This window comes from Ipomoea nil, unplaced genomic scaffold (genome assembly GCF_001879475.1).
Source record: "Ipomoea nil cultivar Tokyo-kokei standard unplaced genomic scaffold, Asagao_1.1 scaffold1895, whole genome shotgun sequence".
In the NCBI taxonomy this organism is placed as follows: domain Eukaryota; kingdom Viridiplantae; phylum Streptophyta; class Magnoliopsida; order Solanales; family Convolvulaceae; genus Ipomoea; species Ipomoea nil.
Genome location: NW_017618323.1, coordinates 396,142 through 468,230, shown reverse-complemented (window position 1 = coordinate 468,230; position 72,089 = coordinate 396,142). Strand labels below are relative to the sequence as shown.

At 31.6% G+C, this 72,089-nt stretch overlaps 9 non-coding genes across 9 annotated transcripts; all 9 read right to left on the bottom strand.

The window, feature by feature from the left end:
* Positions 1–18,064: 18,064 nt before the first annotated feature.
* TRNAH-GUG lies at positions 18,065–18,136 on the bottom strand. The gene has a single exon. It is a non-coding gene; the product is annotated as a tRNA-His (tRNA).
* Positions 18,137–22,616: 4,480 nt separating this feature from the next.
* On the bottom strand, positions 22,617–22,688 carry TRNAH-GUG. The gene has a single exon. It is a non-coding gene; the product is annotated as a tRNA-His (tRNA).
* A 1,776-nt stretch (positions 22,689–24,464) lies between these two features.
* TRNAH-GUG lies at positions 24,465–24,536 on the bottom strand. The gene has a single exon. It is a non-coding gene; the product is annotated as a tRNA-His (tRNA).
* Positions 24,537–29,968: 5,432 nt separating this feature from the next.
* Positions 29,969–30,040, bottom strand: TRNAH-GUG. Its single transcript has one exon. It is a non-coding gene; the product is annotated as a tRNA-His (tRNA).
* Positions 30,041–36,398: 6,358 nt separating this feature from the next.
* Positions 36,399–36,470, bottom strand: TRNAH-GUG. The gene has a single exon. It is a non-coding gene; the product is annotated as a tRNA-His (tRNA).
* A 1,766-nt stretch (positions 36,471–38,236) lies between these two features.
* Positions 38,237–38,308, bottom strand: TRNAH-GUG. Its single transcript has one exon. It is a non-coding gene; the product is annotated as a tRNA-His (tRNA).
* Positions 38,309–41,002: 2,694 nt separating this feature from the next.
* On the bottom strand, positions 41,003–41,074 carry TRNAH-GUG. The gene has a single exon. It is a non-coding gene; the product is annotated as a tRNA-His (tRNA).
* A 2,672-nt stretch (positions 41,075–43,746) lies between these two features.
* TRNAH-GUG lies at positions 43,747–43,818 on the bottom strand. Its single transcript has one exon. It is a non-coding gene; the product is annotated as a tRNA-His (tRNA).
* A 2,672-nt stretch (positions 43,819–46,490) lies between these two features.
* TRNAH-GUG lies at positions 46,491–46,562 on the bottom strand. The gene has a single exon. It is a non-coding gene; the product is annotated as a tRNA-His (tRNA).
* Positions 46,563–72,089: the final 25,527 nt, after the last annotated feature.

The following is a 72,089-nucleotide window of genomic DNA, read 5'->3' as shown; positions in this document are numbered from 1 at the left end:
TCACGAGTGTGCCCGTTTTGGTCGTGGGTCACCGTTCCTGGTTCTGCGAGAGTTTCTAAAGAATTGTTGCCCATCAATTCTCCTTTGAAGCGACCCTCACTTCTCTCTTACATAGGTGATTCTTTCTCGAGTATCCCGCATACTCAAGAATCATTAAAGCATTAACATGCTAGCCTCGTGCGAGAGTCACTGTTTTAACGAGGAGTGGTAGGGAGTCCGCAGACCCCCACAGTGACGCGCTCCGTTCCATAATTTAGTTGTCCCATTGAACCTAGGTGCCAGCTAGGTTGGGTATCCACTATAGAACTTTTTAGTCCAAGGGCATTAGACCCATTCCTCGTGTCAACTTCTCCACAACTTCTTTGCCTAACCCTTTGGTCAGCGGATCCGCTATATTGTCTTTTGACTTTACGTAGTCAATCGAGACAACACCAGTTGTGAGTAGTTGTCTAATGGTATTATGTCTACGACGCACATGTCTAGGCTTACCATTATACATATGACTCTGTACTCTCCCGATTGTGACTTGACTATCGGAATGCACACATATTGGAGGTACCGGTCTTTCCCAATTAGGAATATCCTCTATAAAATGGCATAGCCATTCAGCCTCTTCACAACCTTTGTCCAAGGCTATCAGCTCAGATTCCATCGTGGATCTAGCTATCACAGTTTGCTTAGAGGATTTCCATGCAACGGCTGCACCGGCTAGTGCAAACACGTAGCCACTCGTGGACTTAGAGTCCTTAATATCAAATATCCAATTCGCGTCGCTATACCCTTCAAGTACAACGGGATATCTCCCATAGTGCAGTCCAAGATCACGAGTATACCTCAAGTATCTCATAACCTTTACTATTTCCTTCCAGTGCATAGCACCGGGGTTACTCATATATCTACTGAGTTTACTAACCGCAAAGGCAATATCCGGCCTAGTACAACTCATAAGATACATCAAACTACCAATAACCCGAGCATATTCCACTTGTGAAATACCTTCTCCATGGTTCTTGGTTAGATGAATGTTTGTATCAAACAGTGTTCTAGCCATTTGACCATCATCCTTGTTAAATTTCTCAAGGATTTTGTAAATATAATGTGATTGGCTCAACACGAGACCATAAGGTTTTCTAATGATTCTAATCCCAAGGATTAAATCAGCCAACCCCATATCCTTCATGTCAAATCTCGCATTTAACATGTATTTGGTAGACTTGATCATCCGATCATTACTACCAACGATGAGAATATCATCGACATATAAACAAAGAATGACGTAGCCGTCTATCGTTTCCTTAACGTAGACACATTTGTCACTTTCGTTTATTTTAAACCCGTTAGTTAAAATCGCATGGTCAAACTTCTCGTGCCACTGCTTAGGCGCTTGTTTTAAACCATAGAGCGATTTAACCAACTTACACACTTTCCTTTCTTGGCCTGGAACCACGAACCCTTCGGGTTGTTCCATATAGATTTCCTCATCTAATTCGCCATTTAGAAAAGCGGTCTTAACGTCCATTTGATGAACTTCCAAGTTTCGCAGCGCGGCTATGGCAAGTATCATCCTAATGGAGTTTATTCTCGTCACGGGAGAATACGTGTCGAAGTAATCAAGGCCCTCGCATTGCCTGTAACCCTTGATTACAAGTCTAGCCTTATACTTCTCGATGGAACCATCAAGTTTCATCTTCCTTTTAAAGACCCACTTGGATCCTAAGGGTTTACTACCCGGAGGAATATTAACAAGTTCCCAAGTGTGATTCTGTAGGATAGAATCCACTTCACTTTTTATAGCCTCTTTCCACATTGGTCCTTCTGTAGAAGTCACAGCTTCTACATACGTTCGAGGCTCATTCTCTATCAAACAAGATAGAAAATCGGGTTAATTTTCTAATAAACAAGTTAGAGTACCCGAATCATACTCTAACAAGTAAGTTAAAAAATCAGGACCGAATGATTTTCCAACTCTCGCCCGCTTACTGCGTCTCGGCTCGAGCTCGGGTTCTTTCTTAGATTCCCCACTATCATTATCCATAGTTTCGTCAAATGTTCGTTTTGACGTACTTGGTCCCTCGTTGGACTTACAAGGAAATATATTCTCGAAGAAATATGCATTCCTTGATTCTACTATCGTGTTCTCATGTACGTCCGGATTATGGGATTCGTGTACTAAGAACCGATAAGCACTACTATTATGTGCATAGCCAATAAAGATACAGTCCACCGTCTTAGGACCTATCTTTACTTTCTTAGGTGTTGGCACCAATACTTTGGCAAGACACCCCCACACTTTCAGGTACTGGTAGGAAGGTTTCCTACCGTTCCACAGCTCATAAGGCGTCTTATCGAGCTTCTTGCGGGGTACCTTATTCAAAAGGCCATTACTTGTCGAAATCGCCTCACCCCACGCATCTTGAGGTAGGCCTAAACTTACAAGCATGGCATTCATCATGTTTTTCAATGTACGATTCTTTCGTTTGGTAACACCGTTCGATTGAGGCGAGTAAGGTGCCGTACGTTCGTGTATTATACCTACACTTGCACAGAAGTCACCAATAGGTGCTTCGTATTCACCACCTCTATCGCTTCTAACCTTCTTAATTCTCCGATTAAGTTGGTTTTCCACTTCATTCTTATAAAGAATGAATTTATCAACGACTTCATCTTTTCTTTTAAGCAAATACACATAGCAGTATCGTGTGCTATTGTCGATAAATGTGATAAAATACTTATTACCACCTCTCGTTTGTATCGATCTAAAATCGCACAAATCACTATGGATTAATTCTAGTGGTTCAGTTTCCCTTTCAACCAACTTGAAAGGTACTTTCGTTAGTTTTGCCTCAACACAAATTTCATACTTGTTATTTGTGTCAATTTTAAAGTTAGGAATATGGTCCATGCTAATTATTCTACGCATAGAATTGAAATTAACATGACCTAGTCTACCATGCCATAAATTGGAAGACTTAAGCAAGTAAACAGAATTAACTTTGCTTTTATTGATAACAGGAATTACACTAAGCTTAAAAAGCCCATCAGTTACATATCCTTTACCAACAAACATCCCTAACTTGGACAAAACTACTTTGTCTGACTCGAACACCATGCGAAAGCCATGTTTGTTCAGCAGAGAGCCAGACACAAGATTCTTCCTCAGCTCAAGAACACACAGCACGTTGTTCAATGTCAGTTCCTTCCCGGAAGTCATCTTCAGAACCACCTTGCCCATGCCTTCCACAGCAGACTGAGCAGAGTTTCCCATCCACACCTTTTCACCCTCAACGGTCTCAAAGGTGTTGAACATCTCTCGGTTGCAACACAAGTGCCTGGTTGCACCGGTATCAATGAACCACTCACGAGAGTTTGAGCCCACGAGGTTCACCTCGGTCACCATAGCCGAAAGGCTAATCTCGACCTCCTTCTGATTGCTATCTCCAACAACATTGGCTTCAGAACTCTTGTTCTTCTTCCGTGGAGCCTTGCATTCAGACGCTCTGTGGCCCGGCTTTCCACAATTGTAGCACTCACCAGAAAACTTGTTCTTGGTAACGCCACCTTTCGGACCTAGCTTTCGCTTGTCCTTCTTGTTCCTCTTGGAGCTCTTACTGTGCTCCACAACGTTGGCCTTAGCGCCAACAACGATAGGAACTTTCCTATCATTCGTCCTGTTCCCCTCCTCAATCCTGAGTCGCTGGATCAGATCCTCCATATTCATCTCCTTTCGCTTATGCTTAAGGTAGTTCTTGAAGTCCTTCCAACCTGGAGGTAACAAGTGGATCACAGATCCCACTTGGAAGGCTTCACTTAGCACCATGCCCTCGTCACGGATCTCATCGAAGATTAATTGCAAATCTTCTACCTGACTTAGCACGGTCTTTGAATTAACCATTTTGAAGTCGAGGAATCGGCCAACCACAAATTTCTTTGACCCGGCATCCTCACTTCGGTATTTATGATCCAAAGCTTCCCACAACGCTTTTGATGTGCTTATCTTTCGATATACATCGTATAGCGTGTCACACAATCCATTCAGGATGTAGTTTCGGCAAAGGAAGTCCGAATCCTTCCAATAGCCAACTGCCATCACAGATTGTGCATCTTGTTCCTTCGACTCGGGAACCTTCTCGGACAAGAACCATGTCAAGCCGAGAGTTGCTAGGTAGAACAACATCTTTTGTTGCCACCTCTTGAAGTTCGACCCAACACCGGTGAACTTCTCCGGCTTCTCAGCCGAACCACTCGGTACCGAATTTACCCGAGACATGGGAATATATCCCTCAGTGCTCCCACAATCTTGTGAACCAACATTCACGGGTGTAGCTTAGGAATTAGCAACATTGTTGCCGTTTCCTCCATTGTAGTCCACAACAACATTTTCATCCCCATCAATTGGCAATACGGGATGCTCCATTTTCTTCAAAGAAATTCGGAGAAGACCACCAACGGAAAAACAAACAAATAAGGTTTTAAGACTGTTGGATATCCGTTGGTGAAAAATAATTAATAATAAAAAAAATAAGATTATTATTTTTTGGAAAAATAGGGAAGGAAAGATGAAGGATTTGGCTAGTGTTTGGTGTTGGGTTTTTGCAAGAGTCAAGCGATCACTCTTTCCTTAAAACCTTATTTGCCACCTCCCAAAAGTGCTAGGAGCTTCATGGCCTAGGCTTCCCAGGATAAAACTTGCTTGTGATTCAATGTTTGAGCACCCATACAAATGAATCCAGCGAACAAGACAAGTCTATGAACACAGTAGGCAAAGAAAGAGTAGAAGCAGAGAGTTTTGAAGCTGGAAATTATACTTTCTTGTTCTGTAATTCTGTGTGTAAAAATTCTGCTGCCTCTACCCTCTCTTATATAGGGTTGAAGGATTAAATAGCTCTTAATAGGGCACTTTAAGACACCCCCCACTACACCTGGTAACAGCAGCCAATACCATGGGTTTCAATTCAAAAATAAAGATTGGAATTAATTCCGTAACAGTAGAATTGAACACCCAACGGTCACAGACTGCACAGGTTCGTGTAGGCCGAAACTTCAATTTCGGCCATGGGTCCCCAAGTCTCGGCCGAGACTACAAGTTTCGACCCAAGTGGCCGAAACTAATGGCAGTTAGGCCGAGTTTCGGCCATGGGTCCCCAAGTCTCGACCTTAGGCCGAGACTACAAGTTTCGGCCACACCCAGTGTCATGTGTTGGAAAGCTTTCGGCCATGTGTTGGAAAGCTTTCGGCCACACCCAGTGTCATGTGTGTTTGGCATAATTCGTGCCAGCGCACACGAGCTCGGGCTTGAATCAAGCCTTTTTTAATCTCGTCTAGTTGGAATTTGATTTGCACCACCCCCCCCCCCTCCCCGCGCGAGAGAGCCTCTATGCTATACAATTCTACAAGCTTCAAAAGAGCTCTTGTATATAAGGGGGGCAAATCCACTTTCCAAACCAATGTGGGACAAAACTCACTTTTCTCTTCATTTTCCAACTCAAATGGGTCTACTTTGAGAATCAATATCTCATTCACCCATTATCCATTTTGAGCGTACAATATATCAATCTCTTCGTCTCACTACGAAGAATCCGAATCCACTTTGACCCGACCCAAATTGGAAGTGGACCCCAACGATAATTGTACCACAAAATAGCCACTTAACATACCATTTTTTTCAAATGATTTTTACCAAGTGTAGTGGGGGGGGGGGGAGGGGTGCCTTATAAAGTGCTGGGATTTGAGCCCAGGTCTCCACCGCCACAACGTGGACTTCTTACCACTAAACTACAACCACAAGGTCATCAAAGTGCAAGATAAAATCTTAATTATACATAAATATATCTTCATAATAATTATAGTTTCAGTTAACGCTGAGTTTAGTCCTCTGACTATCACTCATTTTTAATTTTATTCTTTGACTTTTAAAACTACTAAACTTAGTTTTGGAGTATTGAATCCTTTTCAATTATAATCCACGGTAAGCTTCCTTCCTATTAACATTGAGTATAAAATTAGAGCTGCAATAATAAAGAAATTAACATTGAGGGTGAAATTAGATCAACTAGAATAAGGAAATTAGGATTTTGTTTCCCACGTGTTAAAATCCCTATTAACATTGAGGGTGAAATTATGGTGGCTTGAAAAAAGAAAATTAGAGCTTTGTTTTTCATGTGTGCGAAACAATTGGCGCAATAGTCATTATTTTCTAAATTTACCCTTGTCCCTTGTTAATGAGTGCTAGTTAGAAAACAAAATCAAGAATTAATTATTTAGTTTTATGTAGTTTCAAATTTCCAACTTATTATGGGAATTGTTACATATTAATAAAGGTGGGCATTTCAGGATATGATTCGGTTTTTATCAGTTCCGGTTTCGTTATTTCAGTATTAAAAAAATGATACCATTCGGTTTAACATATAATTCATATCAGTTTCGGTTCGATTTGACAAAGTTCAGTTTCGGCTTGGAATTAGTTCGGTTCAGTTTAAGAATCCCAATTTTTAACTTTCTCTAATTTTTCAAACACACTACCAAACAATGAATATTCAAATAGTCCAAACATTATATAACAAAATAGAAATTCAGACTTCAAACACCCTACTACTAAGTATTAATTACCAAACATCAGATGATTTTTTGCCCAACCGACTCTTCAGTTGGCTAACTTGGAATTTTTTGTTGACAAGATGAATAATCATTCATCTGTATAGTTAATATTTGGAAAATAAGTGTGAAACACTGTATAATTAATTTTCGGACACAAACCGTCATTGGTTAGCAAAATATATTTCCAGTGAAATGGAAATAAAAATTAGAATGATGTTAAAGCACATTAATTTCATACAAACATGAAACTAAAGATAATACTGAATAGTGTAAAAATAACTCAAATTAGAGATAATTGTGAGTCAAAGAACAATTGAGGCAAACAACAAAAGTGCAAAGTAGAGATCAAGACATAAAGAAATCATATTTATTAAAAGAGATACAGAATAGTAGCTGAAGAACAACAAATTACTTGAATTTACTTCTTTATTGTAGTTGTTCTTGTTTTTATTATAAAAAAAACTAATAATACATTAATCTAAATTGTTCAATGTAGCTGCTAGGATTCGAGCCCAAGTCTCCATGGCTACAATGTGGAATTCTTACCACTAAACTACAGCCACAAGGCCATGGGAGTAAAAGATAAAATCTTAATTATACATAAATATATCTTCATGATAATTATGGTTTCAGTTAACGCTGACTTTAGTCCTCTGACTATCACTCATTTTTAATTTTATTCTTTGACTTTTAAAACTACTAAACTTAGTTTTGGAGTATTGAATCCTTTTCAATTGTAATCCACGGTAAGCTTCCTTCCCATTAACATTGAGTATAAAATTAGAGCTGCAATAATAAAGAAGTTAACATTGAGGGTGAAATCAGATCAACTACAATAAGGAAATTAGGATTTATTTTCCCACGTGTTAAAATCCCTATTAACATTGATGGTGATATTGGTGGCTAGAAAAAAGAAAATTAGAGCTTTATTTTTCATGCGTGCGAAACAATTGGCGCAATAGTCAATATTTTCTGAATTTACCTGTGTCCCTTGTTAATGAGTGCTAGTTAGAAAACAAAATCAAGAATTAATTATTTAGTTTTATTGAGTTTCATATTTTCAACTTAATATTGGAATTGTTACATATTAATAAAGGTGGGCATTTCAGGATATGATTCGGTTTTTATCAGTTTCGGTATCGTTATTTCGATATTAAAAAAATGATACCATTCGGTTTAACATATAATTCATTTTAGTTTCGGTTCGATTTGACAAAGTTCAGTTTCGGCTCGGAATTAGTTCGGTTCAGTTTAAGAATCTCAATTTTTAACTTTCCCTAATTTTTCAAACACACTACCAAACAATGAATATTCAAATAGTCCAAACATTATATAACAAAATAGAAATTCAAAGTTCAAACACCCTACTAAGTATTAATTACCAAACATCAGTTGATTTTTGCCCAACCGACTCTTCTATTGGCTAACTTGGAATCTTTTGTTGACAAGATGAATAATCATTCATCTGTATAGTTATTATTTGGAAAACGAGTGTGAAAAACTGTATAATTAATTTTTGGACACAAACCGTCATTGGTTAGCAAAATATATTTTCCAGTGAAATGGAATTAAAAATTAGTATGATGTTGAATCACATTAATTTTATATAAACATGAAACTAAGGATAATACTGAATAATGTAAGAATAACTCAAATTAGAGATAATTGTGAGTTAAAGAACAATTGAGGCAAACAAGAAAAGTTCAAAATAGAGAACAAGACATAAAGAAATCTTATTTATTAAGCGAGATACAGAATAGTAACTGAATAACAACAAGTATCTTGAATTTACTTCTTTATTGTTGTTGTTGTTTTAGTTGTTTTTATTACTAAAAAAAACTATTAATAGATCACTCAAAATTGTTCAGTGTGGCTGCTGGGATTTAAGCCCAGGTCTCCACGACCACAACGTGGAATTCATACCACTAAACTACTGCCACAAGGGTGTGGGAGTGAGATAAAATCTTAATTATACATAAATATATATTCATGATAATTATAGTTTCAGTTAACTCTGAGTTTAGTCCTCTGACTATCACTGATTTTTTATTTTATTCTTTGACTTTTAAAACTACTAAACTTAGTTTTGGAGTATTGAATCATTTTCAATTGTAATCCACAGTAAGCTTCCTTCGTATTAACATTGAGTATAAAATTAGAGCTGCAATAATAAAGAAATTAACATTGATGGTGAAATCATATCAAGAATAAGGAAATTAGGATTTATTTTCCCACGTGTTAAAATCCCTATTAACAATGATGGTGATATTATGATGGATAGAAAAAAGAAAATTAGAGCTTTGTTTTTCATGCGTGCGAAACAATTGGCGCAATAGTCATTATTTTCTGAATTTACCTGTGTCCCTTGTTAATGAGTGCTAGTTAGAAAACAAAATCAAGAATTAATTATTTAGTTTTATTGAGTTTCATATTTTCAACTTAATATTGGAATTGTTACATATTAATAAAGGTGGGCATTTCAGGATATGATTCGGTTTTTATCAGTTTCGGTATCGTTATTTCGGTATTAAAAAAATGATACCATTCGGTTTAACATATAATTCATTTTAGTTTCGGTTTGATTTGACAAAGTTCAGTTTCGGCTCGGAATTAGTTCGGTTCAGTTTAAGAATCCCAATTTTTAACTTTCCCTAATTTTTCAAACACACTCCCAAACAATGAATATTCAAATAGTCCAAACATTATATAACAAAATAGAAATTCAAAGTTCAAACACCCTACTAAGTATTAATTACCAAACATGAGTTGATTTTTTGCCCAACCGACTCTTCTATTGGCTAACTTGGAATGTTTTGTTGACAAGATGAATAATCATTCATCTGTATAGTTATTATTTGGAAAACGAGTGTGAAAAACTATATAATTAATTTTTGGACACAAACCGTCATTGGTTAGCAAAATATATTTCCAGTGAAATGGAATTAAAAATTAGTATGATGTTGAATCACATTAATTTTATATAAACATGAAACTAAGGATAATACTGAATAATGTAAAAATAACTCAAATTAGAGATAATTGTGAGTCAAAGAACAATTGAGGCAAACAAGAAAAGTTCAAAATAGAGAACAAGACATAAAGAAATCATATTTATTAAGCGAGATATAGAATAGTAGCTGATGAACAAGACATAAAGAAATCATATTTATTAAGCGAGATACAGAATAGTAGCTGAATAACATCAAAATTATTCAACTGTGGCTGTTGGGATTCAAGCCCAAGTCTCCACAGCCATGTCGTGGAATTCTTACCACTAAACTATAACCACAAGGTCATGGGAGTAAAAGATAAAATCTTAATTATACATAAATATATCTTCATGATAATTATAGTTTCAATTAACGCTGAGTTTAATCCTCTGACTATCACTCATTTTTAATTTTAATCTTTGACTTTTAAAACTACTAAACTTAGTTTTGGAGTATTGAATCCTTTTCAATTGTAATCCACGGTAATCTTCCTTCCTATTAACATTGAGTATAAAATTAGAGCTGGAATAATAAAGAAATTAACACTGAGGGTGAAATTTGATCAACTAGAATAAGGAAATTAGGATTTATTTTCCCACGTGTTAAAATCCCTATTAACATTGAGGGTGATATTATGGTGGCTAGAAAAAAGAAAATTAGAGCTTTGTTTTTCATGCGTGCGAAACAATTGGCGCAATAGTCATTATTTACTGAATTTAACCGTGTCCCTTGTTAACGAGTGCTAGTTAGAAAACAAAATCAAGAATTAATTATTTAGTTTTATTGAGTTTCAAATTTTCAACTTATTATTGGAATTGTTACATATTAATAAAGGTGGGCATTTCAGGATATGATTCGGTTTTTATCAGTTTCGGTTTTGTTATTTTCGGTATTAAAAAACTGATACCATTCGGTTTAACGTATAATTCAGTTCAGTTTCGGTTCGATTTGACAAAGTTCAGTTTCGGCTCGGAATTGGTTCGGTTCAGTTTACGAATCCCAATGTTTAACTTTCCCTAATTTTTCAAACACACTACCAAACAATGAATATTCAAATAGTCCAAACATTATATAACAAAATAGAAATTCATAGTTCAAACACCTTACTAAGTATTAATTACCAAACATCAGTTGATTTTTTTCCCAACTGACTCTTCAGTTGGCTAACTTGGAATGTTTTGTTGACAAGATGAATAATCATTCATCTGTATAGTTAATATTTGGAAAACAAGTGTGAAATACTGCATAATTAATTTTTGGACACAAACCTTTATTGGTTAGAAAAATATATTTCCAGTGAAATGGAAATAAAAATTAGAATGATGTTGAAGCACATTAGTTTCATACAAACATGAATCTAAGGATAATATTGAATATTGTAAGAATAACTCAATTTAGAGATAATTGTGAGGCAAAGAACAATTGAGGCAAACAACAAAAGTGCAAAGTAGAGAACAAGATATAAAGAAATCATATTTATTAAGAGAGATACAGAATAGTAGCTGAATATAGTGACTTGAATTTACTTCTTTATGACTTGAATTTACTTCTTTATTGTTGTTGTTGTTGTTGTTTTAGTTGTTTTTATTATTAAAAAAACTAATAATACATCAATCTAAATTATTCAGTGTGGCTGCTAGGATTCGAGCTCAAGTTTCCACGACCACAACATGGAATTCTTACCACAAAACTACAACCACAAGGTCATAGGAGTGAACGATAAAATCTTAATTATACATAAATATATCTTCATGATAATTATGGTCTCAGTTAACGCTGACTATAGTCCTATGACTATCACTCATTTTTAATTTTTTCCTTTGACTTTTAAAACTACTAAACTTAGTTTTGGAGTATTGAATCATTTTCAATTATAATCCACGGTAAGCTTCGTTCCTATTAACATTGAGTATAAAATTAGAGCTGCAATAATAAAGAAATTAACATTTAGTGTGAAATCAGATCAACTAGAATAAGGAAATTAGGATTTATTTTCCCACGTGTTAAAATCCCTATTAACATTGATGGTGATATTATGGTGGCTAGAAAAAAGAAAATTAGAGCTTTGTTTTTCATGCGTGCGAAACAATTGGCGCAATAGTCATTATTTTCTGAATTTACCTGTGTCCCTTGTTAATGAGTGCTAGTTAGAAAACAAAATCAAGAATTAGTTATTTAGTTTTATTGAGTTTCAAATTTTCAACTTAATATTGGAATTGTTACATATTAATAAAGGTGGGCATTTCAGGATATGATTCGATTTTTATCAGTTTTGGTTTCGTTATTTCTGTATTAAAAAAACTGATACCATTCGGTTTAACATATAACTCATTTTAGTTTCGGTTCGATTTAACAAAGTTCAGTTTCGGCTCGGAATTGGTTCGGTTCAGTTTAAGAATCTCAATTTTTAACTTTCCCTAATTTTTCAAACACACTACCAAACAAAGAATATTCAATTAGTCCAAACATTATATAACAAAATAGAAATTCAAAGCTCAAACACCCTACTACTATGTATTAAATACCAAACATCAGTTGATTTTTTGCCCAACCGACTCTTCAGTTGGCTAACTTGGAATGTTTTGTTGACAAGATGAATAATCATTCATCTGTATAGTTAATATTTGGAAAACAATTGTGAAACACTGTATAATTAATTTTTGGACACAAACCGTCATTGGTTAGCAAAATATATTTCTAGTGAAATGGAAATAAATATTAGAATGAGTTGTTGTTAGTTTTATTATCAAAAAAAACAAATAATACATTAATCAAAATTGTTCAGTGTGGCTGCTAAGATTCAAGCCCAAGTTTCCACAACCACAACGTGGAATTCTTACCACTAAACTAAAGCCACAAGGTCATGGGAGTGAATGATAAAATCTTAATTATACATAAATATATCTTCATGATAATTATAGTTTCAGTTGACGACTTTAGTCCTCTGACTGTCACTCATTTTTAATTTTATTCTTTGACTTTTAAAACATCTAAACTTAGTTTTGGAGTATTGAATCCTTTTCAATTGTAATCCATGGTAATCTTCCTTCCTATTAACATTGAATATAAAATTAGAGCTGCAATAATAAAGAAATTAACATTGAGGGTGAAATTAGATCAACTAGAATAAGGAAATTAGGATTTATTTTCCCACATGTTAAAATACCTATTAACATTGAGGGTGATATTATGGTGGCTAGAAAAAAGAAAATTAGAGCTTTATTTTTCATGCGTGCGAAACAATTGGAGCAATAGTCATTATTTTCTGAATTTAACCGTGTCCTTTGTTAACGAGTGCTAGTTAGAAAACAAAATCAAGAATTAATTATTTAGTTTTATTGAGTTTCAAATTTTCAACTTATTATTGGAATTGTTACATATTAATAAAGGTGGGCATTTCAGGATATGATTCGGTTTTTATCAGTTTCGGTTGGCTAACTTGGAATGTTTTGTTGACAAGATGAATAATCATTCATCTGTATAGTTAATATTTGGAAAACAAGTGTGAAATACTGCATAATTAATTTTTGGACACAAACCGTCATTGGTTAGCAAAATATATTTCCAGTGAAATGGAAATAAAAATTAGAATGATGTTGAAGCACATTAATTCCATATAAACATGAAATCAAGGATAATACTAAATATTGTAAGAATAATTCAAATTAGAGATAATTGTGAGTCAAAGTGTTAGGAATAAAGTGTAATGATTTTGATATGCCAAATATGTATTTGTAGAACTCCCAATTTTATTTATATAGGTCTAGTAGAGTCTTAGACCATGATCGGGAAATTATTTAATTTGCAAAAGAGAAAAACAGAGGAATATGCATGAAAATAGAAGAAGAAGATATCAACCCTAAAATCAAGAATTTGTCTGGAGAAAATGACAAATTGAAGAAGAAGATGAATGATATGAAAATCACGTCAATGCTACTCAAAGAGATATCCCAGAAGAATTTTCGTGAAAGAAAATTAAGATTGGAAGATTGCATGAATTTGACTTGGAGATCAAGCATCTATGGAAAGAAAGGAGTAAATGAAAGAAGATTGGAAATTTAACTAATAGATCGTACGGATGAAGTGGAAGATGCCTTATTTATTATGTGAAATGGCTCAAGTTTGAATCTCACCCTCAACAATTTTACAAGGTAAAATTTGAGAAGCCAAAATTAAATTAAGTTGGAGTTGGGCGGTACATGGGAATCAATTCAAGTTGTAGTATGGGATGCAATTTCAAATTGGGGACCAATTAAAAGATGATGGAGTTGGGCGGTACATGGGAATCAATTCAAGTTGTAGTATGGGATGCAATTTCAAATTGGGGACCAATTAAAAGATGACGTTGGGAAGCAATTGAATTGAGATGAAATTCAATATCAGGAGAAATCTGGGAGCCAATTTCGAAGTCAAAGTAGCAATTGAATTGAGATGAAATTCAATATCAGGAGAAATCTGGGAGCCAATTTCGAAGTCAAAGTAATCTGGGAGCTGGGAGCTGGAGCCAATTTCGAAGTCAAAGTCAAATAATTCAAATGCACCGAGAAGAGTAATCTGGGAGCTAGGAGCCAATTTCGAAGTCAAAATCAAATAATTCAATTGCACCAGGAGAAGTTTGGGCGCCAATTATAATGGAGAAAGTTACAAAAGGAGAAATTCAAACAATTGCAATTGGGTGTCAATTACAAAAGGAGAAATTCAAATTGGGAGGAAGTTCAAAACCAGTTTGAAATATCAGAACACCCAGACGAAGAAGATGAGAAAACTTACAGTGAAGAATTTCTTAGAAAGAAAAATACTAGTCTAACTAGTATGAGATTAAATTGAAGAATATTTTTGAAGCATTTAAATCTCAAGAAAACAAGAACCACTTCAGAGCTTATCAGAGAAGCCATTCTACACAAAACTGAGACCTAGATATTCCCAAGAAACGTGAGAAACCCAGAGGAATATCAGATTAAGTTTGGGAACTCATTTGCATGAAGTTGAAAATCTACAAACGGCGAGCTTATCTTTTCTGACACTTTGCCAGAAGATAAGATAAGATCTCTGACAAAAAGATACAAGAATTCAAAAATGAGATCGTCTCTTTCCAACGGGCAGATTCTCATTACCAGCTATAAAATGATGAAGATATGAAGACTTGAAGATGGGGAACATACGAGCAAAGAGCTAAATAAGAGCAAGAATACAAAGAGCAAAAGTCTCATTATGGTACAGAGCATACAAAAGAAATCTTCAAGTGAGAAAAGTGAGAAAGAACTCTGAGAGCTTTAAAGAGAAATATTCAGAGAGTTCTGAAACAGGGCTAAACAGAGCATAAAAATCAAGTGCTTTACTTGATACATTCAAAGAGAGAAAACACTCAGAGCTATCAAGAGAAATCATTCAATAGTGTTTAATCTTCATCAAAGAGATCTGCATTAAATTGAAGATCATCTACAGAGTCTCGAAGTTGGAAGCAAGACAAAACTTGTTTTGGAGCAAAACAAGAAAAGGGAGGAAAGTAGCACGGAGCTGTAAAATCCTGGATTGTCACACGGAGCTGTGAGATCCGAAGCAGCAGTGTCGGAGGCACTGGGCGTGATTAGTGCAGGCTTTGTGATCAAAGCACTAGATCACGGGATATGTTTCTACCGGAGTGTGGAAGACGGGGGGAAAGTAACACGGAGTCGTGAAATCCTGGGATAGTAGCGCGGCGATGTGAAACCCGAAGCAGCAGTGTGGTGTCACTAGGCGTGATTAGTGCGGGCTTGGTGATCAAAGCACTAGATCACGGAATTCATTGTATCTTGGAACCAAGAAGTGGTGGATATATTGAATTACTCTTGGAGATAAGAGCAAGTGGAGTAGGAGGATTACACCACCTCCGAGCCACTATACTTGTCTTGTGTTCTTAACTGCTTTCTTTACTTACTGCTCTTTACCTGCTTCTCACGAGATATACTTGTAACAATCTCACACACACTTTATCTTTATTTATTTCCACAGCGTAACATAGTCTAACAATCTAGTTAAGAGTTTTGGTTTCTCTGTGTCTTAGCCAGGGCCGGCCCTGGGGCACCGGCAGGCTGGGCCCTTGCCCAGGGCCCATGCTTGGGGAGGGCCCATCCTATCTCTTATACATAGTATATATGTATTGAGTATTAGTAATTTATATACATATGTTTTATAGTAAGGTGAATTAGTTTGCCTGATAAGATATTTAAATTTTAACCTCATTTAATCAAAGGCTGGTGATCCAATCCTTCCCTTCACATTTTAGAATTCCTCAATTTTACTTGTTTGCTTATATTTTAATGTATCTTTTAAAAAATTATTTTTATTGATTTTTTGTGTTTAATACGGAGTACTATTTTTAATGTAATTTTTAAAGATATAAATTTTCATAAATTTATGCTAAACATATTAAGAAAAAAAATTATATTAAATATATAAATTTTTAATGTAGTTTCTAAATTTATAAAATTTTGTATACTTATACTAAACATATTATGAAAAATTGAATTAAAAAGACTTCAATCAACTCATGTTAACCAAACAAGACACATAAAAATAGGACGGAGGGGATTATATGATATATTTTGAGATTGAATTATGAAAAAAAATTAAAAGATAATTTACTCCGTACATTTTTATGAATATTTAATCAATGTAATATAGAAGTTTCTATCATGTGTCATTGTATTCAAATTATTCTAAAAAAGTTTAAAATTTATCTAGTTAAAAGAAAAAGTATTTATAAAAATCATATAAATATAGAAGATGTGTGATTCCATTCAAAAAAAAAAAAAATAGAAGATGTGTGATTTATAATATGCTTTATATTCAAACTATTTTATCTAGATAATTATGTTTCATATCTTTTTGAATTTTTTTATTGCGTTTTGAAATATTTTAATTTTTTGCTACTAGTCAAAAAAAAATTTAGCTTCACATATGTTTGTAATTATTGGTTTATAAATTTTTAATAATAATTAATTTATTATTTATTATGATAATAATATTATTTTTTATAAGTTGACTCGATTTTAAATTATTTATTCATTTTTATAAATTATAATAATTATTTATTTATGAAGGCACTTATTCGATTATTTATTATTTTGCATTAAGGAAAGTACCTAGAATTTTTTTCATGATTATTATTGTCGTTGTAAAATTGTTAAAAATTTGTTAATCTTATTTAAAGTTATTTTTTATTAATAATTTTTTCCTTACTTAATTTAAATTTTAGGCATGAAATATATATTAACTGGGGCCCATTTTTTTTGTCTTGCCCCGGGCCTATAAAATGATAGGACCGGCCCTGGTCTTAGCAATTGTTGTGCTGTGCGAAAAAGTTTGAAAGTCTATTCACACCCCCCTCCCCCTCTAGACTTTCACCTTACATCTTTTGGGACCAACACAAAGAACAATTGAGGCAAACAACAAAATTGCAACGTAGAGAACAAGACATAAAGAAATTATATTTATTAAGAGAGATACATAATAGTAGCTGAAGAACAGCAAGTGACTTGAATTTACTTCTTTATGGTTATTGTTGTTGTTGTTGTTGTTGTATTTATTATTTAAAAAAACAAATAATACATATATTCTTACCACTAAACTACAACCACAAGGTCGTGGGAGTGAAAGATAAAATCTTAATTATACATAAATATATCTTCAAGATAATTATAGTTTCAGTTAACGCTGAGTTTAGTCCTCTGACTATCACTCATTTTTAATATTATTCTTTGACTTTTAAAACTACTAAACTTAGTTTTGGAGTATTGAATCCTTTTCAATTGTAATCCACGGTAAGCTTCCTTCCTATTAACATTGAGTATGAAATTAGAGTTGCAATAATAAAGAAATTAACATTGAGGGTGAAATTAGATCAACTAGAATAAGGCAATTAGGATATTGTTTCCCACGTGTTAAAATCCCTAATAACGTTGATGGTGATATTACGGTGGCTAGAAAAAAGAAAATTAGAGCTTTGTTTTTCATGTGTGCGAAACAATTGGCGCAATAGTCATTATTTTCTAAATTTACCCTTGCCCTTGTTAATGAGTGTTAGTTAGAAAACAAAATCAAGAATTAATTATTTAGTTTTATTGAGTTTCAAATTTTCAAGTTATTATTGGAATTGTTACATATTAATAAATGTGGGCATTTCAGGATATGATTTGGTTTTTATCAGTTTCGGTTTTGTTATTTCGTATAACAAAGGATAATACTGAATATTGCAAGAATAATACTGAATATTGTAAGAATAACTCAAATTAGAGATAATTGTTAGTCAAAGAACAATTGAGGCAAACAACAAAAGTGCAAAGTTGAGAACAAGACATAAAAGAAATCATATTTATTCAGAGAGATACATAATAGTAGCCGAAGAACAACAAGTGACTTGAATTAACATCTTTATTGTAGTTGTTGTTGTTGTTTTTATTATCAAAAAACCTAATAATACATCAATCAAAATTGTTCAGTGTGGCTGCTGGGATTCGAGCCCAGGTCTCCACGGCCACAACGTGGAATTCTTACCACTAAACTACAGCCACAAGGTCGTTGGAGTGAAAGATAAAATCTTAATTATACATAAATATATCTTCAAGATAATTATAGTTTCAGTTAACGCTGAGTTTAGTCCTCTGACTATCACTCATTTTTAATTTTATTCTTTGACTTTTAAAACTACAAAACTTAGTTTTGGATTATTGAATCCTTTTCAATTGTAATCCCCGGTAAGCTTCCTTCCTATTAACATTGAGTATGAAATTTGAGTTGCAATAATAAAGAAATTAACATTGAGGGTGAAATTAGATCAACTAGAATAAGGAAATTAGGATAATGTTTCCCACGTGTTAAAATCCCTATTAACATTGAGGGTGATATTACGGTGGCTAGAAAATAGAAAATTAGAGCTTTGTTTTTCATGTGTGCGAAACAATTGGCGCAATAGTCTTTATTTTCTAAATTTACCCTTGCCCTTGTTAATGAGTGTTAGTTAGAAAACAAAATCAAGAATTAATTATTTAATTTTATTGAGATTCAAATTTTCAACTTATTATTGGAATTGTTACATATTAATAAAGGTGGGCATTTCAGGATATGATTCGGTTTTTATCAGTTTCGTTTTTGTTATTTCGTATAACAAAGGATAATACTGAATATTCTAAGAATAACTCAAATTAGAGATAATTGTTAGTCGAAGAACAACTGAGGCAAACAACAAAAGTGCAAAGTTGTGTACAAGACATAAAGAAATCATATTTATTAAGAGAGATACATAATAGTAGCCGAAGAACAACAAGTGACTTGAATTAACATCTTTATTGTAGTTGTTGTTTTTATTATCAAAAAAACTAATATTACATCAATCAAAATTATTGAGTGTGGCTGCTAAGATTCGAGCCCAGGTCTTCACGACCATAACATAGAAATCTTACTACTAAACTACAGCCACAAAGTCATTAAAGTAAAAGATAAAATCTTAACTATACATAAATATATCTTCAAGATAATTATAATTTCAGTTAACGATGAGTTTAGTCCTTTGACTATCACTCATTTTTAATTTTATTCTTTGACTTTTAATACTACTAAACTTAGTTTTGGAGTATTGAATCCTTTTCAATTGTAATCCACGGTAAGCTTCCTTCCTATTAACATTGAGTACGAAATTAGAGTTGCAATAATAAAGAAATTAACATTGAGGGTGAAATTAGATCAACTAGAATAAGGAAATTAGGATAATGTTTCCCACGTGTTAAAATCCCTATTAACATTGAGGGTGATATTACGGTGGCTAGAAAATAGAAAATTAGAGCTTTGTTTTTCATGTGTGCGAAACAATTGGCGCAATAGTCATTATTTTCTAAATTTACCCTTGCCCTTGTTAATGAGTGTTAGTTAGAAAACAAAATCAAGAATTAATTATTTAGTTTTATTGAGTTTCAAATTTTCAACTTATTATTGGAATTGTTATATATTAATAAAGATGGGCATTTCAGGATATGATTCGGTTTTTATCAGTTTCGATTTTGTTATTTCGTATAACAAAGGATAATACTGAATATTGTAAGAATAACTCAAATTAGAGATAATTGTTAGTCAAAGAACAATTGGGGCAAACAACAAAAGTGCAAAGTTGTGTAGAAGACATAAAGAAATCATATTTATTAAGAGAGATACATAATAGTAGCCGAAGAACAACAAGTGACTTGAATTAACATCTTTATTGTAGTTGTTGTTTATATTATCAAAAAAACTAATATTACATCAATAAAAATTATTGAATGTGGCCACTAGCATTCGAGCCCAGGTCTTCACGGCCATAACATGGAATTCTTACCACTAAACTACAACCACAAAGTCATGAAAGTGAAAGATAAAATCTTAACTATACATAAATATATCTTCAAGATAATTATAATTTCAGTTAACACTGAGTTTAGTCCTTTGACTATCACTCATTTTTAATTTTATTCTTTGAATTTTTATACTACTAAACTTAGTTTTGGAGTATTGAATCCTTTTCAATTGTAATCCACGGTAAGCTTCCTTCCTATTAACATTGAGTATGAAATTGGAGTTGCAATAATAAAGAAATTAACATTGAGGGTGAAATTAGATCAACTAGAATAAGGCAATTAGGATATTGTTTCCCACATGTTAAAATCCCTATTAACATTGAGGGTGATATTACGGTGGCTAGAAAAAAGAAAATTAGAGCTTTGTTTTTCATGTGTGCGAAACAATTGGCGCAATAGTCATTATTTTCTAAATTTACCCTTGCACTTGTTAATGAGTGTTAGTTAGAAAACAAAATCAAGAATTAATTCTTTAGTTTTATTGAGTTTCAAATTTTCAACTTATTATTGGAATTGTTACATGTTAATAAAGGTGGGCATTTCAGGATATGATTCGGTTTTTATCACTTTCGGTTTTGTTATTTCGTATAACAAAGGATAATACTGAATATTGTAAGAATAACTCAAATTAGAGATAATTGTTAGTCAAAGAACAATTGAGGCAAACAACAAAAGTGCAAAGTTGAGAAGACATAAAAAAATCATATTTATTAAGAGAGATACATAATAGCAGCCGAAGAACAACAAGTGACTTGAATTAACATCTTTATTGTAGTTGCTGTTGTTGTTTTTATTATCAAAAAAAAATAATAATACATCAATCAAAATTGTTCAGTGTGGCTGCTGGGATTTGAGCCCAGGTCTCCACGGCCACAACATGGAATTCTTACCTCTAAACTACAGCCACAGGGTCATCGAAGTGAAAGATAAAATCTTAATTATACATAAATATATCTTCAAGATAATTATAGTTTCAGTTAACGCTGAGTTTAGTCCTCTGACTATCACTCATTTTTAATTTTATTCTTTGACTTTTAAAACTACTAAACTTCGTTTTGAAGTATTGAATCCTTTTCAATTGTAATCCACGGTAAGCTTCCTTCCAATTAACATTGAGTAAGAAATTAGAGTTGCAATAATAAAGAAATTAACATTGAGGGTGAAATTAGATCAACAAAATAAGGAAATCATGATAATGTTTCCCACGTGTTAAAATCCCTATTAACATTGAGGGTGATATTACGATCGCTAGAAAAAAGAAAATTAGAGCTTTGTTTTTAATGTGTGCGAAACAATTGGCGCAATAGTCATTATTTTCTAAATTTACCCTTGCCCTTGTTAATGAGTGTTAGTTAGAAAACAAAATCAAGAATTAATTATTTAGTTTTATTGAGTTTCAAATTTTCAACTTATTATTGGAATTGTTACATATTAATAAAGGTGGGCATTTCAAGATATGATTCGGTTTTTATCAGTTTCGGTTTTGTTATTTCGTATAACAAAGGATAATACTGAATATTGTAAGAATAACTCAAATTAGAGATAATTGTTAGTCAAAGAACAATTGAGGCAAACAACAAAAGTGCAAAGTTGTGTACAAGACATAAAGAAATCATATTTATTAAGAGAGATACATAATAGTAGCCGAAGAACAACAAGTGACTTGAATTAACATCTTTATTGTAGTTGTTGTTTTTATTATCAAAAAAACTAATATTACATCAATCAAAATTATTGAGTGTGGCTGCTAGGATTCGAGCCCAGGTCTTCACAGCCATAACGTGGAATTATTACCACTAAACTACAGCCACAAAATCTTCAAAGTGAAAGATAAAATCTTAACTATACATAAATATATCTTCAAGATAATTATAATTTCAGATAACGCTGAGTTTAGTCCTTCGACTATCACTCATTTTTAATTTTATTCTTTGACTTTTAATACTACTAAACTTAGTTTTGGAGTATTGAATCCTTTTCAATTGTAATCCACGGTAAGCTTCCTTCCAGTTAACATTGAGTATGAAATTAGAGTTGCAATAATAAAGAAATTAACATTGAGGGTGAAATTAGATCAACTAGAATAAGGCAATTAGGATATTGTTTCCCACATGTTAAAATCCCTATTAACATTGAGGGTGATATTACGGTGGCTAGAAAAAAGAAAATTAGAGCTTTGTTTTTCATGTGTGCGAAACAATTGGCGCAATAGTCATTATTTTCTAAATTTACCCTTGCCCTTGTTAATGAGTGTTAGTTCGAAAACAAAATCAAGAATTAATTCTTTAGTTTTATTGAGTTTCAAATTTTCAACTTATTATTGGAATTGTTACATGTTAATAAAGATGGGCATTTCAGGATATGATTCGGTTTTTATCAGTTTCGGTTTTGTTATTTCGTATAACAAAGGATAATACTGAATATTGTAAGAATAATACTGAATATTGTAAGAATAACTCAAATTAGAGATAATTGTTAGTCAAAGAACAATTGAGGCACACAACAAAAGTGCAAAGTTGAGAACAAGACATACAAAAATCATATTTATTAAGAGACATACATAATAGTAGCCGAAGAATAACAAGTGACTTGAATTAACATCTTTATTGTAGTTGTTGTTGTTTTTATTATCAAAAAAACTAATAATACATCAATCAAAATTGCTCAGTGTGGCTGCTGGGATTCGAGCCCAGGTCTCCACGGCCACAACGTGGAATTCTTACCACTAAACTACAGCCACAAGGTCTTCGAAGTGAAAGATAAAATCTTAATTATACATAAATATATTTTCAAGATAATTATAGTTTCAGTTAACGCTGAGTTTAGTCCTCTGACTATCACTCATTTTTAATTTCATTCTTTGACTTTTAAAACTACTAAACTTAGTTTTGGAGTATTGAATCCTTTTCAATTGTAATCCCCGGTAAGCTTCCTTCCTATTAACATTGAGTATGAAATTAGAGTTGCAATAATAAAGAAATTAACATTGAGGGTGAAATTAGATCTACTAGAATAAGGAAATTAGGATAATGTTTCCCACGTGTTAAAATCCCTATAAACATTGAGGGTGATATTACGGTGGCTAGAAAAAAGAAAATTAGAGCTTTGTTTTTCATGTGTGCGACACAATTGGCGCAATAGTCATTATTTTCTAAATTTACCCTTGCCCTTGTTAATGAGTGTTAGTTAGAAAACAAAATCAAGAATTAATTATTTAGTTTTATTGAGTTTCAAATTTTCAAGTTATTATTGGAATTGTTACATATTAATAAAGGTGGGCATTTCAGTATATGATTCGGTTTATATCAGTTTCGGTTTTGTTATTTCGTATAACAAAGGATAATACTGAATATTGTAAGAATAATACTGAATATTGTAAGAATAACTCAAATTTGTGATAATTGTTAGTCAAAGAACAATTGGGGCAAACAACAAAAGTGCAAAGTTGAGAACAAGACATAAAAAAAATCATATTTATTAAGAGAGATACATAATAGTAGGCGAAGAACAACAAGTGACTTGAATTAACATCTTTATTGTAGTTGTTGTTGTTGTTTTTATTATCAAAAAAACTAATAATACATCAATCAAAATTGTTCAGTGTGGCTGCTAGGATTCGAGCCCAGGTCTTCAAGGCCACAACGTGGAATTCTTACTTCTAAACTACAGCCACAAGGTCATCAGAGTGAAAGTTAAAATCTTAATTATACATAAATATATCTTCAAGATAATTATAGTTTCAGTTAACGCTGAGTTTAGTCCTCTGACTATCACTCATTTTTAATTTTATTCTTTGACTTTTAAAACAACTAAACTTAGTTTTGGAGTACTGAATCCTTTTCAATTGTAATCCACGGTAAGCTTCCTTCCAATTAACATTGAGTATGAAATTAGAGTTGCAATAATAAAGAAATTAACATTGAGGGTGAAATTAGATCAACTAGAATAAGGAAATTATGATAATGTTTCCCACGTGTTAAAATCCCTATTAACATTGAGGGTGATATTACGATGGCTAGAAAAAAGAAAATTAGAGCTTTGTTTTTAATGTGTGCGAAACAATTGGCGCAATAGTCATTATTTTCTAAATTTACCCTTGCCCTTGTTAATGAGTGTTAGTTAGAAAACAAAATCAAGAATTAATTATTTAGTTTTATTGAGTTTCAAATTTTCAACTATTATTGGAATTGTTACATATTAATAAATGTGGGCATTTCAAGATATGATTCGGTTTTTATCAGTTTCGGTTTTGTTATTTCGTATAACAAAGGATAATACTGAATATTGTAAGAATAACTCAAATTAGAGATAATTGTTAGTCAAAGAACAATTGAGGCAAACAACAAAAGTGCAAAGTTGAGAACAAGACATAAAAAATTCATATTTATTAAGAGAGATACATAAAAGTAGCCGAAGAACAACAAGTGACTTGAATTAACATCTTTATTGCAGTTGTTGTTGTTGTTGTTTTTATTATCAAAAAAAAAATAATAATACATCAATCAAAATTGTTCAGTGTGGCTGCTGGGATTTGAGCCCAGGTCTCCACGGCCACAACGTGGAATTCTTACCACTAAACTACAGCCACAGGGTAATTGAAGTGAAAGATAAAATCTTAATTATACATAAATATATCTTCAAGATAATTATAGTTTCAGTTAACGCTGAGTTTAGTCCTCTGACTATCACTCATTTTTAATTTTATTCTTTGACTTTTAAAACTACTAAACTTAGTTTTGGAGTATTGAATCCTTTTCAATTGTAATCCACGGTAAGCTTCCTTCCAATTAACATTGAGTATGAAATTAGAGTTGCAATAATAAAGAAATTAACATTGAGGGTGAAATTAGATCAACTAGAATAAGGAAATCATGATAATGTTTCCCACGTGTTAAAATCCATATTAACATTGAGGGTGATATTACGATGGCTAGAAAAAAGAAAATTTGAGCTTTGTTTTTAATGTGTGCGAAACAATTGGCGCAATAGTCATTATTTTCTAAATTTACCCTTGCCCTTGTTAATGAGTGTTAGTTAGAAAACAAAATCAAGAATTAATTATTTAGTTTTATTAAGTTTCAAATTTTCAACTTATTATTGGAATTGTTACATATTAATAAAGGTGGGCATTTTAGGATATGATTCGGTTTTTATCAGTTTCGGTTTTGTTATTTCGTATAACAAAGGATAATACTGAATATTGTAAGAATAACTCAAATTAGAGATAATTGTTAGTCAAAGAACAATTGAGGCAAACAACAAAAGTGCAAAGTTGAGAACAAGACATACAAAAATCATATTTATTAAGAGAGATACATAATAGTAGCCGAAGAACAACAAGTGACTTGAATTAACATCTTTATTGTAGTTGTTGTTGTTTTTATTATCAAAAAAACTAATAATACATCAATCAAAATTGTTCAGTGTGGCTGCTGGGATTCGAGCCCAAGTCTCCAAGGCCACAATGTGGAATTCTTACCACTAAACTATAGCCACAAGGTCATCGAAGTGAAAGATAAAATCTTAATTATACATAAATATATTTTCAAGATAATTATAGTTTCAGTTAACGCTGAGTTTAGTCCTCTGACTATCACTCATTTTTAATTTTATTCTTTGACTTTTAAAACTACTAAACTTAGTTTTGGAGTATTGAATCCTTTTCAATTGTAATCCCCGGTAAGCTTCCATCCTATTAACATTGAGTATGAAATTAGAGTTGCAATAATAAAGAAATTAACATTGAGGGTGAAATTAGATCAACTAGAATAAGGAAATTAGGATATTGTTTCCCACATTTTAAAATCCCTATTAACATTGAGGGTGATATTACGGTGGCTAGAAAAAAGAAAATTAGAGCTTTGTTTTTCATGTGTGCGAAACAATTGGCGCAATAGTCATTATTTTCTAAATTTACCCTTGCCCTTGTTAATGAGTGTTAGTTAGAAAACAAAATCAAGAATTAATTCTTTAGTTTTATTGAGTTTCAAATTTTCAACTTATTACTGGAATTGTTACATGTTAATAAAGGTGGGCATTTCAGGATATGATTCGGTTTTTATCAGTTTCGGTTTTGCTATTTCGTATAACAAAGGATAATACTGAATATTGTAAGAATAATACTGAATATTGTAAGAATAACTCAAGTTAGAGATAATTGTTAGTCAAAGAACAATTGAGGCAAACAACAAAAGTGCAAAGTTGAGAACAAGACATAAAAAAATCATATTTATTTAGAGAGATACATAATAGTAGCCGAAGAACAACAAGTGACTTGAATTAACATCTTTATTGTAGTTGTTGTTTTTATTATCAAAAAAACTAATAATACATCAATCAAAATTGTTCAGTATGGCTGCTGGGATTCGAGCCCAGGTCTCCACAGCCACAACGTGAAATTCTTACCACTAAACTACACCCACAATGTCATCAGAGTGAAAGATAAAATCTTAATTATACATAAATATATCTTCAAGATAATTATAGTTTCAGTTAACGCTGAGTTTAGTCCTCTGACTATCACTCATTTTTAATTTTACTCTTTGACTTTTAAAACTACTAAACTTAGTTTTGGAGTATTGAATTCTTTTCAATTGTAATCTACGGTAAGCTTCCTTCCAATTAACATTGAGTATGAAATTAGAGTTGCAATAATAAAGAAATTAACATTGAGGGTGAAATTAGATCAACTAGAATAAGGAAATTATGATAATGTTTCCCACGTGTTAAAATCCCTATTAACATTGAGGGTGATATTACGATGGCTAGAAAAAAGAAAATTAGAGCTTTGTTTTTAATGTGTGCGAAACAATTGGCGCAATAGTCATTATTTTCTAAATTTACCCTTGCCCTTGTTAATGAGTGTTAGTTAGAAAACAAAATCAAGAATTAATTATTTAGTTTTATTGAGTTTCAAATTTTCAACTTATTATTGGAATTGTTACATATTAATAAAGGTGGGCATTTCAGGATATGATTCGGTTTTTATCAGTTTCGGTTTTGTTATTTCGTATAACAAAGGATAATACTGAATATTGTAAGAATAACTCAAATTAGAGATAATTGTTAGTCAAAGAACAATTGAGGCAAACAACAAAAGTGCAAAGTTGTCTACAAGACATAAAGAAATCATATTTATTAAGAGAGATACATAATAGTAGCCGAAGAACAACAAGTGACTTGAATTCACATCTTTATTGTAGTTGTTTTTTTTATTATCAAAAAAACTAATATTACATCAATCAAAATTATTGAGTCTGGCTGCTAGGATTCGAGCCCAGGTCTTCACGGCCATAACGTGGAATTCTTACCACTAAACTACAGCCACAAAGTCATCAAAGTGAAAGATAAAATCTTAACTATACATAAATATATCTTCAAGATAATAACAATTTCAGTTAACGCTGAGTTTAGTCCTTTGACTATCACTCATTTTTAATTTTATTCTTTGACTTTTAATACTACTAAACTTAGTTTTGGAGTATTGAATCCTTTTCAATTGTAATCCACGGTAAGCTTCCTTCCAATTAACATTGAGTATGAAATTAGAGTTGCAACAATAAAGGAATTAACATTGAGGGTGAAATTAGATCAACTAGAATAAAGCAATTAGGATATTGTTTCCCACATGTTAAAATCCCTATTAACATTGAGGGTGATATATTACGGTGGCTAGAAAAAAGAAAATTAGAGCTTTGTTTTTCATGTGTGCGAAACAATTGGCGCAATAGTCATTATTTTCTAAATTTAACCTTGCCCTTGTTAATGAGTGTTAGTTAGAATACAAAATCAAGAATTAATTCTTTAGTTTTATTGAGTTTCAAATTTTCAACTTATTATTGGAATTGTTACATGTTAATAAAGGTGGGCATTTCAGGATATGATTCGGTTTTTATCAGTTTCGGTTTTGTTATTTCGTATAACAAAGGACAATACTGAATATTGTAAGAATAATACTGAATATTGTAAGAATAACTCAAATTAGAGATAATTGTTAGTCAAAGAACAATTGAGGCAAACAACAAAAGTGCAAAGTTGAGAACAAGACATAAAAAAATCATATTTATTTAGAGAGATACATAATAGTAGCCGAAGAACAACAAGTGACTTGAATTAACATCTTTATTGTAGTTGTTGTTTTTATTATCAAAAAAACTAATAATACATCAATCAAAATTGTTCAGTATGGCTGCTGGGATTCGAGCCCAGGTCTCCACAGCCACAACGTGAAATTCTTACCACTAAACTACACCCACAATGTCATCAGAGTGAAAGATAAAATCTTAATTATACATAAATATATCTTCAAGATAATTATAGTTTCAGTTAACGCTGAGTTTAGTCCTCTGACTATCACTCATTTTTAATTTTACTCTTTGACTTTTAAAACTACTAAACTTAGTTTTGGAGTATTGAATTCTTTTCAATTGTAATCTACGGTAAGCTTCCTTCCAATTAACATTGAGTATGAAATTAGAGTTGCAATAATAAAGAAATTAACATTGAGGGTGAAATTAGATCAACTAGAATAAGGAAATTATGATAATGTTTCCCACGTGTTAAAATCCCTATTAACATTGAGGGTGATATTACGATGGCTAGAAAAAAGAAAATTAGAGCTTTGTTTTTAATGTGTGCGAAACAATTGGCGCAATAGTCATTATTTTCTAAATTTACCCTTGCCCTTGTTAATGAGTGTTAGTTAGAAAACAAAATCAAGAATTAATTATTTAGTTTTATTGAGTTTCAAATTTTCAACTTATTATTGGAATTGTTACATATTAATAAAGGTGGGCATTTCAGGATATGATTCTGTTTTTATCAGTTTCGGTTTTGTAATTTCGTATAACAAAGGATAATACTGAATATTGTAAGAATAACTCAAATTAGAGATAATTGTTAGTCAAAGAACAATTGAGGCAAACAACAAAAGTGCAAAGTTGTCTACAAGACATAAAGAAATCATATTTATTAAGAGAGATACATAATAGTAGCCGAAGAACAACAAGTGACTTGAATTAACATCTTTATTGTAGTTGTTTTTTTTATTATCAAAAAAACTAATATTACATCAATCAAAATTATTGTGTGTGGCTGCTAGGATTCGAGCCCAGGTCTTCACGGCCATAACGTGGAATTCTTACCACTAAACTACGCCACAAAGTCATCAAATTGAAAGATAAAATCTTAACTATACATAAATATATCTTCAAGATAATTATAATTTCAGTTAACGCTGAGTTTAGTCCTTTGACTATCACTCATTTTTAATTTTATTCTTTGACTTTTAATACTACTAAACTTAGTTTTGGAGTATTGAATCCTTTTCAATTGTAATCCACGGTAAGCTTCCTTCCAATTAACATTGAGTATGAAATTAGAGTTGCAATAATAAAGAAATTAACATTGAGGGTGAAATTAGATCAACTAGAATAAGGCAATTAGGATATTGTTTCCCACATGTTAAAATCCCTATTAACATTGAGGGTGATATATTACGGTGGCTAGAAAAAAGAAAATTAGAGCTTTGTTTTTCATGTGTGCGAAACAATTGGCGCAATAGTCATTATTTTCTAAATTTAACCTTGCCCTTGTTAATGAGTGTTAGTTAGAAAACAAAATCAAGAATTAATTCTTTAGTTTTATTGAGTTCCAAATTTTCAACTTATTATTGGAATTGTTACATGTTAATAAAGGTGGGCATTTCAGGATATGATTCGGTTTTTATCAGTTTCGGTTTTGTTATTTCGTATAACAAAGGATAATACTGAATATTGTAAGAATAATACTGAATATTGTAAGAATAACTCAAATTAGAGATAATTGTTAGTCAAAGAACAATTGAGGCAAACAACAAAAGTGCAAAGTTGAGAACAAGACATAAAAAATCATATTTATTAAGAGAGGTACATAATAGTAGCCGAAGAACAACAAGTGACTTGAATTAACATCTTTATTGTAGTTGTTGTTGTAGTTTTTATTATAAAAAAAACTAATAATACATCAATCAAAATTGTTCAGTGTGGCTGCTGGGATTCGAGCCCAGGTCTCCACGGCCACAACGTGGAATTCTTACCACTAAACTACAGCCACAAGGTCGTCGAAGTGAAAGATAAAATCTTAATTATACATAAATATATTTTCAAGATAATTATAGTTTCAGTTAACGCTAAGTTTAGTCCCCTGACTATCACTCATTTTTAATTTTATTCTTTGACTTTTAAAACTACTAAATTTAGTTTTGGATTATTGAATCCTTTTCAATTGTAATCCCCGGTAAGCTTCCTTCCTATTAACATTGAGTATGAAATTAGAGTTGCAATAATAAAGAAATTAACATTGAGGGTGAAATTAGATCAACTAGAATAAGGCAATTAGGATATTGTTTCCCACGTGTTAAAATCCCTATTAACATTGAGGGTGATATTACGGTGGCTAGAAAAAAGAAAATTAGAGCTTTGTTTTTCATGTGTGCGAAACAATTGGCGCAATAGTCATTATTTTCTAAATTTACCCTTGCCCTTGTTAATGAGTGTTAGTTAGAAAACAAAATCAAGAATTAATTATTTAGTTTTATTGAGTTTCAAATTTTCAACTTATTATTGGAATTGTTACATGTTAATAAAGGTGGGCATTTCAGGATATGATTCGGTTTTTATCAGTTTCGGTTTTGTTATTTCGTATAACAAAGGATAATACTGAATATTGTAAGAATAATACTGAATATTGTAAGAATAACTCAAATTAGAGATAATTGTTAGTCAAAGAACAATTGAGGCAAACAACAAAAGTGCAAAGTTGAGAACAAGACATACAAAAATCATATTTTTTAAGAGAGATACATAATAGTAGCCGAAGAACAACAAGTGACTTGAATTAACATCTTTATTGTAGTTGTTGTTGTTTTCATTATCAAAAAAACTAATAATACATCAATCAAAATTGTTCAGTGTGGCTGCTAGGATTCGAGCCCAGGTCTCCATGGCCACAATGTGGAATTCTTACCACTAAACTACAACCACAAGGTCATCGAAGTGAAAGATAAAATCTTAATTATACATAAATATATTTTCAAGATAATTATAGTTTCAGTTAACGCTGAGTTTAGTCCTCTGACTATCACTCATTTTTAATTTTATTCTTTGACTTTTAAAACTACTATACTTAGTTTTGGAGTATTGAATCCTTTTCAATTGTAATCCACGGTAAGCTTCCTTCCTATTAACATTGAGTATGAAATTAGAGTTGCAATATTAAAGAAATTAACATTGAGGGTGAAATTAGATCAACTAGAATAAGGAAATTAGGATATTGTTTCCCACGTGTTAAAATCCCTATTAACGTTGTGGATGATATTACGATGGCTAGAAAAAAGAAAATTAGAGCTTTGTTTTTAATGTGTGCGAAACAATTGGCGCAAAAGTCATTATTTTCTAAATTTACCCTTGCCCTTGTTAATGAGTGTTAGTTAGAAAACCAAATCAAGAATTAATTATTTAGTTTTATTGAGTTTCAAATTTTCAACTTATTATTGGAATTGTTACATATTAATAAAGGTGGGCATTTCAGGATATGATTCGGTTTTTATCAGTTTCGATTTTGTTATTTCGTATAACAAAGGATAATACTGAATATTGTAAGAATAACTCAAATTAGAGATAATTGTTAGTCAAAGAACAATTGAGGCAAACAACAAAAGTGCAAAGTTGTGTACAAGATATAAAGAAATCATATTTATTAAGAGAGATACATAATAGTAGTCGAAGAACAACAAGTGACTTGAATTAACATCTTTATTGTAGTTGTTGTTTTTATTATCAAAAAAACTAATATTACATCAATCAAAATTATTTAGTGTGGCTGCTAGGATTCGAGCGCAGGTCTTCACGGCCATAACGTGGAATTCTTATCACTAAATTACAGCCACAAAGTCATCAAAGTGAAAGATAAAATCTTAACTATACATAAATATATCTTCAAGATAATTATAATTTCAGTTAACGCTGAGTTTAGTCCTTTGACTATCACTCATTTTTAATTTTATTCTGACTTTTAATACTACTTAACTTAGTTTTGGAGGATTGAATCCTTTTCAATTGTAATCCACGGTAAGCTTCCTTCCTATTAACATTGAGTATGAAATTCGAGTTGCAATAATAAAGAAATTAACATTGAGGGTGAAATTAGATCAACTAGAATAAGGCAATTAGGATATTGTTTCCCACGTGTTAAAATCCCTATTAACTTTGATGGTGATATTACGGTGGCTAGAAAAAAGAAAATTAGAGCTTTGTTTTTCATGTTTGCGAAACAATTGGCGCAATAGTCATTATTTTCTAAATTTACCCTTGCCCTTGTTAATGAGTGTTAGCTAGAAAACAAAATCAAGAATTAATTATTTAGTTTTATTGAGTTTCAAATTTTCTACTTATTATTGGAATTGTTACATATTAATAAAGGTGGGCATATCAGGATATGATTTGGTGTTTATCAGTTTCGGTTTTTTTTATTTCGTATAACAAAGGATAATACTGAATATTGTAAGAATGATACTGAATATTGTAAGAATAACTCAAATTAGAGATAATTGTCAGTCAAAGAACAATTGAGGCAAACAACAAAAGTGCAAAGTTGAGAACAAGACATAAAAAAAATCATATTTATTAAGAGAGATACATAATAGTAGCTGAAGAACAAGTGACTTGAATTAACATCTTTATTGTAGTTGTTGTTGTTGTTTTTATTATCAAAAAAACTAATAATACATCAATCAAAATTGTTTAGTGTGGCTGCTGGGATTTAAGCTCAGGTCTCCACGGCCACAACGTGGAATTCTTACCACTAAACTACACCAACAAGGTCGTCAAAGTGAAAGATAAAATCTTAATTATACATAAATATATCTTCAAGATATTTATAGTTTCAGTTAACGCTGAGTTTAGTCCTCTGACTATCACTCATTTTTAATTTCATTCTTTGACTTTTAAAACTACTAAACTTAGTTTTGGAGTATTGAATCCTTTTCAATTGTAATCCACGGTAAGCTTCCTTCCAATTAACATTGAGTATGAAATTAGAGTTGCAATAATAAAGAAATTAACATTGAGGGTGAAATTAGATCAACTAGAATAAGGAAATTAGGATAATGTTTCCCACGTGTTAAAATCCCTATTAACATTGAGGGTGATATTACGGTGGCTAGAAAAAAGAAAATTAGAGCTTTGTTTTTAATGTGTGCGAAATAATTGGCGCAATAGTCATTATTTTCTAAATTTACCCTTGCCCTTGTTAATGAGTGTTAGAAAACAAAATCAAGAAGTAATTATTTAGTTTTATTGAGTTTCAAATTTTCAACTTATTATTGGAATTGTTACATATTAATAAAGGTGGGCATTTCAGGATATGATTCGGTTTTTATCAGTTTCGGTTTTGTTATTTCGTATAACAAAGGATAATACTGAATATTGTAAGAATAACTCAAATTAGAGATAATTGTTAGTCAAAGAACAATTGAGGCAAACAACAAAAGTGCAAAGTTGTGTACAAGACATAAAGAAATCATATTTATTAAGAAAGAAACATAATTGTAGCCGAAGAACAACAAGTGACTTGAATTAACATCTTTATTGTGGTTGTTGTTTTTATTATCAAAAAAACTAATATTACATCAATCGAAATTATTTAGTGTGGGTACTAGGATTCGAGACCAAGTCTTCACGGCCTAAACGTGGAATTCTTACCACTAAACTACAGCCACAAAGTCATTAAAGTGAAAGATAAAATCTTAACTATACATAAATATATCTTCAAGATAATTATAATTTCAGTTAACGCTGAGTTTAGTCCTTTGACTATCACTCATTTTTAATTTTATTCTTTGACTTTTAATACTACTAAACTTAGTTTTGGAGTATTGAATCCTTTTCAATTGTAATCCACGGTAAGCTTCCTTCCAATTAACATTGAGTATGAAATTAGAGTTGCAATAATAAAGAAATTAACATTGAGGGTGAAATTAGATCAACTAGAATAAGGCAATTAGGATATTGTTTCCCACATGTTAAAATCCCTATTAACATTGAGGCAGATATATTACGGTGGCTAGAAAAAAGAAAATTAGAGCTTTGTTTTTCATGTGTGCGAAATAATTGGCGCAATAGTCATTATTTTCTAAATTTAACCTTGCCCTTGTTAATGAGTGTTAGTTAGAATACAAAATCAAGAATTAATTCTTTAGTTTTATTGAGTTTCAAATTTTCAACTTATTATTGGAATTGTTACATGTTAATAAAGGTGGGCATTTCAGGATATGATTCGGTTTTTATCAGTTTCGGTTTTGTTATTTCGTATAACAAAGGACAATACTGAATATTGTAAGAATAATACTGAATATTGTAAGAATAACTCAAATTAGAGATAATTGTTAGTCAAAGAACAATTGAGGCAAACAACAAAAGTGCAAAGTTGAGAACAAGACATAAAAAAATCATATTTATTAAGTGAGATACATAATAGTAGCCGAAGAACAACAAGTGACTTGAATTAACATCTTTATTGTAGTTGTATTTTTTATTATCAAAAAAACTAATATTACATCAATCAAAATTTTTGAGTGTGGCTGCTAAGATTCGAGCCCAGGTCTTCACGGCCATAATGTGGAATTCTTACCACTAAACTACAGCCACAAAGTCATCAAAGTGAAAGATAAAATCTTAACTATACATAAATATATCTTCAAGATAATTATAATTTCAGTTAACGCTGAGTTTAGTCCTTTGACTATCACTCATTTTTAATTTTATTCTTTGACTTTTAATACTACTAAACTTAGTTTTGGAGTATTGAATCATTTTCAATTGTAATCCACGGTAAGCTTCCTTCCAATTAACATTGAGTATGAAATTAGAGTTGCAATAATAAAGAAATTAACATTGAGGGTGAAATTAGATCAACTAGAATAAGGCAATTAGGATATTGTTTCCAACATGTTAAAATCCCTATTAACATTGAGGGTGATATATTACGGTGGCTAGAAAAAAAAAAATAGAGCTTTGTTTTTCATGTGTGCGAAACAATTGGCGCAATAGTCATTATTTTCTAAATTTTACCTTGCCCTTGTTAATGAGTGTTAGTTAGAAAACAAAATCAAGAATTAATTATTTAGTTTTATTGAGTTTCAAATTTTCAACTTATTATTGGAATTGTTACATATTAATAAAGGTGGGCATTTCAGGATATGATTCTGTTTTTATCAGTTTCGGTTTTGTTATTTCGTATAACAAAGGATAATACTGAATATTGTAAGAATAACTCAAATTAGAGATAATTGTTAGTCAAAGAACAATTGAGGCAAACAACAAAAGTGCAAAGTTGTGTACAAGACATAAAGAAATCATATTTATTAAGAGAGATACATAATAGTAGCCGAAGAACAACAAGTGACTTGAATTAACATCTTTATTGTAGTTGTTTTTTTTATTATCAAAAAAACTAATATTACATCAATCAAAATTATTGAGTGTGGCTGCTAGGATTCGAGCCCAGGTCTTCACGGCCATAACGTGGAATTCTTACCACTAAACTACGCCACAAAGTCATCAAATTGAAAGATAAAATCTTAACTATACATAAATATATCTTCAAGATAATTATAATTTCAGTTAACGCTGAGTTTAGTCCTTTGACTATCACTCATTTTTAATTTTATTCTTTGACTTTTAATACTACTAAACTTAGTTTTGGAGTATTGAATCCTTTTCAATTGTAATCCACGGTAAGCTTCCTTCCAATTAACATTGAGTATGAAATTAGAGTTGCAATAATAAAGAAATTAACATTGAGGGTGAAATTAGATCAACTAGAATAAGGCAATTAGGATATTGTTTCCCACATGTTAAAATCCCTATTAACATTGAGGGTGATATATTACGGTGGCTAGAAAAAAGAAAATTAGAGCTTTGTTTTTCATGTGTGCGAAACAATTGGCGCAATAGTCATTATTTTCTAAATTTAACCTTGCCCTTGTTAATGAGTGTTAGTTAGAAAACAAAATCAAGAATTAATTCTTTAGTTTTATTGAGTTCCAAATTTTCAACTTATTATTGGAATTGTTACATGTTAATAAAGGTGGGCATTTCAGGATATGATTCGGTTTTTATCAGTTTCGGTTTTGTTATTTCGTATAACAAAGGATAATACTGAATATTGTAAGAATAATACTGAATATTGTAAGAATAACTCAAATTAGAGATAATTGTTAGTCAAAGAACAATTGAGGCAAACAACAAAAGTGCAAAGTTGAGAACAAGACATAAAAAATCATATTTATTAAGAGAGGTACATAATAGTAGCCGAAGAACAACAAGTGACTTGAATTAACATCTTTATTGTAGTTGTTGTTGTAGTTTTTATTATCAAAAAAACTAATAATACATCAATCAAAATTGTTCAGTGTGACTGCTGGGATTCGAGCCCAGGTCTCCACGGCCACAACGTGGAATTCTTACCACTAAACTACAGCCACAAGGTCATCGAAGTGAAAGATAAAATCTTAATTATACATAAATTTATTTTCAAGATAATTATAGTTTCAGTTAACGCTGAGTTTAGTCCTCTGACTAGCACTCATTTTTAATTTTATTCTTTGACTTTTAAAACTACTAAACTTAGTTTTGGAGTATTCAATCCTTTTCAATTGTAATCCCCGGTAAGCTTCCTTCCTATTAACATTGAGTATGAAATTAGAGTTGCAATAATAAAGAAATTAACATTGAGGGTGAAATTAGATCAACTAGAATAAGGAAATTATGATAATGTTTCCCACGTGTTAAAATCCTTATTAACATTGAGGGTGATATTACGGTGGCTAGAAAAAAGAAAATTAGAGCTTTGTTTTTCATGTGTGCGAAACAATTGGCGCAATAGTCATTATTTTCTAAATTTACCCTTGCCCTTGTTAATGAGTGTTAGTTAGAAAACAAAATCAAGAATTAATTATTTAGTTTTATTGAGATTCAAATTTTCAACTTATTATTGGAATTGTTACATATTAATAAAGGTGGGCATTTCAGGATATGATTCGTTTTTTATCAGTTTCGGTTTTGTTATTTCGTATAACAAAGGATAATACTGAATATTGTAAGAATAACTCAAATTAGAGATAATTGTTAGTCAAAGAACAATTGAGGCAAACAACAAAAGTGCAAAGTTGTGTACAAGACATAAAGAAATCATATTTATTAAGAAAGAAACATAATAGTAGCCGAAGAACAACAAGTGACTTGAATTAACATCTTTATTGTAGTTGTTGTTTTTATTATCAAAAAAACTAATATTACATCAATCGAAAATATTTAGTGTGGCTACTAGGATTCGAGCCCAAGTCTTCACGGCCTAAATGTGGAATTCTTACCACTAAACTACAGCCACAAAGTCATCAAAGTGAAAGATAAAATCTTAACTATACATAAATATATCTTCAAGATAATTATAATTTCAGTTAACGCTGAGTTTAGTCCTTTGACTATCACTCATTTTTAATTTTATTCTTTCACTTTTAATACTACTAAACTTAGTTTTGGAGTATTGAATCCTTTTCAATTGTAATCCACGGTAAGCTTCCTTCCTATTAACATTGAGTATGAAATTAGAGTTGCAATAATAAAGAAATTAACATTGAGGGTGAAATTAGATCAACTAGAATAAGGCAATTAGGATATTGTTTCCCACATGTTAAAATCCCTATTAACATTGAGGGTGATATTACGGTGGCTAGAAAAAAGAAAATTAGAGCTTTGTTTTTCATGTGTGCGAAACAATTGGCGCAATAGTCATTATTTTCTAAATTTACCCTTGCCCTTGTTAATGAGTGTTAGTTAGAAAACAAAATCAAGAATTAATTCTTTAGTTTTATTGAGTTTCAAATTTTCAACTTATTACTGGAATTGTTACATGTTAATAAAGGTGGGCATTTCAGGATATGATTCGGTTTTTTATCAGTTTCGGTTTTGTTATTTCGTATAACAAAGGATAATACTGAATATTGTAAGAATAATACTGAATATTGTAAGAATAACTCAAATTAGAGATAATTGTTAGTCAAAGAACAATTGAGGCAAACAACAAAAGTGCAAAGTTGAGAACAAGACATAAAAAAATCATATTTATTAAGAGAGATACATAATAGTAGCCGAAGAACAACAAGTGACTTGAATTAACATCTTTATTGTAGTTGTTGTTGTAGTTTTTATTATAAAAAAAACTAATAATACATCAATCAAAATTGTTCAGTGTGGCTGCTGGGATTCGAGCCCAGGTCTCCACGGCCACAACGTGGAATTCTTACCACTAAACTACAGCCACAAGGTCGTCGAAGTGAAAGATAAAATCTTAATTATACATAAATATATTTTCAAGATAATTATAGTTTCAGTTAACGCTAAGTTTAGTCCCCTGACTATCACTCATTTTTAATTTTATTCTTTGACTTTTAAAACTACTAAACTTAGTTTTGGATTATTGAATCCTTTTCAATTGTAATCCCCGGTAAGCTTCCTTCCTATTAACATTGAGTATGAAATTAGAGTTGCAATAATAAAGAAATTAACATTGAGGGTGAAATTAGATCAACTAGAATAAGGAAATTATGATAATGTTTCCCACGTGTTAAAATCCCTATTAACATTGAGGGTGATATTACGATGGCTAGAAAAAAGAAAATTAGAGCTTTGTTTTTAATGTGTGCGAAATAATTGGCGCAATAGTCATTATTTTCTAAATTTACCCTTGCCCTTGTTAATGAGTGTTAGTTAGAAAACAAAATCAAGAAGTAATTATTTAGTTTTATTGAGTTTCAAATTTTCAACTTATTATTGGAATTGTTACATATTAATAAAGGTGGGCATTTCAGGATATGATTCGGTTTTTATCAGTTTCGGTTTTGTTATTTCGTATAACAAAGGATAATACTGAATATTGTAAGAATAACTCAAATTAGAGATAATTGTTAGTCAAAGAACAATTGAGGCAAACAACAAAAGTGCAAAGTTGTGTACAAGACATAAAGAAATCATATTTATTAAGAAAGATACATAATAGTAGCCGAAGAACAACAAGTGACTTGAATTAACATCTTTATTGTAGTTGTTGTTTTTATTATCAAAAAAACTAATATTACATTAATCAAAATTATTTAGTGTGGCTGCTAGGATTCGAGCCCAAGTCTTCACGGCTAAAATGTGGAATTCTTACCACTAAACTACAGCCACAAAGTCATCAAAGTGAAAGATAAAATCTTAACTATACATAAATATATCTTCAAGATAATTATAATTTCAGTTAACGCTGAGTTTAGTCCTTTGACTATCACTCATTTTAATTTTATTCTTTGACTTTTAATACAACTAAACTTAGTTTTGGAGTATTGAATCCTTTTCAATTGTAATCCACGGTAAGCTTCCTTCCTATTAACATTGAGTATGAAATTAGAGTTGCAATAATAAAGAAATTAACATTGAGGGTGAAATTAGATCAACTAGAATAAGGCAATTAGGATATTGTTTCCCACATGTTAAAATCCCTATTAACATTGAGGGTGATATTACGGTGGCTAGAAAAAAGAAAATTAGAGCTTTGTTTTTCATGTGTGCGAAACAATTGGCGCAATAGTCATTATTTTCTAAATTTACCCTTGCCCTTGTTAATGAGTGTTAGTTAGAAAACAAAATCAAGAATTAATTATTTAGTTTTATTGAGTTTCAAATTTTCAACTTATTATTGGAATTGTTACATGTTAATAAAGGTGGGCATTTCAGGATATGATTCGGTTTTTATCAGTTTCGGTTTTGTTATTTCGTATAACAAAGGATAATACTGAATATTGTAAGAATAATACTGAATATTGTAAGAATAACTCAAATTAGAGATAATTGTTAGTCAAAGAACAATTGAGGCAAACAACAAAAGTGCAACGTTGAGAACAAGACATACAAAAATCATATTTATTAAGAGAGATACATAATAGTAGCCGAAGAACAACAAGTGACTTGAATTAACATCTTTATTGTAGTTGTTGTTGTTTTTATTATCAAAAAAACTAATAATACATCAATCAAAATTGTTCAGTGTGGCTGCTAGAATTCGAGCCCAGGTCTCCAAGGCCACAATGTGGAATTCTTACCACTAAACTACAGCCACAAGGTCATCGAAGTGAAAGATAAAATCTTAATTATACATAAATATATTTTCAAGATAATTATAGTTTCAGTTAACGCTGAGTTTAGTCCTCTGACTATCACTCATTTTTAATTTTATTCTTTGACTTTTAAAACTACTATACTTAGTTTTGGAGTATTGAATCCTTTTCAATTGTAATCCACGGTAAGCTTCCTTCCTATTAACATTGAGTATGAAATTAGAGTTGCAATAATAAAGAAATTAACATTGAGGGTGAAATTAGATCAACTAGAATAAGGAAATTAGGATATTGTTTCCCACGTGTTAAAATCCCTATTAACGTTGTGGATGATATTACGATGGCTAGAAAAAAGAAAATTAGAGCTTTGTTTTTAATGTGTGCGAAACAATTGGCGCAATAGTCATTATTTTCTAAATTTACCCTTGCCCTTGTTAATGAGTGTTAGTTAGAAAACCAAATCAAGAATTAATTATTTAGTTTTATTGAGTTTCAAATTTTCAACTTATTATTGGAATTGTTACATATTAATAAAGGTGGGCATTTCAGGATATGATTCGGTTTTTATCAGTTTCGGTTTTGTTATTTCGTATAACAAAGGATAATACTGAATATTGTAAGAATAATACTGAATATTGTAAGAATAACTCAAATTAGAGATAATTGTTAGTCAAAGAACAATTGAGGCAAACAACAAAAGTGCAAAGTTGAGAACAAGACATAAAAAAATCATATTTATTAAGAGAGATACATAATAGTAGCCGAAGAACAACAAGTGACTTGAATTAACATCTTTATTGTAGTTGTTGTTGTAGTTTTTATTATAAAAAAAAACTAATAATACATCAATCAAAATTGTTCAGTGTGGCTGCTGGGATTCGAGCCCAGGTCTCCACGGCCACAACGTGGAATTCTTACCACTAAACTACAGCCACAAGGTCGTCGAAGTGAAAGATAAAATCTTAATTATACATAAATATATTTTCAAGATAATTATAGTTTCAGTTAACGCTAAGTTTAGTCCCCTGACTATCACTCATTTTTAATTTTATTCTTTGACTTTTAAAACTACTAAACTTAGTTTTGGATTATTGAATCCTTTTCAATTGTAATCCCCGGTAAGCTTCCTTCCTATTAACATTGAGTATGAAATTAGAGTTGCAATAATAAAGAAATTAACATTGAGGGTGAAATTAGATCAACTAGAATAAGGAAATTATGATAATGTTTCCCACGTGTTAAAATCCCTATTAACATTGAGGGTGATATTACGATGGCTAGAAAAAAGAAAATTAGAGCTTTGTTTTTAATGTGTGCGAAATAATTGGCGCAATAGTCATTATTTTCTAAATTTACCCTTGCCCTTGTTAATGAGTGTTAGTTAGAAAACAAAATCAAGAAGTAATTATTTAGTTTTATTGAGTTTCAAATTTTCAACTTATTATTGGAATTGTTACATATTAATAAAGGTGGGCATTTCAGGATATGATTCGGTTTTTATCAGTTTCGGTTTTGTTATTTCGTATAACAAAGGATAATACTGAATATTGTAAGAATAACTCAAATTAGAGATAATTGTTAGTCAAAGAACAATTGAGGCAAACAACAAAAGTGCAAAGTTGTGTACAAGACATAAAGAAATCATATTTATTAAGAAAGATACATAATAGTAGCCGAAGAACAACAAGTGACTTGAATTAACATCTTTATTGTAGTTGTTGTTTTTATTATCAAAAAAACTAATATTACATTAATCAAAATTATTTAGTGTGGCTGCTAGGATTCGAGCCCAAGTCTTCACGGCTAAAATGTGGAATTCTTACCACTAAACTACAGCCACAAAGTCATTAAAGTGAAAGATAAAATCTTAACTATACATAAATATATCTTCAAGATAATTATAATTTCAGTTAACGCTGAGTTTAGTCCTTTGACTATCACTCATTTTAATTTTATTCTTTGACTTTTAATACAACTAAACTTAGTTTTGGAGTATTGAATCCTTTTCAATTGTAATCCACGGTAAGCTTCCTTCCTATTAACATTGAGTATGAAATTAGAGTTGCAATAATAAAGAAATTAACATTGAGGGTGAAATTAGATCAACTAGAATAAGGCAATTAGGATATTGTTTCCCACATGTTAAAATCCCTATTAACATTGAGGGTGATATTACGGTGGCTAGAAAAAAGAAAATTAGTGCTTTGTTTTTCATGTGTGCGAAACAATTGGCGCAATAGTCATTATTTTCTAAATTTACCCTTGCCCTTGTTAATGAGTGTTAGTTAGAAAACAAAATCAAGAATTAATTATTTAGTTTTATTGAGTTTCAAATTTTCAACTTATTATTGGAATTGTTACATGTTAATAAAGGTGGGCATTTCAGGATATGATTCGGTTTTTATCAGTTTCGGTTTTGTTATTTCGTATAACAAAGGATAATACTGAATATTGTAAGAATAACTCAAATTAGAGATAATTGTTAGTCAAAGAACAATTGAGGCAAACAACAAAAGTGCAACGTTGAGAACAAGACATACAAAAATCATATTTATTAAGAGAGATACATAATAGTAGCCGAAGAACAACAAGTGACTTGAATTAACATCTTTATTGTAGTTGTTGTTGTTTTTATTATCAAAAAAACTAATAATACATCAATCAAAATTGTTCAGTGTGGCTGCTAGAATTCGAGCCCAGGTCTCCAAGGCCACAATGTGGAATTCTTACCACTAAACTACAGCCACAAGGTCATCGAAGTGAAAGATAAAATCTTAATTATACATAAATATATTTTCAAGATAATTATAGTTTCAGTTAACGCTGAGTTTAGTCCTTTGACTATCACTCATTTTTAATTTTATTCTTTGACTTTTAAAACTACTATACTTAGTTTTGGAGTATTGAATCCTTTTCAATTGTAATCCACGGTAAGCTTCCTTCCTATTAACATTGAGTATGAAATTAGAGTTGCAATAATAAAGAAATTAACATTGAGGGTGAAATTAGATCAACTAGAATAAGGAAATTAGGATATTGTTTCCCACGTGTTAAAATCCCTATTAACGTTGTGGATGATATTACGATGGCTAGAAAAAAGAAAATTAGAGCTTTGTTTTTAATGTGTGCGAAACAATTGGCGCAATAGTCATTATTTTCTAAATTTACCCTTGCCCTTGTTAATGAGTGTTAGTTAGAAAACCAAATCAAGAATTAATTATTTAGTTTTATTGAGTTTCAAATTTTCAACTTATTATTGGAATTGTTACATATTAATAAAGGTGGGCATTTCAGGATATGATTCGGTTTTTATCAGTTTCGGTTTTGTTATTTCGTATAACAAAGGATAATACTGAATATTGTAAGAATAATACTGAATATTGTAAGAATAACTCAAATTAGAGATAATTGTTAGTCAAAGAACAATTGAGGCAAACAACAAAAGTGCAAAGTTGAGAACAAGACATAAAAAAATCATATTTATTAAGAGAGATACATAATAGTAGCCGAAGAACAACAAGTGACTTGAATTAACATCTTTATTGTAGTTGTTGTTGTAGTTTTTATTATAAAAAAAACTAATAATACATCAATCAAAATTGTTCAGTGTGGCTGCTGGGATTCGAGCCCAGGTCTCCACGGCCACAACGTGGAATTCTTACCACTAAACTACAGCCACAAGGTCGTCGAAGTGAAAGATAAAATCTTAATTATACATAAATATATTTTCAAGATAATTATAGTTTCAGTTAACGCTAAGTTTAGTCCCCTGACTATCACTCATTTTTAATTTTATTCTTTGACTTTTAAAACTACTAAACTTAGTTTTGGATTATTGAATCCTTTTCAATTGTAATCCCCGGTAAGCTTCCTTCCTATTAACATTGAGTATGAAATTAGAGTTGCAATAATAAAGAAATTAACATTGAGGGTGAAATTAGATCAACTAGAATAAGGAAATTATGATAATGTTTCCCACGTGTTAAAATCCCTATTAACATTGAGGGTGATATTACGATGGCTAGAAAAAAGAAAATTAGAGCTTTGTTTTTAATGTGTGCGAAATAATTGGCGCAATAGTCATTATTTTCTAAATTTACCCTTGCCCTTGTTAATGAGTGTTAGTTAGAAAACAAAATCAAGAAGTAATTATTTAGTTTTATTGAGTTTCAAATTTTCAACTTATTATTGGAATTGTTACATATTAATAAAGGTGGGCATTTCAGGATATGATTCGGTTTTTATCAGTTTCGGTTTTGTTATTTCGTATAACAAAGGATAATACTGAATATTGTAAGAATAACTCAAATTAGAGATAATTGTTAGTCAAAGAACAATTGAGGCAAACAACAAAAGTGCAAAGTTGTGTACAAGACATAAAGAAATCATATTTATTAAGAAAGATACATAATAGTAGCCGAAGAACAACAAGTGACTTGAATTAACATCTTTATTGTAGTTGTTGTTTTTATTATCAAAAAAACTAATATTACATTAATCAAAATTATTTAGTGTGGCTGCTAGGATTCGAGCCCAAGTCTTCACGGCTAAAATGTGGAATTCTTACCACTAAACTACAGCCACAAAGTCATTAAAGTGAAAGATAAAATCTTAACTATACATAAATATATCTTCAAGATAATTATAATTTCAGTTAACGCTGAGTTTAGTCCTTTGACTATCACTCATTTTAATTTTATTCTTTGACTTTTAATACAACTAAACTTAGTTTTGGAGTATTGAATCCTTTTCAATTGTAATCCACGGTAAGCTTCCTTCCTATTAACATTGAGTATGAAATTAGAGTTGCAATAATAAAGAAATTAACATTGAGGGTGAAATTAGATCAACTAGAATAAGGCAATTAGGATATTGTTTCCCACATGTTAAAATCCCTATTAACATTGAGGGTGATATTACGGTGGCTAGAAAAAAGAAAATTAGTGCTTTGTTTTTCATGTGTGCGAAACAATTGGCGCAATAGTCATTATTTTCTAAATTTACCCTTGCCCTTGTTAATGAGTGTTAGTTAGAAAACAAAATCAAGAATTAATTATTTAGTTTTATTGAGTTTCAAATTTTCAACTTATTATTGGAATTGTTACATGTTAATAAAGGTGGGCATTTCAGGATATGATTCGGTTTTTATCAGTTTCGGTTTTGTTATTTCGTATAACAAAGGATAATACTGAATATTGTAAGAATAACTCAAATTAGAGATAATTGTTAGTCAAAGAACAATTGAGGCAAACAACAAAAGTGCAACGTTGAGAACAAGACATACAAAAATCATATTTATTAAGAGAGATACATAATAGTAGCCGAAGAACAACAAGTGACTTGAATTAACATCTTTATTGTAGTTGTTGTTGTTTTTATTATCAAAAAAACTAATAATACATCAATCAAAATTGTTCAGTGTGGCTGCTAGAATTCGAGCCCAGGTCTCCAAGGCCACAATGTGGAATTCTTACCACTAAACTACAGCCACAAGGTCATCGAAGTGAAAGATAAAATCTTAATTATACATAAATATATTTTCAAGATAATTATAGTTTCAGTTAACGCTGAGTTTAGTCCTTTGACTATCACTCATTTTTAATTTTATTCTTTGACTTTTAAAACTACTATACTTAGTTTTGGAGTATTGAATCCTTTTCAATTGTAATCCACGGTAAGCTTCCTTCCTATTAACATTGAGTATGAAATTAGAGTTGCAATAATAAAGAAATTAACATTGAGGGTGAAATTAGATCAACTAGAATAAGGAAATTAGGATATTGTTTCCCACGTGTTAAAATCCCTATTAACGTTGTGGATGATATTACGATGGCTAGAAAAAAGAAAATTAGAGCTTTGTTTTTAATGTGTGCGAAACAATTGGCGCAATAGTCATTATTTTCTAAATTTACCCTTGCCCTTGTTAATGAGTGTTAGTTAGAAAACCAAATCAAGAATTAATTATTTAGTTTTATTGAGTTTCAAATTTTCAACTTATTATTGGAATTGTTACATATTAATAAAGGTGGGCATTTCAGGATATGATTCGGTTTTTATCAGTTTCGGTTTTGTTATTTCGTATAACAAAGGATAATACTGAATATTGTAAGAATAATACTGAATATTGTAAGAATAACTCAAATTAGAGATAATTGTTAGTCAAAGAACAATTGAGGCAAACAACAAAAGTGCAAAGTTGAGAACAAGACATAAAAAAATCATATTTATTAAGAGAGATACATAATAGTAGCCGAAGAACAACAAGTGACTTGAATTAACATCTTTATTGTAGTTGTTGTTGTAGTTTTTATTATAAAAAAAACTAATAATACATCAATCAAAATTGTTCAGTGTGGCTGCTGGGATTCGAGCCCAGGTCTCCACGGCCACAACGTGGAATTCTTACCACTAAACTACAGCCACAAGGTCGTCGAAGTGAAAGATAAAATCTTAATTATACATAAATATATTTTCAAGATAATTATAGTTTCAGTTAACGCTAAGTTTAGTCCCCTGACTATCACTCATTTTTAATTTTATTCTTTGACTTTTAAAACTACTAAACTTAGTTTTGGATTATTGAATCCTTTTCAATTGTAATCCCCGGTAAGCTTCCTTCCTATTAACATTGAGTATGAAATTAGAGTTGCAATAATAAAGAAATTAACATTGAGGGTGAAATTAGATCAACTAGAATAAGGAAATTATGATAATGTTTCCCACGTGTTAAAATCCCTATTAACATTGAGGGTGATATTACGATGGCTAGAAAAAAGAAAATTAGAGCTTTGTTTTTAATGTGTGCGAAATAATTGGCGCAATAGTCATTATTTTCTAAATTTACCCTTGCCCTTGTTAATGAGTGTTAGTTAGAAAACAAAATCAAGAAGTAATTATTTAGTTTTATTGAGTTTCAAATTTTCAACTTATTATTGGAATTGTTACATATTAATAAAGGTGGGCATTTCAGGATATGATTCGGTTTTTATCAGTTTCGGTTTTGTTATTTCGTATAACAAAGGATAATACTGAATATTGTAAGAATAACTCAAATTAGAGATAATTGTTAGTCAAAGAACAATTGAGGCAAACAACAAAAGTGCAAAGTTGTGTACAAGACATAAAGAAATCATATTTATTAAGAAAGATACATAATAGTAGCCGAAGAACAACAAGTGACTTGAATTAACATCTTTATTGTAGTTGTTGTTTTTATTATCAAAAAAACTAATATTACATTAATCAAAATTATTTAGTGTGGCTGCTAGGATTCGAGCCCAAGTCTTCACGGCCAAAATGTGGAATTCTTACCACTAAACTACAGCCACAAAGTCATCAAAGTGAAAGATAAAATCTTAACTATACATAAATATATCTTCAAGATAATTATAATTTCAGTTAACGCTGAGTTTAGTCCTTTGACTATCACTCATTTTAATTTTATTCTTTGACTTTTAATACAACTAAACTTAGTTTTGGAGTATTGAATCCTTTTCAATTGTAATCCACGGTAAGCTTCCTTCCTATTAACATTGAGTATGAAATTAGAGTTGCAATAATAAAGAAATTAACATTGAGGGTGAAATTAGATCAACTAGAATAAGGCAATTAGGTTATTGTTTCCCACATGTTAAAATCCCTATTAACATTGAGGGTGATATTACGGTGGCTAGAAAAAAGAAAATTAGAGCTTTGTTTTTCATGTGTGCGAAACAATTGGCGCAATAGTCATTATTTTCTAAATTTACCCTTGCCCTTGTTAATGAGTGTTAGTTAGAAAACAAAATCAAGAATTAATTATTTAGTTTTATTGAGTTTCAAATTTTCAACTTATTATTGGAATTGTTACATGTTAATAAAGGTGGGCATTTCAGGATATGATTCGGTTTTTATCAGTTTCGGTTTTGTTATTTCGTATAACAAAGGATAATACTGAATATTGTAAGAATAACTCAAATTAGAGATAATTGTTAGTCAAAGAACAATTGAGGCAAACAACAAAAGTGCAACGTTGAGAACAAGACATACAAAAATCATATTTATTAAGAGAGATACATAATAGTAGCCGAAGAACAACAAGTGACTTGAATTAACATCTTTATTGTAGTTGTTGTTGTTTTTATTATCAAAAAAACTAATAATACATCAATCAAAATTGTTCAGTGTGGCTGCTAGAATTCGAGCCTAGGTCTCCAAGGCCACAATGTGGAATTCTTACCACTAAACTACAGCCACAAGGTCATCGAAGTGAAAGATAAAATCTTAATTATACATAAATATATTTTCAAGATAATTATAGTTTCAGTTAACGCTGAGTTTAGTCCTCTGACTATCACTCATTTTTAATTTTATTCTTTGACTTTTAAAACTACTATACTTAGTTTTGGAGTATTGAATCCTTTTCAATTGTAATCCACGGTAAGCTTCCTTCCTATTAACATTGAGTATGAAATTAGAGTTGCAATAATAAAGAAATTAACATTGAGGGTGAAATTAGATCAACTAGAATAAGGAAATTAGGATATTGTTTCCCACGTGTTAAAATCCCTATTAACGTTGTGGATGATATTACGATGGCTAGAAAAAAAAAAATTAGAGCTTTGTTTTTAATGTGTGCGAAACAATTGGCGCAATAGTCATTATTTTCTAAATTTACCCTTGCCCTTGTTAATGAGTGTTAGTTAGAAAACCAAATCAAGAATTAATTATTTAGTTTTATTGAGTTTCAAATTTTCAACTTATTATTGGAATTGTTACATATTAATAAAGGTGGGCATTTCAGGATATGATTCGGTTTTTATCAGTTTCGATTTTGTTATTTCGTATAACAAAGGATAATACTGAATATTGTAAGAATAACTCAAATTAGAGATAATTGTTAGTCAAAGAACAATTGAGGCAAACAACAAAAGTGCAAAGTTGTGTACAAGATATAAAGAAATCATATTTATTAAGAGAGATACATAATAGTAGTCGAAGAACAACAAGTGACTTGAATTAACATCTTTATTGTAGTTGTTGTTTTTATTATCAAAAAAACTAATATTACATCAATCAAGATTATTTAGTGTGGCTGCTAGGATTCGAGCGCAGGTCTTCACGGCCATAACGTGGAATTCTTATCACTAAATTACAGCCACAAAGTCATCAAAGTGAAAGATAAAATCTTAACTATACATAAATATATCTTCAAGATAATTATAATTTCAGTTAACGCTGAGTTTAGTCCTTTGACTATCACTCATTTTAATTTTATTCTTTGACTTTTAATACAACTAAATTTAGTTTTGGAGTATTGAATCCTTTTCAATTGTAATCCACGGTAAGCTTCCTTCCTATTAACATTGAGTATGAAATTAGAGTTGCAATAATAAAGAAATTAACATTGAGGGTGAAATTAGATCAACTAGAATAAGGCAATTAGGTTATTGTTTCCCACATGTTAAAATCCCTATTAACATTAAGGGTGATATTACGGTGGCTAGAAAAAAGAAAATTAGAGCTTTGTTTTTCATGTGTGCGAAACAATTGGCGCAATAGTCATTATTTTCTAAATTTACCCTTGCCCTTGTTAATGAGTGTTAGTTAGAAAACAAAATCAAGAATTAATTATTTAGTTTTATTGAGTTTCAAATTTTCAACTTATTATTGGAATTGTTACATGTTAATAAAGGTGGGCATTTCAGGATATGATTCGGTTTTTATCAGTTTCGGTTTTGTTATTTCGTATAACAAAGGATAATACTGAATATTGTAAGAATAATACTGAATATTGTAAGAATAACTCAAATTAGAGATAATTGTTAGTCAAAGAACAATTGAGGCAAACAACAAAAGTGCAACGTTGAGAACAAGACATACAAAAATCATATTTATTAAGAGAGATACATAATAGTAGCCGAAGAACAACAAGTGACTTGAATTAACATCTTTATTGTAGTTGTTGTTGTTTTTATTATCAAAAAAACTAATAATACATCAATCAAAATTGTTCAGTGTGGCTGCTAGAATTCGAGCCCAGGTCTCCAAGGCCACAATGTGGAATTCTTACCACTAAACTACAGCCACAAGGTCATCGAAGTGAAAGATAAAATCTTAATTATACATAAATATATTTTCAAGATAATTATAGTTTCAGTTAACGCTGAGTTTAGTCCTCTGACTATCACTCATTTTTAATTTTATTCTTTGACTTTTAAAACTACTATACTTAGTTTTGGAGTATTGAATCCTTTTCAATTGTAATCCACGGTAAGCTTCCTTCCTATTAACATTGAGTATGAAATTAGAGTTGCAATAATAAAGAAATTAACATTGAGGGTGAAATTAGATCAACTAGAATAAGGAAATTAGGATATTGTTTCCCACGTGTTAAAATCCCTATTAACGTTGTGGATGATATTACGATGGCTAGAAAAAAGAAAATTAGAGCTTTGTTTTTAATGTGTGCGAAACAATTGGCGCAATAGTCATTATTTTCTAAATTTACCCTTGCCCTTGTTAATGAGTGTTAGTTAGAAAACCAAATCAAGAATTAATTATTTAGTTTTATTGAGTTTCAAATTTTCAACTTATTATTGGAATTGTTACATATTAATAAAGGTGGGCATTTCAGGATATGATTCGGTTTTTATCAGTTTCGATTTTGTTATTTCGTATAACAAAGGATAATACTGAATATTGTAAGAATAACTCAAATTAGAGATAATTGTTAGTCAAAGAACAATTGAGGCAAACAACAAAAGTGCAAAGTTGTGTACAAGATATAAAGAAATCATATTTATTAAGAGAGATACATAATAGTAGTCGAAGAACAACAAGTGACTTGAATTAACATCTTTATTGTAGTTGTTGTTTTTATTATCAAAAAAACTAATATTACATCAATCAAAATTATTTAGTGTGGCTGCTAGGATTCGAGCGCAGGTCTTCACGGCCATAACGTGGAATTCTTATCACTAAATTACAGCCACAAAGTCATCAAAGTGAAAGATAAAATCTTAACTATACATAAATATATCTTCAAGATAATTATAATTTCAGTTAACGCTGAGTTTAGTCCTTTGACTATCACTCATTTTTAATTTTATTCTTTGACTTTTAATACTACTTAACTTAGTTTTGGAGGATTGAATACTTTTCAATTGTAATCCACGGTAAGCTTCCTTCCTATTAACATTGAGTATGAAATTCGAGTTGCAATAATAAAGAAATTAACATTGAGGGTGAAATTAGATCAACTAGAATAAGGCAATTAGGATATTGTTTCCCACGTGTTAAAATCCCTATTAACTTTGATGGTGATATTACGGTGGCTAGAAAAAAGAAAATTAGAGCTTTGTTTTTCATGTTTGCGAAACAATTGGCGCAATAGTCATTATTTTCTAAATTTACCCTTGCCCTTGTTAATGAGTGTTAGCTAGAAAACAAAATCAAGAATTAATTATTTAGTTTTATTGAGTTTCAAATTTTCTACTTATTATTGGAATTGTTACATATTAATAAAGGTGGGCATATCAGGATATGATTTGGTGTTTATCAGTTTCGGTTTTTTTTATTTCGTATAACAAAGGATAATACTGAATATTGTAAGAATGATACTGAATATTGTAAGAATAACTCAAATTAGAGATAATTGTTAGTCAAAGAACAATTGAGGCAAACAACAAAAGTGCAAAGTTGAGAACAAGACATAAAAAAAATCATATTTATTAAGAGAGATACATAATAGTAGCTGAAGAACAAGTGACTTGAATTAACATCTTTATTGTAGTTGTTGTTGTTGTTTTTATTATCAAAAAAACTAATAATACATCAATAAAAATTGTTTAGTGTGGCTGCTGGGATTCAAGCTCAGGTCTCCACGGCCACAACGTGGAATTCTTACCACTAAACTACACCAACAAGGTCGTCAAAGTGAAAGATAAAATCTTAATTATACATAAATATATCTTCAAGATATTTATAGTTTCAGTTAACGCTGAGTTTAGTCCTCTGACTATCACTCATTTTTAATTTCATTCTTTGACTTTTAAAACTACTAAACTTAGTTTTGGAGTATTGAATCCTTTTCAATTGTAATCCACGGTAAGCTTCCTTCCAATTAACATTGAGTATGAAATTAGAGTTGCAATAATAAAGAAATTAACATTGAGGGTGAAATTAGATCAACTAGAATAAGGAAATTAGGATAATGTTTCCCACGTGTTAAAATCCCTATTAACATTGAGGGTGATATTACGATGGCTAGAAAAAAGAAAATTAGAGCTTTGTTTTTAATGTGTGCGAAACAATTGGCGCAATAGTCATTATTTTCTAAATTTACCCTTGCCCTTGTTAATGAGTGTTAGTTAGAAAACAAAATCAAGAATTAATTATTTAGTTTTATTGAGTTTCAAATTTTCAACTTATTATTGGAATTGTTACATATTAATAAAGGTGGGCATTTCAGGATATGATTCGGTTTTTATCAGTTTCGGTTTTGTTATTTCGTATAACAAAGGATAATACTGAATATTGTAAGAATAACTCAAATTAGAGATAATTGTTAGTCAAAGAACAATTGAGGCAAACAACAAAAGTGCAAAGTTGTGTACAAGACATAAAGAAATCATATTTATTAAGAGAGATACATAATAGTAGCCGAAGAACAACAAGTGACTTGAATTAACATCTTTATTGTAGTTGTTGTTTTTATTATCAAAAAAACTAATATTACATCAATCAAAATTATTTAGTGTGGCTGCTAGGATTCGAGCCTAGGTCTTCACGGCCATAATGTGGAATTCTCACCACTAAACTACAGCCACAAAGTCATCAAAGTGAAAGATAAAATCTTAACTATACATAAATGTATCTTCAAGATAATTATAATTTCAGTTAACGCTGAGTTTAGTCCTCTGACTATCACTCATTTTTAATTTTATTCTTTGACTTTTAAAACTACTAAACTTAGTTTTGGAGTATTGAATCATTTTCAATTGTAATCCCCGGTAAGCTTCCTTCCTATTAACATTGAGTATGAAATTAGAGTTGCAATAATAAAGAAATTAACATTGAGGGTGAAATTAGATCAACTTGAATAAGGCAATTAGACTTTCAAAAAAAAAAGAATAAGGCAATTAGGATATTGTTTCCCACGTGTTAAAATCCCTATTAACGTTGATGGTGATATTACGGTGGCTAGAAAAAAGAAAATTAGAGCTTTGTTTTTCATGTGTGCGAAACAATTGGCGCAATAGTCATTATTTTCTAAATTTACCCTTGCCCTTGTTAATGAGTGTTAGTTAGAAAACAAAATCAAGAATTAATTATTTAGTTTTATTGAGTTTCAAATTTTCAACTTATTATTGGAATTGTTACATATTAATAAAGGTGGGCATTTCAGGATATGATTCGGTTTTTATCAGTTTTGGTTTTGTTATTTCGTATAACAAAGGATAATACTGAATATTGTAAGAATAACTCAAATTAGAGATAGTTGTTAGTCAAAGAACAATTGAGGCAAACAACAAAAGTGCAAAGTTGAGAACAAGACATAAAAAAATCATATTTATTATGAGAGATACATAATAGTAGCCGAAGAACAACAAGTGACTTGAATTAACATCTTTATTGTAGTTGTTATTGTTTTTTTTATTATCAAAAAAAACTAATAATACATCAATCAAAATTGTTCAGTGTGGCTGCTGGGGTTCGAGCCCAGGTCTCTACGGCCACAACGTGGAATTCTTATCACTAAACTACTGCCACAAGGTCGTCAGAATGAAAGATAAAATCTTAATTATACATAAATATATCTTCAAGATAATTATAGTTTCAGTTAACGCTGAGTTTAGGCCTCTGACTATCACTCATTTTTAATTTTATTCTTTGACTTTTAAAACTACTAAACTTAGTTTTGGAGTATTGAATCCTTTTCAATTGTAATCCACGGTAAGCTTCCTTCCAATTAACATTGAGTATGAAATTAGAGTTGCAATAATAAAGAAATTAACATTGAGGGTGAAATTAGATCAACTAGAATAAGGAAATTAGGATAATGTTTCCCACGTGTTAAAATCCCTATTAACATTGAGGGTGATATTACGATGGCTAGAAAAAAGAAAATTAGAGCTTTGTTTTTAATGTGTGTGAAACAATTGGCGCAATAGTCATTATTTTCTAAATTTTCCCTTGCCCTTGTTAATGAGTGTTAGTTAGAAAACAAAATCAAGAATTAATTATTTCGTTTTATTGAGTTTCAAATTTTCAACTTATTATTGGAATTGTTACATATTAATAAAGGTGGGCATTTCAGGATATGATTCGGTTTTTATCAGTTTCGGTTTTGTTATTTCGGTATTAAAAAAAATGATACCATTCGGTTTAACATATAATTCAGTTCAGTTTCGGTTCGATTTGACAAAGTTCAGTTTCGGCTCGGAATTAGTTCGGTTCAGTTTAAGAATCCCAATGTTTAACTTTCCCTCATTTTTCAAACACACTACCAAACAATGAATATTCAAATAGTCCAAACATTATATAACAAAATAGAAATTCAAAGCTCAAATTCAGTTTCGGCTCGGAATTAGTTCGGTTCGTTACTAAACATCAGTATATTTTTTGCACAACCGACTCTTCAGTTGGCTAACTTGGAATGTTTTAATTTGTATACAAGATGAATAATCATTCATTTGTATAGTTAATATTGGGAAAACAATTTTTGGACACAAACCGTCATTGGTTGGCAAAATATATTTCCGGTGCACTGGGAATTAAAATTAGAATGATGTTGAATCACATTAATTTCATATAAACATGAATCTAGGGATAATACCGAATATTATAAGAATAACTTAAATTAGAGATAATTGTGTGTCAAAGAACAATTGAGGCAAAGAACAAAAGTGCAAAGTAGAGAAGAAGACATATAGAAATCTTATTTATTAAGAGAGATACTGAATAGTAGCTGAAGAACAGCAAATGACTTGAATTTACTTCTTTATTATTATTGTTGTTGTTGTTGTTGTTTTTTTATTAAAAAAACTAATAATACATCAATCCAAATCGTTCGGTGTGGCTACTAGGATTCGAGCCCAAGTCTCCACAGCGCTTTCGCTGTGCCAATCTTGCGATACACATCGTACAATGTATCACACAAACCGTTCAAGATGTAGTTATGGCAAAGGAAGCCCGTATCCTTCCAAAACCCAACTGCCATCATGGATTGTGCATCTTGTTTCTTTATCTCATGAACCCTCTCGGTAAGGAATCATGTCAAGCCGAGAGTTGGCAGGTAGACCGACATCTTTTGCTGCCACCTCTTGAAGTTAAAGCCAGTGAACTTCTCTGGCTTTTTAGCCGATCGAACCACTCGGTACCGTAGGTACCCGCATCGTGGGGATGTACCCCTCAGTGCTCCCACCATCTTGTGAACCTACGTTCACTAGTGGTGCCTGGGAATGTGCAACATTGTTGCCGTTCCCACCATTGTTGTTCTCAACAACATTCTCGTCCCCATTGTTGATGATAGGCTGAACGGGGTTCTCCATTTCTCCGAGGAAATTAGAGACGAGCAGAAATTCAAATAAGGTTTTGAGATTGTTGTTCGAAATACCTGAAAAATACAATAACAATCCTACGAAAAAAGGATTATTATTTATCTGGAATAAATTGGGAAGAAAACAATGCAGGGACGAAAGGATATTGCGGTTAGGTTGTAAGTATGAGTCGAGTTGCACTCTCTCCTTAAAACCTTATTTACTGTCTCTCAAAAGATGCTACAACCTACCTTATTTGCTGTCTCTCAAAAGATGCTAGGAGCGTTGTAACCTACCTTATTTGCTGTCTCTCAAAAGATGCTAGGAGCGTTGCAGCCTAGGTTTCCCAAGAGAAAACGGCGAACTAGAGCGTGGGAAGAACATGAGTCAAACCTTTGCAGACTCATTTGGGGATTTGATTTGCTCCCCACCCCTGCGCGGGAGAGTAAAACTTTATGCTACACAAGTCAATATGTCTTAGAAATGCTCTTGTATAAATAGTGGTGCAAATCCACTTTCCAAACCAATGTGAGACAAAAGCTTCATACAAGCCTTTCAACCTTCAATTTCCAACTCTAATGGGTCTACTTTGAAAATAAATTTCTCATTCACCCATTATCCGTTTTGAGCGTACAATATATCAATCTCTTCGTCTCACTACGAAGAACACGAATCCAATTTACCCGACCCAAACCGGAAGTGGACCCATTAATATTTGTACCAAAAAATAGCCACTTAAATGCTATTTTCATGCTATTTTTTCCACTATTAATACCATATGAGGTTTTCCGAGTATAGTGGTTTTGTCACGTTTAGTCCTAAACTTTCAAATTGACCACCCATGTTCCTTCAACTTTCAAATTGTTACCATTTATAGTCAAAGTTAAGCACCCATGGTCCTTCAACTTTCAAAATTTAACTAGCCGAGGTCATCCAAGAAAGACCATGGTCTATGGGTGGTTAAAATTTGATAGTTGAAGGACCATTGGTGGTTAACTTGGATCACAGATAGTAACAATTTGAAAATCGAAGGATCACATATGGTAAATTTGAAAGTGTAGTACTAAACGTGATAAAATCACTATACTCGGAGGATCATTGATGGTATTAACTCTCTCTCTCTCTCTCTCTATATATATATATATATATATATATATATATATATATATATATATATATATATATATATATATATATATATATATATATATATATATATATAAGACGATGTATAGCTGGGCGGCAGGGTGTGCATGTGGCGGGATCTCTGGAGGCGGTTGGCGAGGACGTCAAACTTGCAAGGCATGTGTATGGTTGGAGATAGCTAAACGGTGTGGTCTATGCACATATTCGCGACTTGCTGCCCTAAGGGTAGTATAAAGGGGGGAGGGGGGGGGGAGAGAGATATCCAGTTTAGACCATCATTAGCTCTAGGCATGTGCATCGGACGGATTGGATATGTAATCCGTCAATCCGATCAGATTTCAGATTGCACTTTACTAATCCAATCCGTTATTTTTTGTACTTAAAAACCTATCGGATATGCTAAATCGGATTTTAGATTTTACGGATCGGATTTCGGATTTCGAAAAGTCATTAAGAATTAAAAAACTGAAACAAAATATTACTTTGTTATACTCTAAGTCTCTATTAAAAAAAATAAGTAATAACTAATAAGTAAACAAAATAAAACATGCAACAACTTAATAATTTTCAGAGCTAAATAACAGAAAGTCAGAAACATTAAACATATAATAATTTAATTTTACAACAAAAATTGCAAAAGTAAACAAAATTAATCTAAGTTTAAGTGTTTAACTTCCAAAAAATAAAAAAAAATGCAAAATTCGAAGTTAATCACTTAAACTTCAGCAATCATTCCAATCAACATCTTTACAGCAAATTTGCTGACAACAATCAGCATTTCTACACTTCTTCCTATTAATATTAAAATTTTAAACAATATTAGGCAACATATTAAGTAAACAGCTAACTAAGTAACAATATTATGTTGTAGGGGCATTACTCATTAGGCTAAATGGCTAATAGCCTTATAGGCTCAGATTGCAATTTTCCATTTCAAGTAAGGATAGTGGCAAATTGCTCAAATGTGTTATAATAGCACATGAGCAACATAGCAACACTATACCATTTGTTCAGATAAAGGTGGAAGCATCATCATAGCCAGCCAAATAAGTAATAAATAATAATGCATTAAAACTAAGTAGAGATCAATTCAGAGGAATACCAGAAATCCAGAATGGAAGAAATGGGACATCAGTACTCAGTAGTGTTCAACTCAAGTACTCAACTCATCTTCGTGCGACAACATTTCTATAATAAAATTATAGAAAGTTGCCAAGCATCTTAGACAGTTAGACTCTTAGAGTTTCATTTTGTGAAGGCCAACAACAAACAACAGTACAACACCATAACAGATAAAGATAAGTAATTAGTTAAACAAATAATAATTATTAAATACATTACAGGAATGGATGGCAGCATTGGTGGTAGAGTAGATGCAGCTCCAGTGGGTAACTCTGCAAAACAGATAAGGATAAGTAATTAGTTACAAGTTAGTAAAAAACAAATGGGAATGAAAAATGTATACAAATATTCTTACATTTCTCCAATCTTTCAACCTCATCTAAATTCTCCTCAAATGGGAACTCCTAAATGCATCAAGCACCCTTCCACTTGTACTAAATGCACTCTCATATGCAACTGTGGAAATAGGAACTACAAGCACATCTCTAGCCATTTTGGAGAGAATAGGAAATCTCTCACTATGACTCTTCCACCACTTTAAAACATCAAAACTCACAGATTCATCATCCTCAACCAGATTTTCACTCAAGTAAATTTGTAGCTCTGTCTGCTTACTGCTTCCACCACCACTCTCCAATCTCTTCTTTTTTTTTTTTTTAAGTTCACTCTTCATCCTTGACACAGGCCTACCAACTGTACAAATAGTAGCCTGAGACTGGACAGGTTGGTTAGAGGATGAACTGTCAGATTATGTAGCTGCATAGTCATTATACAATGCAACCATTGTAGATTGGACCTTGGCAAAACAAGCTTTGCCTTTGACATCTCCATACAATTGGACAAACTGGTGAGGCATGTACTCCTCCTTATCTCTGGGGTCCAGAATATTGGCTAAGAAAATGAGATGGTTTATTTTTTCTGGATCTCTCCAGTATTTATCAAACTTGTCTTTCATTTTTGTCCTCATTGCCTAATAAATATATAAATACATAAAGCATAAAAAGTTAAAAACAGTTACAAGTTAAACAAATAAACACAAATAAACACAAGGGTTTTACCTTTTCAGTATTCTCAGCTTTAATCATATCTTCCAGCATGCAACTGAGATCAGAGATCTCAGAGAAGAATGTGTAGAAGTGACATAAAGATAACCAGATATTCTCACTGTCATTTCATAAAAAGTTTTCAAAAAGCTTTCATTAAGCTTTCAACAGTCTGCCAATCTAGGAAAGAAGGAGCAGAACCCAAGTCAGCAGAAAAAGATGGATCATTTTGATGATATGCATCAAATACCCTTTGATATTGAATTGCAGTGTTGAGCATAACGTAGGTGATGTTCCACCTTGTAGGGACATCAAGCTGCAAAGCTGCTTTGGCTTCCACCCCAATGAGTTCAGCAAGCTCTCTGAACTTATTCAACCTAGTAGGTGAGTTCCTAACCCATCTCACTGCATCCCTCACCCTTTTTACCGACTCATCTGCAAACCTCAACACATCTTGAGCCACTAAGTTTAGGATATGGGTTATACACCTCATGTGCATATACTGCACCCTAACAGAAGAAGAACCCCAAGACAACATCTTGCTTTTAAATAATCCCAAAGCTGTATCATTAGAAGAAGCATTGTCCACTGTCACAGTGAACACATTTTTAATCCCCCACTCCAACAGAAAACTCTCTAAGGCTTTGGCAATATACTCCCCCCTATGAGAAGAAACAAGGACAAAGGAAATTATTTTTTTCTCAAGCTTCCACTGGTCATCAATAAAATGTGCAGTAATGCACATATAATTAATCCTCTAGACAGAAGTCCATGTATCAGTGGTTAAACTGGCCCTTTGGGTGCCCACCCTAAACAACTTCTTAAGACTCAGCCTCTCATCTAGGAAAATTTGGTATATATCCCTAGAAATAGTCTACCTAGAAGGAATTTGAAACCTAGGACAAGCTACAAGAATAAACTTCTTGAACCCCTGACCCTCACCAAACCTAAAAGGGAGTTCATCTATGATGATCATCTCACACAATGCCCTCCTAATGGCCTCTTGATTAAAGACCCATGTCACCAAAACCCCCACAGGAGCCTCTGTTCCAGAAGTTGAAACAGTATTAAATGTGAGAAGGGACTGCATTGTATCCTTTGAATGAAGATTTTTAAGGCAGGCCACCATATGATTTCTCAAAGATGATGTGTCATGTTTCTTAGACTCATAGACAAACACTTTCAGGCAATAAAGACACTTGCTTTTAACCACTATATTCTCAGAGTCATAGATCTTTTCAAAGTGATCCCAGACTTTTGATCTAGACTCAACCACCTTCCTCTTTTTTGCAGGAACAGCAGGAGTCAACTGAGGCTGCTGAGCAGGTTTTTCAGTGCCTTGGGCTTGTCCTCCATGTCCCTCTTGAGTTGAGGGTTGAGGTCCAGAATCAGGAACATTGATGCTCTCCATCTAAAATGATGGGCATCAGTTAAAGGTCCAACAAATCCAAGTACTCAGCAAAGACAACAATCACATGAACATACAAAGAAATCAAGATTCAGACACTTGTTTGTGTCATCATGTATCAAGATTTCACAATTTCACAATTACATATTTACATTCAGTTAAGGGTCATACATCCATAAACATAGTCAAAGAATGAAAGAAATCCAGATTTAGGAACTGTATCCAGTTCATCATTATCTGGATTTCAGTTAATGGCTTCCACCAATAAATGGAAATTTCAAGTTTGAAACTTGATAATTTCACATTCAAGCATTTAACTTTTAAAGGGACATCATAATAGATCACATAATATCACAAAATCACACTGTTTCCACCATTATATCATAAATCAGAATATCAGAAACACAAAATATATCAGAACTCAGAAGTTCAGAACATATATATCACAATAATGCAATATTAGCAGGTTGGATCGGATTTGCACACAGCCCTACAGAATATATAACAATACAGTGAATAAATCACAACTACAAAACTAGGGTTTGAGATTAACACACAGTTTTCACCATAATAGATCACAACATAAGATAATATAACACAAACATAAGAACATGCAGTGAATAAAATCAACAAATCATAAAAATAAAAACTAGGGTTTGTGCTTTACTTGGTTTCCCCTTAATATTCCCCGGAGAACAAGGGCATCTACTAAATAATCACCACGAGAACTCGAGAAGGGCTTCCACCACCAATGGGAACCGACCACCAGACAATCAGACAATCGAACAATCGGACTATCGGACTATCAGAGAAGTCAGAGTCTCATACTATCGTCTACTGGAGAAGAAGAGACAACAGACTAACAGAGAGACTAGAGAGTAGAGAGAGGACTGAGGAGTAGAGAGAACTCAGAGTCTCAGACTCTCAGAGAGTAGAGAGAGGTCAGAGCCCAGAGGATGAGAGGAGTAGAGAAAACTAGAGAAGTCTAAGAGAGAGAGTAGCGACTGTGCAAATGGAAATCAAGCCAAACTAGTCAAATATCTTGGGAAAATAAAATAATTTAAAAACAAGAAGAATGAGATAGCAGATAATTTAGTAACTAACAGGAAAAAAAAAGCTATAAGAACATGAATCTATTATCATTACTAGTTATATAGATATAGATTAGTTTAATTTGCCAACTAAATTGACCGTACAATCGCACCTGGGCGAACCAACCGCATTTGAACCTAATTATATATATATATATATATATATATATATATATATATATATATATATATATATATATATATATATATATAATACTGATCAAATGCGGATGGTGTGCTCAGGTGCGAACGTGGGGTGAGATGAGAGCCATTGATCTTGCCAAGATCAACGTCGAGGATTAACAAGGATTAAAAATATGCAGTGACAATTTGGTCTTTTTTCGTTTAGGTCAAACTTTAATTGTGTGATTTTTCTTCTTAAGGTGCGTGGTTTTTCTTTTTAAGGTGGTGATTTTTGTGCTTAAGGTGCGTGATTTTTGTGCTTAAGGTGCGTGATTTCTGTGTTGTGTGTTTAAGGTGTATCAGTTGTTGAAACTTATGGCGCGTCGGTCTAAAGCTATAGGTGCGTGGCTTTCTTTTTTAAGGTGCATCAGTCTAAAGCTTTAGGTGCGTGGTTTTCCTTCTTAATGTGCGTCGGTCTACAACTTTAGGTGCTTTGTTTTCCTTCTTAACCAGTCCCAAAACACAACCACTATCCTTTTCCAATCATGGTGCTTTGTTTTCCTTCTTAACCAGTCCCAAAACACAACCACTATCCTTTTCCAATCATGGTGCTTTGTTTTCCTTCTTAACCAGTCCCAAAACACAACCACTATCCTTTTCCAATCATGTTTCAGCAATCGGTTAATGGACATTGCCAAAGTCTTTCACCTAAGAGATCTTTCGCACCAAAACCAGCCGCCTCCACTGAGACTCGGACTCACAACCTCTCATATGGGAGAGCAACTTGGTGACACTAGACCACAAGATCCTTGGCATTTGTTGATTGATTATAATACATAATATAATCTTCGGATCACACTCAATGATAAGAGAGCAAACGTGTAGATTACTTTGCAAATATCCATCAATTAGGTGATTAAGGAATATTAAAAGAACATTGATTCAGCTTGGTTGGCGTGAGTGGTTGTGCACTCTCATCCCTTAAGATAGGTCGGGAGTTTAAACCCCTTCTCGTATGGAAAAATTAATCTGCCAGCAAAAGAAAACATTGTTTTTTTTTTTTTCCTTTGAATTTTGATGTATCGAAAAAAAATATTATAAAAAATTAAAAAAACATTTTCTACCAAAAATTGGAAAATTCTCATCAAGAATACAAATGATTTTTTTTTTTTTTAGGTGGACCAAGTTTAGACATACTACCACAACCTCGGACAATACGGACATAGATCATGTAATTGATAGTTTGGTCTGACGACCAAAAACCAAATTAAAAGAAACACGAAATTATTTGTGAAAAAAAAGAAGGTAAAAAAAAATTCCAAAAATTGTGTTATGTTTAATATATTATATTTTCCCTAGATTTTGATTGGCATAGTAAAATGAAATAAATAAAAACAATGTGCTAATAGTTTACCTGTGAGTTAATTTCTGGTCCATTGATTATTGACATTTATCAATTTTTATTTTTGACTTTCAATTAAATAATAAATGATTCCTTGGCTATTGACTTTTATCCATTTTTATTCTCGACTTTCAATTTGATCATAAATGGTCACTTGACTTTGATTTTGTTTCAAATTTGATTTTCCAATTAAATATCAATTTAGTAAGCATTAAATTTAATGGTAATAATTTAAAAATTAAGTTCTTGTTGAGATGGATAAATTGGATTTATAAACTTAATTTATTGGGTTTGTCATTAGTGGGAATGTGAAGAACCAAAATTTTATATTATTACTCTTAAATTTAATGATTACTATGGATATTTCAGTGGAGGACCAAATTTAGAATAAAATCAATAATTAATGGACAATTTATGGTAAAATTGAAAGTCGATGATGAAAATTAGTAAAGATCAATAGTCAAGTAATTATTTATGGTTCAATTGAAATTTGAGATAATACAAATTAATAAATGTGAATAAAATGGAAGTATTATAGAAATTAACTCATTTATTACCTGTTGAGAAAAGTGTGAATGTTAAGTACCTTGTGCTTAGATGCTTAGATGACACTTTTGTGGTCCTATTTGATAGAGTATCTCAAAATCGAATATGGATGGGGTATTGATTATTTTAACTTCAACACATAAAAAAAGTATTATAGAACATATACTTTTTTTTTTTTGGTGTCAACCACACATTGTGATCCGGGTCTTTCTCTATCCGTAGAACGGTCCAGGTCCATCCAGTTCGCTCCGAGAGGCACAGAAGCTAGCCCAAAGGGGGTCGTCACTTGTGAAAATCGAACCCAGGTTATTCCAGAATTCTCCCCCATAAAGAGAGTTCATTTGCCACTTGAGCTACCCTATTGGGTTGTATAGAACATATACTATTTTGTAATAAAATGAATTAAAAAATAAAATAAAAGTGAGAATAAGCATGAAGGGAAATGAGAGAGAAACCGAAAAGCCACAGGAATGGGTGGAATTGGAAAGCTAAAATAATCTCTGCAACCTTTTTGCTACAGAACCAACCTAAGCTTTCCAATCCACCAATCCCCATAGGTTTTCGGACAGCCTTCTCCTCCCATTTCAGATCAGCCGCCGTCGCAACTAACATCGGTCACCACCGACCATCTCAAATATGTTGTCGCCGTGCCCCTTTTTGTTTGGGTTTTGATGAGGTAGTTGAGGGAGTAGGAGGGTGGAGACTAGACTAGTTGGGTCTTGTGACTCTACACATGTGTGTATATATTTATACACATCAGATATATAGAAATTAATTAATCAATATTGTAAGAATTGAAAAATTTAAATGATGTTATTGGGCCGTGGTGGATAATTGATTATTAAATTAATTATTTTAATTCACTAATTAGATAAGTATTTATTTAATTGGGTTTATTAAATTGTCCAATAAATATTTAATTTGTCTTATTACTTAACTACTAAAGAGTAATTGGATGTTGAATTATTCGTCTCAAGATAGTAGAATATTTAATTGAGTTGGACCAGAACGTTTAGATTAATTGCCTGCTTAATTGACGGGGTTTGACTTGGATTTGGCCCATTAAGAATATATGTGGACCGCGTAATTTTGGAAATTATGGATAATATAAATTAGTTTGGAGATAAGATGAAATAATGAACCTGGACATCATAGCGTCCAGATACATTTCTCATATTTAATTCAAATAATTAAATTAAATTTGAGAATTATTCAAACGGATACTTTATTTTTTAGATTTCTCCTACACACTCACCATTATAAATAGTGGTTTTATTTTAGAAGAAAGGGATCTATGAAAATTTGCATATCGAAACTCTTCCGGAATCTCGCGAGGATATCATCTGGAACACGCCCGCCATATATCTGCGCTAAGGAACACGCCACTTGAGTATCAGAAGCTCTTCTTTGAAGATCAAACTACATATAAGCCATTCATCGAAGAACAAGATACTTAACCCCGGAGGCCCTTCAGCAAGGAACTAGAACAATTCGGCATAGGCAATTTATATCCTACACCACGGCGCGCGTTGCACTATGCGCCCAGATGCAAAACGATGTCGTTTTAATTTTTTTTTTTTTTTGAAATTTTCCGCCCCAGTGAATGGCAGTAGTTTTTTCTTTAAAAAAAAAACCCGCTGTTCAAGAATGTACATAATGTTATACTACAATACACATAATTGTATACATGAATGTACATAATTATATAACAAAATATACATACTCTTTTTAAAAGATAATACGCATAATCTAACATGATACATAATAAACATAAATTTTTAACATAATACACATCAACTATTAACATAATACACACAAATTTTCTGATTCGGATGTACATAATTGTATAAAAAGAATGTACATAATTGTATAAAAAATGTACATAACTGTATGAACCAATACACATAACTGTATGAACAAATACACATAACTGTGTGAACAAATACACATAATCCCATCAACTCCCTACCGCGCCTCCCAAAACGACGTCGTTTTGGGAGGCGCGCGGCGCACAGTGCTATGTGCGCCGTGGTGTATGGTATAACGATTGTTTGGCATACTTCCAGTAGAGAATCAGAGGACTTCTCATATCCAAAGATTGTACCCCTTCATGTTTGATACATACTTCATTGTAACCGATATACTTAGAATTTTAATATATACAATTTAAGTTTTCGCATTTATAAATATAATAACTTCTTTTTCATCATTTGCATATTATATTTGAGGTGTTTGGTTCACGTTATATAAGATAACCAACGTTATATTTGCTTGGGAATATAAAATTATCATATTTCGTTCAAGTTATGCTATTTTCCCAAGGAATGTAACATAACCTCCATATAAGGCTTTTACATATTGGAATGGAATGTGAGATACCCTCCCCTTTCTTAGGTATTCCACATTCACTTGTCTTATTGCTAATTTTGTTATTTTAATTCATTGCCTTAATTAATTATTGTTCAAATTCTTAATTAGTTAATTTTAAATCATTTAGTTCTATATTTTACAATTGCTTTACTTTTTTTTTTTTTTTGGTTTGAAAGGCAATTGCCTTACTTATTTAGTTTAATTTTGAAATTTATTGAAACACAAAAAAAAAAAAAAAAAAAAAAAAAAAAGTTAACGGTATTCAAGTAAAATAATCATTATAACATAAAAAAGAGTAAATACCAACCAAGGTCCTTCGAGTTTGATGGTTTCACCACCTACGGTCCTTAACTTTCATAATTACCAGCCGTGGTCCTCCGAGTTGTGAAATCTAACCTGCTGTCATCCTTCCGTTAGTTTCTTCAGTCCCAGCCGTCTCAAGTGGGGGTAAATATGTCATTTGCCATAAATAATTCTTCTTTGTACAGAATTCGTCTTCCTTGTCGAGTAATGTACTAACGGATTTTGGCTTGTTTAGTAGTCTCCGTGAAGTGCACTGTGAGGCGTCTCACTGCTAGCTGTGGACTTAAGACTGTCGAACGATCTGTCATGACTAAACAAACCCGTGTTAATGGAAGAAATTTACTTGTCTAAATTTAAAAGATGGAACAGTGTTAATGTGATTATTGGCAGATTATTCTTGCTGGAATGATTTTTTTATTCCTATACTGTGTTAATTATGAACTTGTTTTGAGCCGAATCTAACGTGTTCGGTTGTTTGTTTGTTGGTCAGTATGAGGACATTATCCAGCTCGAATGGCTTTCGGCGTTCGTGGAGGATTCCTTCTCAGGTGGAGGGCTAACACTTGGGAAAGAGAACACTCCTGTCAACATGGAGTCAACTTAAAAAAGAATTTTTATGACAAATGACATATTTACCCTCGCTTTAGACGGTTGAGACGGAACAAACTAATGGAAGAATGGCAGCAGGTCAGATTTTGCAACTCAGAGGACCACGAATGGTAATTACAGAAGTTAGGGACTATAGGTGGTGAAACCACCAAACTCGAGGGACCTTTGCAGGTATTTACTCCATAAAAAAAATATAACTCTTCAACCAAACAGATTTATATTATATACCTCAGTTTTAAACCAAACACGATCTAACATTTCAAGTAATATATCATTCACAACAATCTAACATCCCCTAATGTGCTAGGTAGCTCAATGACACCTCTATGGCTCTTCCAAATGGGAGGTCCCAGGTTCGGTCAAAGTACCTACGGGGTCCATGTACTATAGAGTTTTGTTCAATTTAGTCCATGTACTCTAAAAAATTGTGTAATTAAGGACAATAGTTAACGGTGTTAATATTACTGTTAACTTAAGTTACGTGGCGCTGACGATATTTATATTCCTACTCATATATTACTTTATAAATATTTAAAATTAATTATTTTTAACACCAATATATTAAATTAGTATGTGTAAAATAAATAATTACAACCCTGTTCCTAATGAGATTTGGACAATTGTCCTTAGTTTCATCACTTTTTAAAGTATAGGGACTAAATTGAATAGAATAAAAGTACAAGAACTAAATTGAACAAAACGCTATAGTACATGTTATAAGTACTTTAACCCCTAGGTTCAAACCCCAATAGGGAATATACTAAAAAAAAATCCTGGACGTTTGGTTCAGGTCATCTTAGATTACCTAGGTCATCTGAGTCTGGTAATGTTATATTACCTTGTTTGGTTCAAGTTATGAAATTACCAGGTAATGTTATATTAGCTGAAAGCTGATGTGGCGGTAATTTTTTAAGGTAATGTGACTACCCACATTTTTTTAATTATTCCAACTTTGTCCTTGTTAACTAATCCTTATATAATAATAATAATAATAATAATAATAATAATAATAATAATAATAATAATAATAATAATAACAACAACAACAATAACAACAACAACAACAACAACAATAATAATAATAATAATAATAATAATAATAATAATAATAATAATAATAATAATAATAATAATAATAATAATAAGAAGAAGAAGAAGAAGAAGAAGAAGAAGAAGAAGAAGAAGAAGAGTAAAAGACATTTTTGGTCCTAGACTTATAGTGGCTTGGACAATTTTAGTCCTTTATAAAAAAAATTTGTCATTTTATGGATAGAGTTATTGTAGCGAGGACATTTTTGGTCCTCCGTTTATATTTTTGTTAGATAACCGTCTGAGAGAGAGGTAATTACGTCAATTTAGGCTATCTCCTTCTATCTATTATATCTATGTGTGTTTTGTTTTCTTCTCGGTCATAATTCGAAGGAGTCGAAGAGTCCAAGTTGCAGTAAAGGCATGGTTGTGGGCAGAGCATTTCGTAGTGCAAAACTACAAATAAATGAGGGTCAGAGTAAAGGCATGGTTGTGGGACCAAAATCGTCCATCTCACAATAAAGAGATAGCCTAAATTGACATAATTGCCCCTCTCTCATACGGTTATCTAACAGAAATATAGACGGAGGACCAAAAATGTCTTCGCCACAATAACTCTGTCCATAAAATGGCAAATTTTTTTTATAAAGGACTAAAATTGTCCAAGCCACTATAAGTCTAGGACCAAAAATGTCTTTTACTCTAATAATAATAATAATAATGATGATGATGATGAAGGAGAAATTAGTATATGTTTATATAATCAAATATACATATGTGTATATTTATATATTTAGTTTTTTTAATATTTAAGTTTTGATATACATTCATAGATATAAATAAATACACACACATTATATATATATATATATATATATATATATATATATATATATATATATATATATAGGGTTGTAAAAATCGCTCTAGGCACCTCTAGACCGTGGCGATTTTTCCTCTAGGCGTCCGACTAGCGCCTAACTCGGCCGATTTGGCCGCCTAGCGTCTAAGTTAGTCGAGTTAACTCGTCCATTTTGGTCAAGTTAACCCGATCGGCTCGGTCTATTTTATATATGTGTGTGTGTGTGTGTGTGTGTGTGTGTGTGTGTGTGTGTGCGCGTGCGCATACATATATATAATATGACATATATACACTCGTAGACTAGTTTGATACTTTGAATCTTTGGATGATTGAAGTATTTGAGTATTTCATATTTGAGTATTTTTAATTTTTAATATTGTTTTAATCTTTTTTTTTTTTTGAAAACCATTGTTTTGATGTTAGGACTTATATTATCATTAATTCATTTATTTGGATGTGTTATTTGATTAAACTAGTATTTGTCTCGTGCGATGCACGAAAAATATGTTATAAAAATATGGTTTATTAATATATAAAATTTTTGTTATTTAATAATTATTATGTGTGAATTCCTATGATAAAATTATGAACATAAATATATTTACAATTAAAATAATATTTAAGGTGGGTGATTACTACAAATCTTAAACTATATTAAAAATTTAGTACATAGTATTTAATATTACAAATTTTTAAGAACTTAGTAAACTACAATAGTAATTGAATTATAATTTTAGAGTCACCACGGATCAAAATTTTTAGGGGTGTCAAAGTGGGCCAAAGCCCACGGGTTAGCCCGGACCCGCCCCGCAATGGGGCGGGTTAGGGCCGCAAGAAATTAGGCTCGCGAAAATGCGGGCCTAACGGGCATGGTCCGCGGAGGGCGAGAGCCCGCGCGGGTTGCGGGCCGGCCCGCGGGCCAGGTCATATTTAAAAAATAAATAAATAAATAATATATATAATATCTTTTTTTTTAATCATATATATAATATCTTAATTCTTAGGCAATGTGTAGATCTAACTATCTAAGAGTACGCAGAAGGGGAGAAATTCAATAATTCAAAAATCCTTCGCCAATTCTTAATTCAATAATTCCTAGAGTACGTAGTTCTTCGGTTCTCTCGTCTCCATCCGCCTCCAACTCTATCAAATAATTACTAAAACTAAATCATCAATTCATACATATTTATGAATTACTAAATCGCCTCCAAGTCAAGCAAACATACATATTTATATATGTATTATACACAGACGGGAATTGTAGAGGGAAAATCTGAAGCCGAGAGAGAAATCGAGTGTGCTGTTGAACCAGAGCTTTGATCACCCTTCTACAGTTCTGCTGAACGCGCGGTATCGATCCAGGAGATTTGGGCGAGGTTTATGGAAGTTTCCGGTGCCATATTTCAAGCGGTTTTAACATGTTTATATACTATTTAATGTTTTTTTTTTTAATTTAAGTGATGGCCCGCGGGCCAGCCCGCGAGACCCCCAAACCCACATGGGGCGGACTTGGGTTGTATAGTTCCAAGCCCGCCGGCTTCGCGGGCCAGCCCGCCAAAGCCCGCCAAATAAAAAGCCCGCGGTGGGGCGAGCCTAATGAGGCGGGCCGGCCCGTATTGACACCCCTAAAAATTTTTAGACCTTTGAGATTTCTAACTCTAGATGTAGCAACATACAATTGACCTTTAAAGACCAAAATCACAATCTTAGTTCGAACATTGATTTTTTCTTCCAAATACTATCGAATTAAGTGTGTAATCAATAAAAGATGAGAACTAATAATTCGAGAATATAATCTTTATGTTACTAAGCCTACTTCACATCAATTAAGTTGGAGAGTGTTGTTGGATAGTATTCGATGAATCCACGAATAACGCATCTTTGTCTCCGTAGTCCTTAATATGCACATCAACAATCTTAAATATTAGGCCGCCTAGCTATGCCATATATTAATTTCAAACTTATGAACTTTGGGGTTGCATGCAATAAAAAGTATATTTTAAATATACTAAGGGTACATTATATATGCATGTAAGGTACTTTCAATATAAAAATAATGTATTTTTAATATATTAAAAATGTATTTGATATTCGTGATCCATACAATTATGTGGACCATCGTTCACAAAATAATTCGCCAGTAGAAATTGAAATATAAATATAATAAACATATATATATATATATATATATATATATATATATATATATATATATATATATATATATATATATATTGGATATTATTATCACTATTATTATTGCAATTATTATTATTATTATTATTATTATTATTATTATTATTGTTATTGTTATTATAATTAACAATATTATTATGGTCTTGTGACAATTAAATGTTGATTATCACCATTTAATTTTCACAAGATCATATGACTTTATTATATATAGGATGTTGAAAACAATCTCATTAAAATTGTCAAACTGCAAGTCTAACACTGTTTTTTGGCTCCCACCTAGCGCCGCCTAGATTCCGCCTAGGCGCTGGGCGCTGTCCGGGTCCCCGACTAGCGCCTAACGCCTACTGCAACCATGTATATATATATATATATATATATATATATATATATATATATATATATATATATATATATATATATATATATATATATATATATATATATATATATATATATATATATATATATATATATATATATATATTATTGAGGGCATTATTGTAAATTGATCCATATAACCTAAAATATAACCCTGAACCAAACAAGGTAATATTATATTACACCATCCAAACCAAACACACAAGGCAATCTTACATTCCCAAAATCTTACATTACCTTCCAGGAGGTAATCCTATTACCTGGGGTAATCCAAAATTCCGTGAACCAAACGCCCCCTTAAAGTAATATAATATTCCGTGAAACAAACAATCCCTTGTATTTGATTCAAGTTACCTCATTTTTAATAGTATGCTTCAGATAAAAAAAAAAAAAAAAAGATTCAAGTTGCAAAATAAGGTAAAAGTACATGGACTCAATTTTATAAATAGAGTTAATTCCAAGAATGATCCATTAACTATTGACATTTACCAATTTTTAAGTCGTTCATTGACTATTGATTTTGTTCCAATGCAGTATCTGTTCATAACGTTAATATCACTTTCACTGAGACTCGAACTCACAACCTTACATATGGAAGAGCAACTTAATTGGTGCCACTAGACTACAAAGTCATTGGCAAAATTAACTTGTTACTAAGATGAACAAATTGAGTTCATAATCTTTATACACTAGCTTCATTATTAGTGGGAATGTGAATAACAGTTTGATGCATGAGACAATTTGGATTGGGCTACTTATAAGTCTTTACCCCAAATTTGAAGCGACTATATAATTTATTTT